A 72,089-nucleotide genomic window follows, 5' to 3' on the forward strand; every position below is an offset into this window, starting at 1 on the left:
GCCAGACAACAGGGGTACGGACAAGCAAGATACGTAAGCACAGGGTGTGAGCAGCTGGAATGGCGATGCTGGGAGAGAAAAAGGCTACTGGGAGAAGGAAGTGTTGTGAAACTACAGGAGTCATAACTGCCAACTGAGAGTTTCTGGCAAAGAGCTGCTGGTGTCCCTGTTCTAAAGAAGGGTAACTAATGATCTCTTGTGAGCTACAAATAAAGAGCCATAACGCAAAGTATATACAGTGACTGAAGTGTTATTCACACTTGCCAAGCCCAAGAACCCAGGAGCTAGAAACTAGCCATTTTAGCTATTTCCTCAGTAATGTGCTGAGTAAGATTTTCCATGACAACTCATGGCAATTCAACAGGCTTCATAGACCATCGAAAGAAGTACTATTTTCATTCTGAACATAGGTAGAGTTAAAGGATTAGGAGCATGCTCTGATTATATTTTATTTTATTTTATTTTGCTTTTTGGGTCACACCCAGCGATGATCAGGGGTTACTCCTGGCTTTGCACTCAGGAATTACTCCTGGTGGTGTTTGGGGAACCATATGGGATGCCTGGGATCGAACCCAGGTTGGCCGAGTGCAAGGCAAACGCCCTACCCGCTGTGCTATCACTCCAGCCCCTCTGATTATATTTTAACATGATTGAAATGGTTGCTATTGTGAAAACAAATGCAGGTGAATGAAGCTGAGATGTTGTCAGGAGGTTGTTATGATAACAGGCGAAAATGATAGTAGATGTGGTGAGTAAATGTTAATATCTTGGAATATTTTGAAATAGTAACTCTGTGAATGACTAGCAAATTCAGTGCAGGATGAGAGTCTGAGTCCACATTGAAATTTTATAAATTTTTGCCCAGTGACTAGCAGAAGAAAAAGATGTTCTTGAATACACACAGGTTTTCTAGATAATTCTGTGACATTTGAGCTAGTAATGAGAATACCCAAGTTCGCAATTCTCTGTTTTCATTAAAAAAGTAAATATTCATTTTTATTTTATTTCATTCTTTTTTCATTTCTCTTTTCCATTCCTCAACAGCCAGTAAGCAGCCAGTCAGCATCATGGCATTTTCTGGTATTCCAAAAATGATGGAAAATATCACGCACACACACACACACACACACACACACACACACACACACACACTACTTGCCATCTACTTGCTTCCTTTAAGTGGGTGATCAAGAATATCTAATGGAGACCCTTCATATACTTTCGGTGATCACACTACATCCCTCTTAACTATTGGAACAGTCATCAGTATCTTGAAATCTCATCAGAGAGTCAATTTCAGAAACTCCAGAACCAATTCAGAAAATTAATCCTTAACATCCTGTTCCACTCTTGTACCACTCTCTACTAAAATTGGTAATAGAGTTTTCCAGAGGTTTGCCAGAAAAAAAAATTTCATGTTAGGGGTGGTTGTGGAATCCAAACCCAGGAGCAACCAATGTATATTTATGGTCCAAGCAGAAAGACTGAGCTCCAGAAGAACCAATGGGCATGATCCAGCCCAAGCTGTGTCCAAAAACTGGAGTAGAGCAAAGTCCCAGATGGGGCATTGGCAGAGAGAGAATTATTTCTCACTAGGCCTTTAATGGATTGAATAAAGTACACCCACCCTGCAAAGAGAAATCTGGTATATCCAGCCTTCCAACTCAAATGTTAATCTCATCCAGAAACACTCACAGGAGCTCCATTGCAAAATCAGTTTATGTGTAGCACTTTAAACAGCTAGTAAGTCCAGAAACACCCACACCCAGAATAATGTTCAAACAAATAACCAGGCAATCTGTATCTCAATAAAGTTGGCAAAATTATCACATTTTCTGATACATAGTAAAATACCAAGAAGTGAATATATTAGCTGAAAGCATCTACACCATATTAGACCTAACCTTGCTTTTAGATTTACACAGTAGACACTCTAGTTTTCAATGTCACTTCCCCGTGCTTCCAAATTTTCTTCTAGAAACAGGAACTCATCGTACAGAATTGTTCTGAATCAGAATAATACAATGATAATAATAACTTCTAACTTTGGTGTTTTTGCTCTATATGCCACACACAGACATATTATTAAAAGGCATTTATTGGGGCTGGAGTGATAGTACAGCGGGTAGGGCATTTGCCTTGCACGCTGCAGACCTGAGTTCAATCCCCAGCATCCCATACGGCTCTCCGAGCACTGCCAGGAATAATTCCTGAGCACGAGTCAGGAGTAACCCCTGAGCATCTCTGAGTGTGATCCAAAAAGCGAAAAAAAAAAGCATTTATTTTTACATGTAAGATAATAGCTCATTTAGTGCAGTTATTATTAAGGCCTTTTTAATATACAGGGGAGCTGCGTCTCAAACATATGAAATAGGAAATTTAAAAGCCTGAATCTCAATAGTTAACCTCTAAATCAGAATGGTTAGCTATTCTATTATTTTGACTCCTAATATGTCCAGGTTCTGTTCACTAAAGTTGCTATTTGTTTTCATCAGGGCGTTGATGGACGAATTGTATAATTTTGATAGAAAGTTACAGTTCTATGGTCAGAGGATTTTTATTATCAGACTGGGAGTCCTGAAAATGAAGTGGAGGTGAAAATTCTAAAAAAAATAGTCACAGCAATATTTGGCCTGAAAAGAGTGAGATAAGATAAAGTTAACACACTAATATGACAGGATGATATTGAGGTCAAGTTGTAGATGAGGACGGGAGGAAGAATCTAAGAAAATGCTGAAGAATCAATGGTGTTCTGTTTAGAGGTTAAATGAGCAGAAACAGTGAATAGCAGAGTTCCTATGTGTGGCTTCTTGCCATAAGATTGAGCATTTGCTTGTGAGTAATTTCTTTTCCAGGTCACATAGCAGGTGTTCACAGTCACGTGTGGTCTTTGATGGTGTTCTCTCCACTTTGTAGAAGAAATGCTGCATCTTTGAGGAGAGGCAGTTTGGGACCACACCCAATATGGTTGGGGGCTACTCCCAGCTTTGTGCTCAGGAGTCAAGACCTAGAAGTGTTCAGGGGACCCTATGAAGTGCTAGAGTTGGAATCTGGATCAGTCACATGCAAGGCAAACACCTTGCTCCCAGTACTAACTCTCCAACCACAGAAACACGGCCTCTTAAAGAAACATTCTGAAACTATATAAATTAATAATGAGTTTATTTGAATCACTGTATCACTGTCATCCTGTTGTTCATGATTTGCTTGAGCGTGCGCCAGTAACATCTTCATTTGTCCCTGTCACGTGCTAGTGTAGCCCGATGGTGTCTACCCACTCCAGGAACACGAAGAGCACTTTGTTGTTACTGTTTCTGGCATATCAACTATGTCACGGGTAGCTTGCCAGGCTCTACAATGTGGGGTAAAAAAAGAAATAAAAATAAAGAGGTTGTGCGGCCACAAATGCAGCTGCACGCTCCAGGAAAAATTGTGTCGCTCTCTTCTGGGAGCTTGTTTTATAGTTTCTGATCTTGTCTGTTGGTGAGATTACATGATGAGTTTGTGGGTGTGACTGCCAAGCTACCGGAAAACTGGGGATCTGGGTGGAGGAGGCCCAGTCCCGATTTGAGCAGACTTGTAGATTTCAGCCACAGGTCCCACATTCCTGGGTTCTTCTGTCGGTTCCTTCATGGGTGAGGCTCATCTGAGCAAGTGGATACAGCCTTGAGCATGCTGTATTATCTGGCAATCTTGGAGACAGCGTCCATCGGTACCAATCCAGATCTCTGATTGGCCAATCAGCTCCACACAGCAGTGGGCCAGATAATAGTGTGTCAGGTGCATGAAGCAGCAGAGTTCCAGAATTGGTGACCCCTCCCATGTTGGGGTCAGAGTAGGAAACAACGGGATGGGACAGTGGGTGCCAAACCAGGAAGAATGCTGTGATGTCCATACAGGGATTAGGTAGGCATATGACCTCCTTTAAGCCGCTGAGGGACCCAGGAAAGTCCCTCTTAATCTTGCCATCCTTGCCAAGTTATGTTGCTTGTGCAGCCTCCTTCAGAGGATTCCTCAGGCCCTGGATCCTGCACCGGAGAGTCAGATGTAGAGTGAAGATTCCCAGGTGGTAGATCACTACAGATCTGACTCCTATCCACTCCTCTGCAGAGTCCAGAGCCAGCTCTGTGCATTCTGGTCCACTGGTTGATTTAACAAGGACCACAACATTCTGGAGGCCAGAAATCTGAGATAAGATTCTAGGGCAGAAGCTATTTCATGACTTTTACAGAGGCTTTAATCCCATCCTGAGGCTCTGTCGTCGTGTCCTCAACCATTGCTCCTCATGTCCCCAAAGTTCTGCTCTTACCACTATCACATGGTGGGAAAGGGGGTGTAGCTAGGCTTTACCCTGTGCATTAGGAGGGAGACTCTTTCAGTACACGGCAAAGGAATTTGGAGAGATCAGAGTTTGAGAACAATAACAAAAACTCAGAGATGTATTTGTTCATGTATATCTGTGTGTGTTGCCTCTATGTTTATGCATGTATACCCTTGTGTATTTGTGTGTTCATGTCTATATGTGTGTGCATGAGTTGTCTCTGGTACCTGTGTATATGCTCATGGTGAGTGTGTCTATTTTGTGTGTGCACATACTTCTGGGTCCTATGAATATGTGTCCATGTCTATATGTGCATTTGTGAACAGTGTGTGTGGTTCATGTGCATCCATGTGCACTTGAAGGGCTCTTTGTTCATTTGTTCATGTGTATGTGCTTAAACATTCATGCCAAGATGCACAGAAAAGACCTCCTCTGATCTCTACCTAGTCTTGATGGGCCCTAGCCTGGCAGTCCAGGAGAGCACCAGGGCTGGGATATTATTCCCACTTTGTGAAAGAGTAGAGGCCAGCTTCAGAATCCCATATTTGAGGTACGGAGTTGCTCAAAATCCCAGTGAGAGAAAAGATGCAAAACTAACACTAAGAATGCTTCCCAGTATCACATTCCAACATCTCCCCAAGCACTTTTCTAGGCTTGGAAATTAGAATGTTGGCGAAGTCCCACTACCTCAACATGGTAGTGGAAGTGGAGAGACGAAGGAGGAAAATGGATAGGGAAAGCACTGTTGCCGTTGTCAGTTTGAGGGGGAGCCACTGATATTTAGAAGGTGGCGGGGCTGTTGGTCCAGTACTGAACAGAATGTGTTTGCACCCTTAAGAAGCCCAACACTGCGGGAGGGGGTGGGGGAGGACCACTGTGTTGAAAAGACACCAAGACACAAAGACACCATGCTATATGTTCTTTTCACAAACATCTTCTATTCTAATCTTTCTATAAAACATTCCACTGTGCAGACGAGGAAAGTGGCTTCGGTAGAGTAAGTGGTGGGTCCTGTCACACAGAGCAAGGGAGAGAGAGTCCTTCTTTCCACTTAGGAAAGTTTACTTTGGAATCCCCGCATGCTTTTCACCTTGGCCAGCTCTCTGCAGTCAGCCTGATCCTCAACCCCTCACTGCAAAATCCGCCTCATCACCATTGTCTTTGTGTTGGTCACAGACCTGTTTGTTTTGGAGATTCACTTCTCCCTCTGCAGCAGGGCCGCACTTGAGCCCATCCAACCATTTTCTGGAAAACCTGGGGAAAAATAACAGTCTCGAGGACAAGCAGCATCCTGGCACTGGAAGATTTTTAAAAGAAAGGGCCCTTTGTGGTGTGTGTTGTGCCAGGGACATAATCTCATTTTCAGCTAATCAACTCATGGACAGTAAAAAGCCTAATGTGATTCCTCATTAGCTGAGGCCATAAAGAAGTTGGTTCTGAGGCTGCACTAAATCCCCATTTGCCTGGCACCTCCACTGGGCGATGATCGAATTGGCTGGCATTCATCATTTTTAATGGTCAGTGTTCCTCTCTCCCTCTCTGTCTCTCTCTGTCATCCTGTCTCTCTCTGTCTCTTTCTGTCTCTCTCTGTCTCTGACTGTGTGTCTCTCTCAAAAAAAAAAATGAGGGAGAGGAAGCTTATCTGATCACTGGTGTAAAAGAAAACAAGCATGCTTAGCAAAGTCTTATCTTTTCAAGAGGAGGAAGAAATGAAAGGGAGGAGGTAGCAGGAAAGAAAGGGCCTGAATCACTTTGTCAGGTATTTAGCTGTGACCAGCCAAACATCCAGAGGAGGCCTTTCAGCAGAGGCATGCAGGCTGGGGGTGTGGGCCATCAATGGCCCCTTTATTTGTGAAAGATGGATTATTTTAAATAAATTACAGGGCACTTTCGCTGAATAAACAGCGCCTCCGTGGCTGCGGGGCGCTGCAGATGCTTAATTGCACCACAGAAAATCCTAAGTGACTCCTGAGCGTGAGGCCGGGTCTCTGCATTTGCGGACGGGACCAAGTCCTCTGGTCAGCCTAGACCGCGGTGGGCTGAAAGGAGAAGAGAACGGAGCGCTTAATCGGGAATATATACTTAGAATATTTCGGAAAACCGCAGAGATGGATGATTCCCAAAACTGCACAAGGCTCCTCAGAAGTGAGCCATCTGGGTGTCATTTTTATTTGCTTTTGATATGTTAAATGCCCCCGAGGTTTATGGCATGGAAACCCACTCCAACATTGCAAAGATTCTTTGGCCACAAAGCAAAAGGACTTTCTCCCCAGCAGAGTCCCTCCCCCGTCCCAGCAGGGCGCTCTGCCCCCCAGACCCCGCCACCCCACCACAGAGCACGTTCTGTCCTTTCTTCGGTCTACCCTGAGAACTGCACCTAAAGAGGGACGTTTCAATGCCTTTCCCGCTAGCCGCGCCCCCTTTGTTAAGAACTGCGGCACAATCTGACCTTGTTTGAGAAACAGGTTTAGGTGATTTATTATGTGAGGACCCAGAGTGACTACAGGCAGGAGTTGAGCTAAAGCTCCAAGCAGGAAGGGGCATTTGGGCGCTTCCCGAGGAAGCTGGCCTGGGGCAGAACCTGGACGCAGGACCTGATGGAGAGCTTAAAGCAGCAGCAAATCAAGTCTAGAGAACAGGTACTACAACGTAATGCAAGAGGTAAGGCACATTGATTCTGACAGGAAGTAAAACGACTCTCATTTGCTAATATCCCCCAATTGAATCGCAAGAAGCAAGCAGCTACCAATCGCTTTGATGAATAGTCATCCAAAGAAAGAAAGAAACGGAGGGGGGGTGGGGGGCGTAAAAAAGATGGATATGGTCAAGCCTGACCGAAAAAACACAGACTTAGGGCTTTCTCTGGAGAATTTCGACACATACCAGTTTAATAAGGGACTTACCACCCTCCCCCAAATGTGGCTGTGAAATTCTTCCCCAGAGGTGACATAATTAATTGCATTTGCAGTTAACACAATTAAACTGTAACTGAAAGACAGGCCTGCACCTAATAAATCCCAAACGTTAAGAGGGATAATCAAGTTGATAAATCATGGATTTGCACCATCTGAGAATCGAGCTAATTAAAGCCCATAATCGTGGGAAAGGATGAGCAATTAGTGATGGTTAATGAGTCAAGCCAGCAATCTTAATTTTGATGTCATAATTCTTTTGAGAACTCTTCCTTTTACGTTTTGCACAGAACCTAAAAAACGATTTAGAGATGTTCACATTGAATGTCTGTTAGCTAGTTTTAGCTAGTTTCTCCATAGGCTGGTAGATCAGCCCCTTAGTTTTAGTATGAAAGTTTAAGTCATAATCTGCATTCCATCAACTAGCAAGATCAAGTTCACATGATAACTATGCCCAAGGAATTTAAAACAATGTGCAAAAGAGGACATAAGGAAAGAATTCTTCCCCTAGCATGTCAATCAGGAACTGAAGAATCTGTGAAATGGGTGCCATCTGAAGCAAGTCACTGAAAATCTCAGAGAATTAAACTCATCCTACAAAAAATCTGGGAACGTACTACTGCTATTCAAGATCCAAAATTTGGGGGGATTACAAAAGCAAAAGAAAGTAATGAAATCTCAAATGGCAGGTGCCAAATAACTACCTGGACTTTTTTTTTTTCTTTTTTAAGGAAAGCAAATGCTATGGGAATACAAGAAAGTGTGGTTGGTATTGCAGTTCTTGGAAACTGAGGTGAGATCATGAAACAGCAGCTTACTTCCAAATTATGGCAGATCCTGAGAACTGCATCTTGGGTTTGGTTCTATGAGGAAAAAAAGGAGCTAAGGATGGATTTTTAATTCGACTCTGGAAAGTATTCTCAGATCCAGCATTATTACAGGAATCCAACTTCACGGAAAAGAAAGAGGGGTATAGCCTCCTAGCTGGGATATGTATGTTTTATTCAAGAAGTCTAGATACAATGTCAAAATCCAAACTACACCATTTTCTAATTGCTTAAAAATTAGAGAATCAAAAGCAACAAAATGAGAGAATCAAAAGCAAAGGCCAGAGAAACATCAAATCTAAACTGGGTATTTAAGCCTTGGGGACTTGGAAAAATTCATTCATTCACTAATACATTCATTATTTAAAATTCATTAAATGAGCAGATATGATCACTAGAAACTGCTTTTATAGAATATAAACAAAGCTCAGATCCTGTGCAATCCAATGATTGTGGAAAGAAATGCAACATTACATATTTTATAATTAGTATACACATAGCTTGTAAAGTGCAAGACCAGAGTCTAGAAAGTCAGGTAAAATACATCAGAGGCCAGATGACATTCATGCTGATCCTAAATATTTCCCTATATGAAACCTCCCAAGTGCTGTAGACAAGGGAACCACTAAGTCAATGATGGTTGGAGGGATCATTTGGGAATGGAGCTGTGTGCTGAAAATAGACAAAGGACCAAACAAGATGGCCTCACAGTATCTGTATTGCAAACCATAATGCCCCAAAGTAGAGAGAGAGTAGGAAGGAAAGTGCCAGCCATAGAGGCAATGGGTGCAGTGGGGTGGGGCTGGGGGGAGGGATTCTGGTGACATTAGTGGTAGGAAATGTACAACTGGTGAGGGATAGATGTTTGAACATTGTATGACTGAAATCAATAATAAAAGCTTTGTAACTTTATCTCATGATGATTCAATTAAAAAAATTAAGATTCAAAATATTCAAAAATAAAAAATAAAAAGTTTCCCTAGATAAAGAAGGAAGGAACAGCAGCCAAAGAGAAAGAGCAGCATGTTAGAAGTCTGGATATTTGATTTGGAAAACTTAGAGAAGTTGAGTATAGTTGGATCTAAATTGTAGGATAAGGAGAGCGAAGCTGAAGAAATAGGCAGAGGCCAAATCATGCATAATAAGAAAGCGTTTACTGGTGAATGGGATGAGCTGGTGAAGGGACAGGTGTTGGAACACTGTATTACTGGAACCCAATCACGAACAACTTTGCAACTGTGTACCACAGGGTGATTCAGTAAAAATTAATTGATTAAAGCATTGAGATTTTATTTGCTATAAAAACAATAGAAACTTACAGTGTTACAAGTGAACAATTTTTCATAGAAAAAGGATCCTCCAGGAGGAGAATTTATATCAAAAGAAAGATGCTGAGTTTGATGTCAACATGCTGAATCAGAAGGAATTTAAGGTCATCCTTGTGGAAAAAAAAAAAGCTCAGTTCCTTTGTGGAAAACTTCAGTGCCGAGTCATAAAAGTAACTTTAGTCTCTGGAGAAATAATTAGGTGGATGGATGATTTTTTTCAATCATTTTTATTAAGGCAATATGATTTACAAGGTTATATATAGTTGCGTATCAGACATACAAAGTTCCAGCACCAATCCTGCCGTCAGTGTCAACTACTCACCACCAGTGTCCCCAGGTTCCCTCCCACCCCAAGCCTGCCTCCTTTTTTGTTTTTTTCCGGCACAGTACACTTTATTGATGGTATAAATAAAGGGTTTCAGGTATATCACGGCGAGGTGGGGCTCCCTAAGCCTCTCCCAGTCTCTCGGGGGTCTGGGGTGGAAATTTGAGGTCAGAAGGCTCTCTGTGTTGGATGAGTGGGGGAAGGACTCCCCAGAAGCTGAGGGCCTCTCTCTTCCTTTTAGTGCTCTCACTGGGGCTGGTGGACCTGGGGGCTAGGGAGATGGCTTACTCCTTGGAGACCATGTGGACTCCTGTCTACCACCCTAGTTATATAGACAAACTCATTGTCGTCCCAGGAAATGAGCTTGATGAAGTGGCCTTTGAGGGCAATGCCAGCCCCAGCAAGGACAGTGGGGGAGTAGGTATCACTGCTAAAGTTGCAGGAGACAACCTCGTCTTTGGTATAGCCCAGGCTGCCCTAGAAGGGCCCCTGTGAGGCCTGTTTCACCACTTTCTTGATATCATCATATTTGGTAACTTTCTCCAGACAGCAGATCAGATCCACAATGGACACGCTGAGGGTGGGGACATCGGAGGTCATGTCGGTCAGCTTCCTGTTCAGCTCCGGAATGACCACGGCCTTGGCGGCGCTCATGGGGGCTGAGCTGATTTTTCTGAGCCATCCCTCGGCCATCACGCCAGAGTTCCCCAGAGGGGCAGTCAACAATCTTCTGTGTGGCAGTGATGGCATGGATTGCAGTCATGAGCCCCTCCATGATGCCAAAGTTGTCACTGATGACCTTGGCCAGGGGGACCAAGCAGTCTGTGGTAAAGCCTGCCTCCTTGACCAGCACATTTCTAAGATACTTTGTTAGAGTTTGGACTTCATTTTTTCAGTGCTGTCCACTCTGTGCTTTGAATATATCTCACCCTTGGCACCAGTGATATACCTGAGACCCTTGATCCCCATGGGAGGGATGAATTGTTATAGGACTGCAGAAATTTGATAGATAAAGACTACAGAATGGTGCAAACATTCTGGGGAAAGTCCAAAAAGAGAAAAGAACTAAATTATTAATCCTATGCTAGAGAAGAAGGAGGACAAGTCAGACAGAGAAGAAAGAAGTAGTATACAGCAATGGAAGGGGAAGGGAGAGTCCGCAAGAGGAAGCCCACAAACTCAGAAGACCCCTCAAAGGACAAAGATAAAGCTAAGAGAAGAACTTAAGCAACCTACCGTTAGAAAGAGAGAAGGATGTGAGGCCGGATATGAGAGAAAGAAGGCAAGAAATGAAGCAGAAAATAGAAAATATATTCCTTCCCTGAAGAAGAAAATCACTGTTTATCCGGAAAAGCAAGTTTCATTTCTTAAGCAACAAATAAATAAGATGATCATGATACAGTGTACACTAGAGGGTGTGATTTTAAAAGCTGTAGAAAATTTGAAAAGAGGAAGGTTTTGTATCAGCTAAAGCTCGGGGATGAATTTGCCTGGTCTTGACCTTGAACGGACAGGAAAGAACTGGCAGGGGAAAGATTACAATAGGCCACTCTAGCAGGAGGAAATTCCTGAGTTGAGGCCAGGAGTCGGGAATGAGTGCGGTGTTTCGACAGGACGGCTGGGAGCCTGACCTGTCAGGTAGAGAATCTGACTTTGTGGAGCATAGGAAACAAGACGGGATAGCTTGGAAGGAGCTAGAATATGGCCCTGGAGTGTCAGGTAGAGGAATTTGGGGTTGTCAGCAAAACTCTCAGCAGAAGCAGACAGGCAACCGCCAGCTTTAGTTCCATCCTGTTCTGCGCTGGCTCCTAGGCAGTCATTTCTTTGTTGTTGTTGTTGTTGTTTTCACTCACCCTTTCGGTGTGTGACAACCTGGATGCCAGAGCTCTGTAGACCAAAATCTCAAAGGATCAGAACAGTCAGCCCATTCTTCCTTCCAGCAGAATCTGTGGGCCAGCCCACATAAGATGCTTCTAGGGTTTAAGTTTACGAAGTGAGAGCAAGCCAGTCTGTGATCACTCCGATAGCCTATAACTGAGCTCCTTCTCTGAACATTCATGCCTTTTGTTTTTACTTAAACCTGGCTTTCCCCTGAGATCCCTGCTTTTCCTGTACTGTCCTCAGAGAAGGCTGTTTCCTCATAAAACCTTTGAGAGCTAAAATATATTTCTCCTCATTGCTTCATTCAGTCACTCTTTTCCTTTTTCCCAAAATCCTACTCCTTTCTCAAAATGGATCCCATAGACTCACACTGCACCTTTCCCCTTTCCAGGAGCAGTCATTGGAAATGCCTACGACCATTTCCTTTTTAACTCCATATTAGTTTCTGGTTTAAAAATCTTGCCTTGAGGCCGGAGCGATAGCACAGCAGGTAGGGCATTTGCCTTGCACGCAGCCTACACGGGTTCGATCCCCGACATCCCATATGGTCCCCCAAGCACCGCCAGGAGTAATTCCTGAGTGCAAAGCCAGGAGTAACCCCTGAGCATTGCTGGGTGTGACCCAAAAAGCAATAAATAAATAAATAAATATCTTGCCTCTCAATTCTTTTGCCTCTTTTTCCCCAGTGCTCTTGTCTTCAGCCTGGGTCCTACAGGCCCATGCGTGTGACCAAGCTGTAGCCTCTTCCAGAGCTCTTTTTTTTTGCATCAATTCCAATACATTTATTAATGCATACAATATTTTATGACTTTTAATAATTTTTTTGAGTTTTAGACACACTTTATTACAGCATTAGTCCCACTACCATGTCAACTTCCCCTTCAGAGCTCATTTTTGAGTTGCTCCAACTTCCCATGTCTCCCATCCCCACTTCCTCTAGTTTCCTTCCTCTGGTAATTCTTCTCCACTTCCTCTTTTCCTCAAACCTTCCATCCTGACCAGGATTCCACAGGCTTTTGAAGAGCTCCTCAACTTTGTCATCCTAGAAAAATATAGAAACAACTGGATAGCAAACAGGGGCTTTATTGACAATGCAACAAATTAAATTGAAAAGAATGTCCAAGGTCCAGACTGGAGAACAGCTTCAAAGTGAAGGCATAATGAGGCTTATTTTTAGGAATGACAGAGTGGTAATGATATAGCTTATACATAGTCTGGTATTCAGTAATGTCAGGTATATATTTAAGTTAACTCAAACTATATTTCAGTAATCTCAAATATATTTATGATGGACAATGATAATCATACACAATTTAGGAATATATGTATCACATGTACAGGAAAATGTCAGAGGAACATCTTTGGGATATGCTTTTCGGTATGGCACAGAGGTCATGAGGGTCTCTCTACTGTGTAACCTCCACCTCTAGCCAATACTACTCAGCCAAGTGCCTGAGGTCCTGATTCTTGCAAAATTATTATTTAAAAAAAATATTGAATCACCGTGGGATAGTTACAAGCTTTCGTGTTTGAGTTACAATCACACAATTATCAAACACCCATCCTTCCACCAGTGCACATTCCTCACCACCAATATCCCTGGTATATCCCCCTTTCCCACCCTCCCCCTGCCTCCATGGCAGAGAATATTCCCTATACTCTCTCTCTACTTTTGGTCATTATGGCTTGCAACACAGACACTGAGAGGTCATCATGTTTGGTCCGTTATCTACTTTTGGCACACATCTCCCATCCTGACTGAATCGTCCAGCCATTTTCTTAGTGATCCCTTCTCTATTCCATTTGCCTTCTCCCCTCCACTCATAAAGCAGGCTTCCAACTATGGGGCAATCCTCCTGGCCCTTGTATCTACTGTCCTTGGGTGTCAACCCCCACGAATAGCTAAAGCAATCTTTAGGGGAAAGAAGATGGGTGGCATCACCTTCCTCAACTTCAAACTGTACTGCAAAGCAGTAGTAATTAAAACAGCATGGTATTGGGCTAGAAACAGACCTGCAGACCAATGGAACAGAGTTGAATATCCTGTCACAGACCCCCAAATGTATGGCCACTTAATCTTTGACAAAGGAACAAGAAATGTGAAGTGGAACAAGGAAAACCTCTTCAACAAGTGGTGCTGGGAAAACTGGAGAGCTACCTGCAAAAGTATTCTTAAAGTTCTACTTGGCCCAATCAAAACCAACAGAATGCAAGAGAAGTAGTCACACCTTCCAAATGACAAGCGTCATACTAGGCTGTTTTAGGTTTTCCTAAACACCAAGAGTTCTTTTGCATTTATGAGCTAAGGAGTGGAGACAGACAAGATCAAGTTGTAAATAGCTTTTATTGCCCCCTAACTCCTCGATGGTTCTCACCCAGAAAACCCCAGACTTCATAATTCTGCTCCTGACTCAGAGCAGTTGAACCTTCCAGGAGATGGACACACCTTGATGATGAGTCTCACACTGGATAGCCAGGATCTAGGAAGTCCTTCACACTGCTCTAGGATGCCACTATGTCTCTGACACCAGTTTTCCCACTGTCTTCTTTAATGATCCCTAGTTAGAAATCTCAGCCTTTATTCTGTACCATGTACCTCAGGGCTCTTTCAACCTCTATCCCCCAATGCGTGGCCACTTGCAGAGCATTCTTTGCTCCTGTAACAGCAGCTCCCCACTTCTTATCAACCTTCACTGTCTTAGTTAGCTCAGATGCTATAGCACAGACATTCATTTCTCACAGTTCCGGAGGCTTCAAAGACCAAGTTCAAGATGCTGGTTGATTTAGGTCTTGGGGGGAGTTTTCTTCCTGGCTTGTCAAAAGTCACTTCTTGATATGCATTCACACAGCCTTTTCTTAATGAATGCACACAGAATCTGTCTCTGTTACAGGATTCTAATCATCTCCAGAACCAGACATTTCAAAATACCATCACATCAGAAGCTGGGGATTTAACAAATTTGGAGGAGACACATTTAGTCCACTACCAATTATGCCTCATTTCACTAAAAAGAAATGAGAGTAATCATTTTAAACTGTCATATGTCATTATCTGACTCACCAATCTGCTGATATAGGTACCCAAAGAGTCTACCTCTTCTACCATTTCTAAGAATGACTTGACTTGTTCGTCTCCATGGCCATAGAAAGAGTACAGAATTACAACATTTGCCTTGCACTTCTCTTACACATGGCTGACCTGGGTTTGATCCCTAGCACTCAAAGTTCCCCCCAAGAACTGCCAGAAGTGATCCCTGAACATAGAGCTAGAAGTAAGACTTGAGCATCCCAGATGTGATCCCCAAATCTAACTATTAATAACTATTTTGAAAAAACAGTAACTGGATTTTGGCACTGGCTAGGGTTTTGTTATCTGTGGGCACTCACAAAAGGCTCCAGTGGTCTCTGAACATTTATTCTGGGGCCTCAGATAGGGAAGACAGTATATATAAACACATGGACATGCCAGGCTTGTTTGGAGAGCTACTGAGGTCAGTTTGATTTGGGAAGACAAGTGTCTTGGGTAGACAACTAGGTCTGTTTTGTTGTTGGAATATTCTGGGCAAGAGGCTATAGATCATACTGGCTTCCTTTTCAGCTCAACTCTGTCATGTATCAACTGGCTGCTTTAGCCGAGTTTACAATGGAGAGCATGGGTTGTATTTGTATTCTCCGCTCTGTCTTTATTTAGAATAATAGAAGCGTAGGGATTTAGTAGAGCCTTATTACATAGAATGTGGTCAAGATAGGACAAGTTAACATAGTGACATTTGAGAGCCTGGGAATACTGCGGTTGTGCTAAAGAACATAGATTGACCGGAAGTCACCTGGGTGGTACTCCTAATGACCCCCTTGACTATGACCTCGGGTAAACTATCATCTTTGCTCAAACTCCTTTTCCCTCATTTGAAATAAGGGGTCACTAGCATCATTTTCCTTTTAGGGTTGAAGATTAGACAGTATAGGTAAAACTTGGAGTGCTATGTGAGAAAGGAATAGAACTTAACTCACTGTGCTAGTCAATAAAAGCTCTGGGTAATGCATCTACTTCAGAGCTACATGAATATATTCTTGATCCTGTGATAAAATTCTTTGCTATCTCAGAGCTTTCAAAAACCTCTAAAGGTTTTTAGGATAAATACAAATACTTTGCAAGTTTATAAGTTAAGCCGGTCACACATGAGTATCTTCTTTATCCTATCATATTTTGTAACTTAGCCAAAGGACAATGACTCAAATCAGCTGAGAATGAATGGCAGGCCCTGGCCTCTGGCCCTTTTGTCAAAAACAAATTTTCTCAGCCTCTCTTTTAGGAGGATGCCTGCTGTTCTAGCCCTGGCTTCCTTCCTTTCCTTTGCTGCCTTGTCTGAGCCATAGGCTTTGGGTGGGGGTCTTCGGCTCCACTCCGGCCTCTAAGATTACTGTTTTCTTTTCCCCAACTGCTTGGTGACCTCTAAGTGGCCTTCAGGGTGAGGGAGCTCTGGAGAGGGTGCGACCAGCAGGGATCCCATTAAAATACAGAGCAGTCATGCAGACCAGGCTGTTCGGCTCCCTCCTGGCTGCTCATGCTAGCCCACCTCCTAATATGATCATAAGAGCACAGAGCTATAAAGTTGCTTTTCATAGCACACTTTGCCCCACTCCCTAACAAGGTCCTGACTGTCAAGAAGAAAAGGACATTGTAAGGAGGGGATTAAAGGGCAGAGTGATGGGGAGCTCTGGAGCAGGGTCCTCTGATCCTTGCAAAATTCTCCACTTGTAAAATGAGGGCCTTGGTCTGCATTGTTTTAAGGTCCTTTCCTTAAAATAAGAATAAGAAGATATTCTTTCACATCAAGTAGAATAAAATAATGTGTATGACTGTTCGTTTTACAATACCACTCAGCAGAAGTGTCTTTTAGTCATTCCAGTGTGGAATAGTGACATAAATCCATGCATTTAAATCTTCAGTTCATTTTAGTTGGCTTTGGTTTCCTTTGACTTGCTCAGAACTATCAACACACAGTAGTTAATAAATAAAATCTCATTTCATCAGTGTTTAAACACATGCAAAAATAAAATGTATAGCTTAGTTCTTATTTATCATGTACTGAGTAATTATTTTATGTAATAAGAGAGTGATTCACTAGAGAAAAATAATGCTAAGAACCTGTCCATATGTAGTTGCCATTCTAATAGCAGAACAGAAAATATATGAGTGAAAAGATAATTATTACCTGGATGAGTATAAAATAACATAACATGAGACTGACACCCAAGGGCAGTAGACACAAGGGCCAGGAAGATTGATCCATAGTTGGAATCCTGTCTCATGAGCTGACGGTAGAAGGCAGCTGGAATAGAGAAGGGATCACTAAGAAAATGAAGGGATCAGTCAAGATGGAAGATGTGTGCTGAAAGTAGATAAAGGACCAAACATGATAACCTTTCAGTATTTGTATTGCAAACATAATGCCCAAAAGTAGAGAAAGAGTATTGGGGAAATTGTCTGCCATGGAGGCAGTGGGAGGGTAGGAAAGGGGGTGTATACTGGGAATATTGGTGGTGGGGAGTGTGCACTGGTGGAGGGATGGGTGTTTGATCATTGTGTGATTGTAACTCAAACATGAAAGCTGGTAACTGGATTCAGTAGAGCCTTTTTACATAGAATGTGGTCAAGATAGGACAACTTAACATGGTGACATTTGAGTAAAAAACCAGAACAGAGTGAAAGAGATGCCAAAGGGATAATTGAGGAAATTATCTTCCAGGTAGAAATGATAATAAGTACAAAGTCACTGAGGTCAGAGTCTCCATGGTGTATGTAGTGAGATTCAAATGAGATCAGTGAGGTTAAAGCCCGGTGAGGAAGCAGAGGTTGATAGATGAGGATGTCAGGGGAGTAATGGTGGATGGGTGGAGATTATGGTGCATATTTGACTTGAACTTGAAAAAATATTGGAAACCAAAGGAAGGTTTAAAAACAAGACAGATGTGATATTTTCTAAAACGCCAACTGGAGTTGAAAAACTGGCCAAAGTGAAGCAAGAAGATCAATTTGGAGGCTAATATGACGATTCAAGAAAGAAGAAACATTGAGTTAGACCACCCGATGGGGTTAGAGGGAGGATATGGATGTAATTTAGGACACACATTGAAACTGAGCCAGTTCAATTAGCATCGGCCCTCTCTCTTCAAGTGTTAACTACTTTCTCCAACCACATCAAGCATTCCTTAAAGACAGAAACTTTGTGCTATATTTTTATAGCTATCAAATCACTGGCATATATTTATTTGACACAAAAAAATCAGCTTATGTTTATTTAAATTGGTTTAATCAACAATTATTAGCATAGAGCTCCAATCTAATCACCTACACCTCAAAGTCCAGCATCTCAAATTTAATATACAGCAAAGTACTTCCAGATCCTCAAGCCAGGAAATTTCTGCTTCCTTGCTTCCTTACCTTTGCAAGAAGGGGCTGGAGTGGTCAGGAAAAAGACATGAGGTTAAAAAAGGCTGTTGTCCTTAGAAGAAATGAAGAAGCATTGGTGAAAAAGTAAGTGAAAAGGAGAGTCCGAGAAGAGAAAGAAAAGATAATGAGAAACCCCTAGAGATAAGAAAGGCATTACATGCCAGTGTCTAGATGACATGAGATAACATGGAGAGAAGTCTTTGACAAAAGCTTTCTTATCCACTGAGTATGTGAGAACAAATATGTTAGAGAAGAGGATAGAGAGTTTAAGTATCTACTGAGGATATGAGTACCCTGAAAATTGAAACGTGCCATAACTGGACAGCATTTACCTCTGTTGAAGTTATTGAGGTCCATGTGAGTTGGCTTATAGTGATCTTTCCCTGTAGGCTAGAGTGGATTTGACCTTGATGGCATTTTAGCAAACTGCCTAGAGAAGGTTTGTGATATGTTTCCGACCAAAAAGATATTTGAGCTATGGCATTAAGATATTTTTTAAAAATGTTGAAATGAAGATTGATGGAATCCAATCTGTGCAATCAGAATGATAGGAAATACAAGATAGAAATGTAGGATACACAACAACATAGGATAGAAGAGAATGTGGATGCGTCGGAGGGTCCATTTGAAAAGCAAGTGAGCAAGGGAAAAAGAAGGAGTTTGTGGTCAGCTAGTGAAAAGCATAATCCTTCTGACTTCCTAGACTGAGTAATTTCAGAAAATGACCACATCCAGACCAATAGTGGGCAAATAAGGCAACATGGAGGAGAGGCTGTTTGTTGTGGAAAGAAAGAAGACGTCAATTACATGTAAGGGTCAGAGAGGGGACCGGTGAATACAGAGCACCAAAGGAGTAGAAACTATGCTTACAATGCATCCAACATACTGCACAGGAGAAAGAGGATTGTGTCATCTGGGCCCTGAGAGGAGTAACAATTCAAAAGAAGAGAAGATCAAGACAAGAAATTCGGAACTGAATGTGTAGGCAGAGGTGGTTCAGGACCAAGAGTCATTCATGAGAAGTAATGCTTCTAAGTCACGTGCCTCATCCAGAACCACCATGCACTGGTCTCCAGGCTATAGGATTGAGGGGGAGAGTTTAGGTTCAACCTCAAACTTTAGAGTGCCACTTTCTAATCTGCATTCAACTTTCAATGATTGGAATAATTGGATATGTGTTATATTTGTGAGACTTTTTGGATCACACATGAAATGACTAGCTGTCAGCTAGCTAGTAAGCATCACTGTCATAACTCTTTAGAAGTATCTTCTTACTTTTTAAGAAGCTATCAAGAGTGGTAATGTGGAGAAGATTTGAAAAATTTGGTGATTTGAGCTTTAAAGAACCTTTAGACTATGTAGACATTAAGGGAAGAAGGATCATTCTACTGTTGTAAGTAGAATGAATAAATAGTATAATCACATGTGGCCCAGAGCTTCCAGTTAAGAGAAGTACTTTTTGAGGGCCGAGAGAAAACATAGAGACAACACATGTGCTTATCTTGTGCTTGGCCGACCCTGATCTGATCCCCAGAACTACATATGGTCTCCCACGCACTCTTAAGAGTGGCCTCCGAGCACAGAGCCAGGAGTTAGCCCTAAGCATAGCCATATGTGGTGCAAACCCCTCACACTCCCCACAAAAAGAAAAGTACTTCTTAGAGAACTTAATAAAGTTCACAGATCTTCTGCTTAGCTTAAAGTCTTATAAAACATCTAGAAATCCCCAGGTGGAACTGAGAACTGTTAAGGACTTATCTGTGCAAGGAGTTTGGACTTGGGTCTTAAGGAATGGGGAGTCAGTGGTGGTTAGCTGTGGGGGAGAATGATAAAGGTGCTCCTGGAAGATTTTCCCATCCAACATGAGTAAGAGGGATTGAGGGAAAGAAGTGTGGCAAGAAGGAGAATATAAATGTCCTGTGGAGGCCAGAGAGACAGAGAAGCCCAACTGGAAAAGCAACAAGGGATCAGAGAGGAGAAAGCAGACACAAGAGATGTGTGTGGAGGCAGACACAACAGGGAGTGAAAATGGAAAAAAATTCAGGCAAAATCTCAACAAAGTATGATGCGTCTGCATATTGGGCAAGTGCTATCCAGACACAGAAATTCCAGCCAACACAGAAAGATCTCTGAGTCCCGCTAAAACCAAGTCAGCTGTGTATGTCTGAAAAGAAGAAAATCAGACCCCAAAAAGGGAAATTAACCTTTCCCTCACAGAAGCCATAAACAGCATCCAAATGTGGCAGAGAATGAAACCACGGGCCATGTGTTTAAAAGAAACATGATATCATTGGCTAACAGAGACAAGCCCGGCCAGGAAACAGACTCCGGTATTAAAATTCTAGCACACGGGGCTTTTGGAAAATGAAAAATAGACACAGTGGGAGAGAAAGACTCTCTAAACAAATGAGGCTGGGAGAGAAATAATCTAGTGACTTGCAGCTGAGAAGGCAGTTGGAAGAGAAGTGATCCAAACTGCCACCAGAGAAAGGGTTAGTGGCCACCAATGACTCAGGACACAAAAGAAACTCCAAGTGGTCACTTCAGCTAGAAGTCAGAGAATCAGGAACAAGATTGTGAGCAAGGACTCTTTCTGGAAGTCAGCTTGGAGAAGCCAGCCCCTCAAACTCCCCAATCCCAGGAAACTGTAGGCAACCCAGGGCAAATGATGAAAATCCCTGTGACTCTTCAACCATCTGATGAGAACCAATGGCAAATAAAGTCATACGGGACCTGTTGAAATTGACTTTGCTTCTTAACTGTTATTTAATTAATAAATGTTTGTGGTGCCAGGAATCGAGACCCGGGTATGACACATGCCCAGTATGCACTCTAGCACTAAGCTAAACCTCCAGCCTCATCACTTTTTCAGAAATTCTGGCTATTTATTTGTTGTTGTTATTGTTGTAACAACCTTGCATTGTATGACAATATAAGCTTACAATGTACATGGGGAGAAAGCAATTTATGTTCACCACTGAAGTCCATTTCTGGACTTCACCAGATATTGGTCCCCTTTGCCTTGATTTGCCCACCACCTGCCCCCTTTCCTCTTGCTCAGAATCTTCCCTCTGATTACCAGTAACTGGTTTTATAGTCTAAAAGTGTGTTATTTGATTTAGTTCTGCTGATTTTTTACCACAAACAAATGCAACCCTAAGGTACTTAGCTTTCTCTGTCTGACTTACTTCACTGGGCTTAATTACGTTAAGCTCATCTATGGTGTTGCTAATGTCAGGAGTTCATCTTTATTTAATAGCTAAAGATTATTTCACTGCAACATATATATCATGCTTTTATCAACTCATCATCAAGGGCACATAGGTTATTTCTTGGCTATTGTAAGTTATGGCTCAATAAACATGGGGATTCAAATATATCTTTGAACTGGGTTTAGGTCAGTGTCCAAAAGGGGAATAATAGAAGTATTCGAAATTCCTATTTAAATTTTCTAAGCAATGTTTTCATCTCCTTTTATCCAACACTTTTTCTTATTTTTTTAACAATATGGTCATTGTTATAGGTAGTAGGTGATAATCTCATTGCTATTGTAATTTACATTTCTCTGATAATAAGACATGATGAGTATTTTTTGCCTACTGACCATCTATATTTCTTCTTTGGAGACGTATCAATTCAGACCAGCCTCTCTCTCTCTAGTTTTCCCTTGTTTGTTTGATTGGGCTATTTAGTTTTATCTAATTTTTATGTAATTTTGTGTACTTTGGATATTTATGCTTTTTTTTAATAAAATACACTGTATTCCTATAGCTAGCTATCTTTTCATTTTGATGCAAGTTTCTTTCCCCTTGCAGAAACTTTAATTTTACCTAGTCCTATTGTTTATTTTTGCTTTTATATTCCACACATTTTTAGGGTCAATGTTAGCAGTGCATCATCCATGTTTTCTTCTAGATTTCTCATGAGATTGATTGCTATTTGAAAGCTGCTGGAGTAGAGACACTCGGATAAGTATTCCTTAAATAAATAAATGAACAGAACTTAACATTAGTCAGGGTTTTGTGTGTGTTAATATGTAAGAGGTATTACTTGCTTCTGTGGCTTGATTAGAATAGTTCCAAAAGGGATTGGAGAGATAGCAAAGGATTAAGCAAATTGCTTTATACTTGGCCAACCCCTGTTTGACCCTGGCACCACATATGGTCACCTGAGCACTACCAGGAATGATCCCTGAGCACAGAGCCAGGAGGAAGAACTGAATACAACCAGATGTGGCCCATACGTGAAGAAAGAGGAGGAGGAGGAGGAGGAGGAGGAGGAGGAGGAACAGGAGGAGGAGGAGGAACAGGAGGAAGACAAGGAGGATGAGAAGGGCAAAGAGGAGAAGGAGGAGGAGAGGAGGAGGTGGAGGAGGAGGATGAGGAGGAATAAGGGGAAGAAGAGGAATAAGAAAAGGAAAAAGAAGGGGAAGAAGATGAGGAGGAAGAGTAAAGTTTCAATACTCCATGCGACATATGTGTATTTAATATGTGCAACCTCTACTACAACAAAATACATCCAGGTACACAGGCAATTATAAATTCACATGTGATCACTATCCCCAGGCATGAAGGTCAGGAGCAACATTTTCATCCTTTAGTTTTCTTTTTTCCATCTTAATTGTAGGAATAGTGAAGTCAAAGAACCAGATGATTAAAGGAAAGATTGCCCAGTTTTCTACACGGCAGACTCCACACTACATGCCATGTGGATATTCTAAAAGTGAAATTTACAACAATCTTGTGAAGTCTGTGCAATTACTACTCTCATTTTATAAATGACAAACATGAAACACAGAGTTTAATAATTTGCCCAGAAACATTCAGCCGAACATGGACCTGTGTTTCATCCCAGGTCTTTACCTGTTAATAGAATAGCACTTTGGAACAGCACTTGGCAACTCCTCCTGTCAGAGAGGAAGAGGAAGACACTATCAGAGCTCTGTTTGGTTCCATCCTTTTTCATCTGATTAGTAGTTGTCCCAGAAATTCTGGAAGCAAGTGAATCTTTTGATACACCACAGACTGTGCAGAGAGGACTGACTTCAAGAACACTAAAGGTAGGATCCAGTTTCAGTCACCAGCCATGCAAATAAGCAAGCACTGGCCCCAGACTGAAAACTGCTCACCAGTCACTTTCTTACTGACTTGCTGAATTTCCTTGCATTTTCCCAGAAAGTCACATTCTCTGCCGGCCTGTGGCTCTAACCTGCAGCCCGGGAGAGCACCAGGATTTCTGACCCATAGCTGTATCGTGGATCTTAGCCATTGGGAGCAGACTGGCACTTGACTCCCCAGTTCTCAAGGCACTGAGGGCCACACAAAGATCAGATCTGGAGTTGACTGCCAGGACCCCTCACATGACATGACATGTGACAAGGGATATTTAAAAGCAAAGGAAATGTTGCTTAGAATAAAAATGAGAAGGGAAGTCCAAGCAGATAGGCAGGATTAAGCAGAAGCAGAAGCAGGAGCAGAAGCAGGAGCAGTGTGTCCAGATTTTCTCCCCCTCTATAATCCTCTATGATTTCATTTGCTCCGGTGGCTTTCCCCCAAGAATCTCTATAGCTCTTCTGAGAGAAATGGAAATCCTCTGACCTAGTCTCTCCCCAGCTATACCCTTTAAGGATAATAAACTAAGGTTTAGAGTTGTGGGCAAACATGACCAGGGTTCCACAATAAGCAAGAACTAGGAACTTAGGGGAACTCAGGACTCCTTTGATTGGACCCAGGTTCCATCAGGCTGGCATACAAAGCACTTTTGACTTCAATGGTAAGATGAAGTTTCCATTTCTGGCTAATCATATTTATCCTGGTTTTTATCACCTTTAGGGTACAGTTGTCTAAAAGCATTTTCACTCTTGATCTTTAATGATTATTCTAAAATGATCTCCAATACAGCCAGAGAGAGAACCATCATTCAGTATGGCTACCCACTGGGAAATGAGTAAGGACAAGGCAGTCTTCTAGGACACACATCTGAAAAGAACCTCTGAAAAGAGCACACATCAACTATTCCTTCCCCTTTCCTTTGAAATAAAAAGGGAAAAATTTTATATATGAGATTTCTCTTTGGAAAGTTTTCTCTCCTGAACCATTATGCATCAGTGGGCCTTCTAGTTCCCTTCAGACTTTCCCCAAGGTGTCCTCCTCCATGTGAGGGACACGTCCCATTGTATTATTCAATTGATCTCCTAATTATTTGGCTGCCTTCATTTTTCCCTGTGATGTTATGACCTCTGGGCATTGGTATAGACCATTAAAGAACAAATAACTTTTTTATTCTCCAGCAAAATCCAATTTGTTTAGTAAATTACTATGTACAGATAATAGCAAATAGGACATTGAAACAGTCTAGATGAGTCATTTGTCCATTGTTCACAGTTAGCAAAATTAACTGCTATCTAGATATACCCTTGTTATATGATTTAGTGCATGTGAAAGAGCAAATGTTAGGCAAATAACTTAGGGAGTTTCGGTAGGAACACAAGTTTCTAAACTCCAGTGCCTACTCTGAGATTTTGTTTTTATTCTGTATACTAGAATCCTAGAGTCATATCAGTCTGAATTTGAGTCTTAGATGTCCCCTCTTACCAAGACCACAAACCTCCCTAAGTCTGTTACCTCCTTCACAGCATGGTTATAGCAAAGTGCTGGTAGAGATAAATCATCTATATGATCTGAAGTATGGTAAGTATTCAGAGAACATCAGTTAGGCTTATTTTCTAGCTGAGGGAAAGTTCTTATTCACCAATAAGTCAAAAGCATCTAGAACAGGGCCCAGTAAATGCTGTAGCAACAATTTCTTAACAGTGACACAACTAGTATATGTACAAACAAATGAACTAATGTTCACATGGTAAAGCTCCAGAATAGTCAAATATATCAAATATCATCTATGTTCCAGATCTGAATGTATCTGTTAGTGTCCTCTGATCATTTGGTGTTCGGTGGTTTTCACTGATCTGTTTCCAATTGGTGATCACAGAATTCAATAAACAAGCTTGGTGCAGAATAGAAGTGATACCTCAGTTCTCTATCTTCTGATAGTCCCTTATTCTGCCTTCCCATTGTAGGCCACATGGGAGATGCTCATTCTGTCATTCTTTTACAAGCATTTATTATTAGGATCACTTACTAAGAAAGGAGAGCCCTGGAGTTAGGACGAATGTATGAAAACTTTGGATTCGTCTGAGAGTCATTAGTGGAGCAAAGGTTTAAAAAGAGACAGACATTAAATGACTAAGTGAATAGTTTGTTATTTAGGAGCACTTATTACAAGTACACGGAAAGAGAAGTATGGAGAACACCAAGGATGGGAAATGAGGACTCCTGCCACTTGGTAAGCTCAGCCAGAAAAGATCTGATTAAAGAAACCACGGGAGGGAGAAAAATAAGAGAAAGGGAGAGCATACATAGTATTTTTAATATACTAGGAAAGTTACCTCTTAATCCTGCCTGAAAAAAATCATTCATGTTAAGACTGCAACAAATTAGCAATTTTTCATAGGTGGATGGAATATAAACAAGCTGAGCTTATGAGTCTGTTATTTATGCCTTTGGCACATGACCCTCCTCCCAGAGCTCAGAGAAGCTCAGAGTCCTCACTGTCAGAGGAGGAGGGCAAAGAAAGCTACTGTTCAGGATTGCTGCAGAGATCAAATGCGAGGATATTACTAAACCACACAGCATCGTGTCTTCACAGAGCAAGCTGCTCAGGTGGCGGCTGATGAAGACACTCATTCAAAAGGAGAGCTGTGTCCCAGGTTCAAAGCAGCATTGTGCACAATAGCCCGGGCACGCAGTCTACGGAAATACTCACCAGCAGATGACTGGATAAGGAAGCTGGGAACGTATTCTCATTGGGATACTGAAAGCTATTCCAAAAGATGGTAAAATTGTGCCTTGGGGGAGACAGTGAACGGAGGTTGAGGTGATTAAATATGAAATGAGGAAGGACAATTTCCAGAGGGTTTTGGTTAGCGTGAAATTAGAATTACAAATCAAATGAGCTGGCACAGTGCAACAAAACTCACTCGTTGACTTGGCGAAAACTACGGTGGTTGCCAAAGGGAAAGGGGAGAGGGTTGGAGGAATGAGGAGAAGGGTCAGTTTAGTGGTGGAGAAGGCACTGGAACTTTGGTGGTGAGATTTACACACAGAGAGTGTGATGCTAAACTCCTGGAATTCTATATTATTGCAAACCCACAATAAGGCAATAAAAAGTGCTGGTGGCTCTTGCTGGCACGCATTTATTATTAGGTTCATTTACTAAGCAAGAAGAGCCCTGGAGTTAGGATGAATGAATGAAAACTTTGGATTCAGTCTGAGAGTCACTAGCGGAGCAAAGTTTTAGCAAGAGACAGAGATTAAATGACTAAGTGAATAGTCCATTCTTTGGGAGCACTTATTTAGGAGCAGACGTAGAAGCTCAGGTTCTCATCCTCAAGCAGTGAAGACTGACAGCAAGGCACTGGAAACCCAGTGACTGAACTCAGAAAAGACTTTTCTTTTTTTTTTCTTTTTAGGTCACACCCAGCGATGCACAGGGGTCACTCCTAGCTCTGTGCTCAGGAATTACTCCTGGCGGTGCTCAGGGGACCATATGGGATGCTGGGAATTGAACCTGAGTCAGCCACGTGCAAGGCAAACGCCCTACCCGCTGTGCTATCGCTTCAGCCCCAGAAAAGACTTTTCTTAAGGCAATACAAAATAAATTATCTAGCATCTGCCTGTGGGGCAAGCTTGAGTGGTGATGGGAAACTTAGAGATTATGATGTGGTGGGAAGGTGTAATAGTGGTGGTATTGGTGTCAAAATATTGAATGTAATCAATTATTGTGAACAATTTTATGACAATAAAATTTAAAAACTAAAAAAATTAAGACTTTAAGGGAAGGGAAAGAACAGAAACAGAATGCAGAAAAGTTCCCAGATTGTGGGTTGGTTCTTCCCAAAGCAGGATGCTGGAGAAAGGCAAAAGCCTCCACCTTCTATGCCTTTTGAACAATGGTGGATGAGTGAGCATTTCTTTGTTACATCCACGAATGTGAGCCGCTAAAATGGGGGAAGGATGCTAAGATGATTCTCTGTTGGCGTCCAGAACTGATGTAGCTTTGCTCTTCCAGATTATCAACACCTCTTGGACCAACAGCCCATGCTCCGGACACCCCGTGTTGGTAATTCTCTTGCTTGGGGTCAGGGTCCTAATCTTTCCCATTTCCCCTTGTCCTTATGTGAAGTGGGTCTCTCGAGAAGGAAGTCTCCTGCGTTCCTCCCTACCCAACCCCATCCCCCAGGGAAGGGCCTGGGGAGATCTGGGGGTGAGTGCCTGCACCGCCCAGACCTTACCTCACACACGTCCCAGGATGTAGCCCCCTGGCTAGGGCCAGTGAGAAGTGAGCTCTGCTACCTGGCTTCTCCGGGAGCTACCAAACTCAGGACGGAGTCGGGAATTGGCCTTTGCAGCAGAGAAAAATTTGTTGTAAATCTTACCCAGACTTTACAGCTTCATTACCTTCCCTCACAGAAAAGACTTTCAAGAGGAGAAGAGTGAAGTAGAAGAGTGTGTTCGGGAAATAGGGGAGAGAGAGACAGAGACAGGTAAGCACTCATGAGAAAACACAGGCTTCTCCAGAACAGAAAAAAGCCCAGGGTACCATTTGGGGGAAGCTTAAGAACAGATACTCTCCATAACCGCCTCTGGCCTCTGTCCCAACTCTTTACACAAGTAGCAGTTAATGGGCCGTTCCTGGAGAAAAGCACTGAACTTCTGGCGGGCCATTCTTGAGCTCTACGGCAGTCCTTGTCTCTCCACTTCTGGATTCTCCTCTCAGGGACCCATCCAGTCTTGGAACTGGAACTCAGCTTCTCACTGGTCTTCTGGGCTCCTGAGGTGGATTTTTTTTTTTTTAGATTTTTTTGGGGGAGTAAATCATCGTGAGATAGTTGCAAAGCTTTCATGTTTTAGTTTCAGGCTTACAAGGATCAAACACCCATTCCTCCAGCAGTGCATATTTTTCACCACCAATGTCCCCAGTATTCCCATACACACACATCCCACCCCTCCCCCTGCCTCTATGGCAGACAATTTCCCTCTTACTCTCTCTCTACTTTGGGGTATTATGGTCTGCAATACAGATACTGAAGGCCATCATGTTGGGTCCTCTATCTCCTTCCAGCACATGACTCCCATCCCGAGCGATCCCTCCAACCATGAGATGGATCTTTTGTGTCAAAGGCCTTTAGCCTCTGGGTTGCTTCAGGTTTCACACACTGTCTTCCCCAACAACTGTTACCAGCCTGCCCCCCACCCCCATCTTCCTGCCCTCAACATTCTGCTAAGTTAGTTTATAGGCAGTTTTCCCAAACTCTCCCTTCAACGTTTGTTGCTTTGATGGTTGGTAGGTTGCCAGAGCCTAGAGCAGGTGCTGTTCTTCTTTTGATATTCTTAGCCTGGCCTTTGTTCTAGCAGTAGTGCCTCTCCTCCCAGTTGGTCCAAGACACTCAGGCCTAAAGTTCTGCTGCTCAGTAGCTTCCAGGGCTGAGCTCCTGAGATGGGTCCTGCTTCTCAAAGGACTCCATGTCTTTGGGCTGGGTGTATTCTGGTGATCTTCCTAATATACGTTACCAGAGCACCCTTTTCTTTCTGCCTGAACAACAAAAAATTTTAATGAATTCATTATTATTTTTATAATTAGTGCTCAACAGGCTGGAGCGATAGCACAGCGGGTAGGGCATTTGCCTTGCACGCAGACAACCCGAGTTCGATTCCTCCTTCCCTCTTGGAGAGCCCAGCAAGCTACCGAGAGTATCCCGCCCGCACAGCAGAGCCTGGCAAGCTACCCATGGTGCATTCGATATGCCAAAAACAGTAACAAGAAGTCTCACAATGGAGATGTTACTGGTGCCTGCTTGAGCAAATTGATAAACAACGGGACGACAGTGCCACAGTGCTACAGTGCCCAACAGCACCAATGTATCCAGGTCAGGCAGTAGATTGCAGAAGTCTGTCATTAATGAGCATAGACCAATGTCACTTAACTCATTGGAGACGGAAAGAGCACTCAGCTTCAGATATCTCTCCACTGATCTTCTCAAAAAAGGATATTTCACTTTTTCCCCTTACATCTCATATTCTGTGGTTCAATGCACGCATGCAAGAACACCTTTCTTGAGTTCTAGGGAGGGCTGTGTGGGTATTTCAGAGAGTGAGCTACAAATGAGGAGGTAAAAAATAAACTTTACTTTTTAAGCCATTAATTCATAGGTCTAGAGTGTACCGTGTTGTGGGGTCAGTCGTGTTCTAGAAGCTGCATGGAATGGGAAACCTTTTATGTAAGGTTTTACCGTTTAGTATTCCCACCCAAAGGTTAATAACATAGATTTCATTATTTTTTTTAGGATGGGAGAATTAAGACTTGAAGGAAATATTTCCAAACATTCTCTGAGGCCACAACTCAGATATTTCTGGTCACTGCTTTATAGGAAAACCTCTACTTTTGACCAAATACTCACCTTAGAAACTCATCCATATTACTAAAACTAACAAAAATTATTTCCACTGGCATATTAGAAACATTGGTAACATTTAACCTTCAGTATTTTGGGACATTGACCATGAGAGGAAAGTAATTCCTCTCAACTTAATAATAACCTAGTAATAGAAACTAATTATAGGTAGGTCAAGAAACAGGCATTCTGAACCAAATAAACACCTCCATGTTAGCCAGATTTCCTGAGACTGTTACACACTAAAATCTATTCATTAGCCTTTCAATAAACAGCTCTTGGGCACCTACTAATAATAGTCAACCTTAATGAGAGCTTACTGTCGTAAGGCCCTTAGGTAAACTCCATAGCATCCCTCTGAGGTAGGAACTATTACTGTCCCCATTTGACAGATGAGTAAACCACGTCACTAAAAACTCAAGTAATCTACTCAAGCCCACAGAGCAACGAAGGCCAGACTTCTCCTGGGTGGTCTTGTTCCCAGGGCCCTGCTCTTAGCCACATCTCATATTCTCTAGAAGATAGATATAGCATAGGTGGTCCATGACTTGGAGGTGTCATGATAGGTCCCGACATACTAAAGAAGAGTAAGGGCTTACAAACAGTAAATATTGAGGACATACACTTGCAAAACCCTGGAGGCAACTTCTTTCCTCACCAGGCCTTTCCTCCAACTCTTCATGGACAGGAGGGTTTGTGAGTCATGAGAGTTGGATTCAGAATTCACAGTCAACCCCCTCCCTTAGGGATCATTGCTGCTTCAGTTCACCGTGATGTCTGCTATTTACAAGATTTACAATCCCAGGGAATCTCTCAAGTGCTCTTACGTACCATGGCTTAAGAGGACAAGAAAGAGACCTCAGAGAAAGTGTATGACAATAGGATGGGGAAGGATCAATAGGACCAGAAGAGATTGAGGGAAAATCCATGTGGCCTATTCACAGAGGCACAAAGATATGGAAATGTTTGGCTGATCGAGAAGAGGAACAAGAACTGGCTCCATTTAGGTGTAACCAGGATCAAAGAGTGGAGGAAGGAAGAAATAGATGAGATTAGGAGTGATGGGGGGAGAGATGGAAGGCTTTGCAGGACCCCTCACTTGGATTTTGTACTGGAGGGCCAATGGAAGTCAATTGCCTGCTGCCCACCATCTCCAAAGACTCCAAAGAGATGCACAAGGGCAATTATATTGTTTTGTCTTTTTTCTAAAGTACTAATTGGATGCAGACAATATTTTAGAGAATATGTGAAGAGTTTTTTGCCCCAGCATAATCCTCCAACATCCTCAAGAACCAAACTGTGTCATATTTTCTTTAAAATTGAACCAAGTGTTTGACAGAGAAGTGCTATATAAGTGGATGGAGGATGAATAGAAGGATGGGTGGATGGATTAGTGAATGATCAGTGGTTAAATAACAAAGTAATAAATGTTTGCAGAAGTGGCATGATATGTAAACTAGTTATTGATAATTAACATACTATGTATCAATAATAAACCTGTGCTTCTCTCTGTGGCCCCAAAGTCTGGAATTCCTGTCATATGGGAAAACACATTTCATTCTATAGCAAAAAAATAAAAATAAAAAATAAGCGCAGATAGCTTTTGGAATTCTTCCAAGAACTTTGACTGTTGAAAATAGAAGCAAGTGGACAAGAATTCGTGTTAAGGATAAATGACTGATCCTGAATAATTTCCTGGCAGGATGTTGGGAGGGAAAGGGAGGCAGATAACATCTGTTAAATTTTCCCATTCCATATGTAAGGAGTTCTGGAGGCTTCCGTCTCCCATTACACATTACCTTATGATCAAACACCCACTTTCACTTGAGGAAAGTCTCGCCAAAGACCTCTGGAACCATATCTACCTCATGTCTCCTACCAGTTCCTAAGAGAAACACACCTTTCTACTACTCAAATCCACCTCTTACTTTTTGAATAACTCATGAAGATTCCATCTGCCCCCCTCTTTGTCTTTCCACCCTATTAGAACACTTTATCCATACCCAACTCCTCATCCTTCAAAACCTTTCAACATCTGTTATAGTCTTCTTAGCAAGCTGCCTCAACCTGAAAGTTTCAATGCAATAAGAAGGAACACTAAATCCCATTTTTCTAATTGTCTGAACTACTTGTGTGTCTTGGCTCTTGGATATAGATTATAAATGGAGTTATTTTTAATAATAATAATAATAATAATAATAATATATGTATTCATTGACTTATGGTAGGGTGTTCACCTTGCACATGGCCAACCTGGGTTCGATTCCTCCGCCCCTCTCAGAGAGCCCGGCAAGCTAACAACAGTATCTTGCCCGCACGGCAGAGCCTGGCAAGCTACCTATGGCATATTCGATATGCCAAAAACAGTAACAAAAAGTCTCACAATGGAGATGTTACTGGTGCCTGCTTGAGCAAATCAGTGAGCAATGGGATGACAGTGATGACAGTGATTTATGCTCAAACTCTGGATTTTGTCCATACTGATTTAAGCCCATTACACAGAAGAAGAATCCAAGTATCACAAGCGTAAAGTATAGGTCAAATAACTGTCCTTTCCTCTTGAATTCTAGCTATTCCAGACCTCACATCCTTCCTTCTCTTCTTAGTATAGCTGCTGAATAATGAAAATATTCTACTCAATCATTAGATACTCTATTTGAAAGTACATCTCAAAAATTATTGCTCAAAGTTCCATTATCATTTTATAATGGTTAAAGAATATTTCACAACATAGTTTGTATTAGATGTCATTTAAACCTTAACGTTGGTATGGAATGTATATTCTTTATATTAATTATAAGTAAAATTATTTAAAAATCATATATTTTTCCTATATTGGATTATATCCTTGTAGTACATTTCAAGAACAAGATTATTGTATACAAAACCAAAAATGTTTTTATTATTTTCAATACAAATGATCAGTGACCAAGAGCATGAATTGATAGTCATTGTTCTCAGCAATATATATGTGATGTGAGTCACAGCACCTCTCAGCAACCGGTATACCCATTGTGCTCTCTTTAACCAGTGAAGGTAAAACAATATCTAGTAACCTATCCACTCTGAATTACCTCATTGATTCTTTTACACATGAACCCCTTGGTATTCTACTGAATTTTTACTCATCCTAAGCGTTCTTTATAGCACAGTACTGAATCCTGCAACAGCCACACTAGCTGTGCCCCTTGCAAAGTCATTCTCTTTTAGGAAATAAATAATTGATGGTCATTCCCAGTGTGTCTCTATGTTGACCTGGGGAACAGACACCAAAATGAAAAAGATAAAGTGTGGAAAACCTCAGATATGCAAGAAAATAAGTTCTAATGCTTAGTCCTGTGGTATACACTCTGAATTTCGCGAATAAGATACTTGACTCACAATTGGGAGATGGAGCTTGAAAGGGAGCAAGATTTGGAAACGCTGGTCAGTCAAATGCTAGAGAGCTCAGGGAGAGACAGAGAGTGAGAAAATTGGGGGGATCTTTATAGAGGGTACAAGGCGTGGACTGTGAGTGAGGGACTGGTTTGGGGGAGACCCAGGGTGATGGGATTTCTAGGGAAGAAACCTTGTGAATCAAATCCCAGAGCTGACACCACAGCTGCACAAGCAAGCCGAGCCGGCAAAGGGGTGATGACCGCTGCATCTGGGAAACGTTTTCTGCATGAGGACCCCTGAGACATTTGTTTGTTCTTGAGCAGTCTGGCTCCTTTCATGGGAGGTCCCTGGGAATAAGATCACTCAGGTGAAAACGGGCATCTCTTTTCCAGAAGTTTCTCCTGGTGCAGGCAGCTAAGCTGACTCTATCTTTAAATAGTCCATGGCAGGGGGCGGTGGTGGGGTGGGGAATGTGGTATGAAATTCTGATCCTTAACGTACTTTTAATGGCAAATATCCTTTCTCCCCAAGCCAGGATGCTTGGGCTCAAGAACTCAAAGCTGTCACACCTCTAACACCATTGGCAAGCAGGGTGTATCACTGAGCTGTCAAATGACTTATTTGCTTTCCACCAGCACTAATCAGTGGTCCTAATCGGAAACCTGCAGTTGTTATATATTGGATCAATTCAAGGACATTCCTTGACTCCGTGGATCTGATGATCGAGAAGGTACTTAGAAGAGCAGGCAGACCACCAGGCCAGCCTGAGTCCTCTTCAGCAAGAGGGGACAACTTTACCCTTTTCCCTGCATGCCTAGAGTTTGTTAGAAGAGACCCTAAGTGCAGGAATGATCCAGAGCTCAGAGCCACAGGCCCTAAGGGGGTCAGCAGGATGATCGTGAATTCTCTGGAGTACAGGAGAGTTAGTACTCTTCAAAACTAACAAAGAGCTCAACACAGATTCATAATCACATTTTATCATAAATTTAATTATGTTTTCACTCAGGGACTACCTAAAGGACCCAGAATTCAGAAGTAGAAGTTTTCCCCAAGAACCTCCTGGCTACTGGGCAGGCCTATGGGATGAGCAAGGGGAGCCCTGGGAACCCCTGTTTGCGTCAGCCTCAAGTCCACTGTGGCCTGGCAGGGATGTCCCAGGGGAGGGTCTGGGAGTCCACCCTCCCCTCTGCACCACCTCTTTTGCTGTTCCACAGACACAGCTACAGCTTCCACTTGCAATTCCCCCATCTAGAACCTTCTTTTTTTGGGGGGTCACACCTGACGATGCTCAGGGATTCCTCTTGGCTCTGCACTCAGGAATCACTCCTGGCAGTGCTCAGGGTCCATACGGGGTTCCGGAGGTGAAACCGCAGGTCTGACCACGTGCAAGGCAAACAGCCTCCTCTCTGTACTATTGCTCTGGCTCTCATCTGGAACATTCTTTCCCTAGACATCCATGTGCCCCCCTCCTTCATTTTATTTGGACCTCTTTTCCAGTGCCTACCCCTCCGAGCAGGCTTCCCTGACCACCTTGTATAGAACAGCAGCCCATGCATGTGGCATTGTCTTCCAAGCACATAGTAGCTTCTGAAATGCTGATAACAACCAGAATCCAGGGCACCAGGGATGCGTTTTGTTTGTCCAGCCACTGCTGCAGATCAAGCACCTAGAACTGAGTCTGGCACCTACTTGACTTCTCACAGGAATTTCTTGAGTCAACGAATCCATCTCACAAGTGCTCCAAGGAGTTCCCCCAGACTAGTCCTTGAGCCTGACTTTGCGAGCTGTGGTCTTGAGTGCTCCAGATACATTTTGCATGTGGCTCTAAGTTTGTTTACCGGATGGTCCCCTCAGTCCCTCTCCTGTATAACCTCCACTCTTCAGAGCCCTGGAGGGGGAATTTAGCTGTGCAACAGGTCTTGGGAACTGATACACCTACACCTCTCAACATACTGAACAATAGAGAGTTTGGTGGCTTTCCCCGTATCACACATAAGTAGCAGAATTGGGGTACAGGACCAAGGTGACCTGAGTTCCACTCACTGCTTGATTCCTTCCAACCTGCCAACTTTCCTCTCTCCACTGCAAATTTGACCAAGGTCTTCCAGAGGAAGGAGCGTGCGCCCGCTGCCAACGGGAAAGGGAACGTTTGTGAAAGGAGGCAGGCAAATTGAGGCAGGAAGGCCACGAGTTGGATGAGGAACAAAGGCAATGTCTTGCCATCACAATCAATTGTGGAGTGGAGGCCCTGGTAAGGACGGGAGAGTCAGGTGCAGATCCTGGATGGCCGCTCCACAATCTTGCCAATGCCAGGGTGCTACAGTCAAACCACGGCCACCGCGGCCGGGACAGCCAGCTGCCTCCAGCCCTGACCCAAAACTCTGGGTCCTAACACGTGCAGTGGGACTGGAAGAAAGAGCTCCAAGGACAGAGGGGAGGGACAAGAACAGCCCATAGCTGGGGAGTGTGCACAGTTAGGAAATTTGCCAAGAGCATGAAGGACACAAGAAAACATAATAGACAAGAAAAGTTGGCAAGGAGGGGAGGGGGGGAAAGCCTAGAAAAGCAAGTTGGTGAAAAATAAACGCGATCCAAAAACACAACAAAACATTTTTTCAACGTTTATTTTACCTAGAATTAATGACAGGAAAACCCCATAAACGTGGCGCAAATGTTTAATGCCCCATTGAATGCCAACATTATGCCATTCATCTGTCCTTGCAGGTGTATTATTTCTAGACCCCAGGATGAAAAGAAAAGTTGCTTTCCACATCTTTTATAGTACTTAAAAATACATATTTCCAAGGCTTTATTGCCAAAGGTCCCACTTTCTTCCAGAACCCACAATAACTAATCATGTTACTGCCACTAGGTCTAGGAATTGGAATTAATCGTTGGTGGGAGGTTCGCTTCCATCCTATGAGTGATCTTGGCTTTAACGACCCTTAGAGCTAGTGATTTCACCTAAATATTTATTTCTCCCTGAGGGAAAAATTTCTCTAAGAACTTTCTCTCTGCCCTAAATATTCACAATTCTGGATCTGTTTTTCTTCTATTTGTCCACTTAAAGTTTTTGCTGGAATCAATTTTATTAATTTCCTTCTGAAAATTAGCAAGTCAGAGTAAATCACGGGGAATTTTTTCCTCTCCATCATGCGGATCAGCCTCCCTCCACTTCCCCAGTTTTCTCTCAGTCACAGTCACCGGGGCCCAGCCTTACTCTGGTTTTCTCCAGAACATCTGGCAATTTTAACGTAATATACTTTGTATTCCAGAATTGAAAATGCATATCTGTAAATGAGAACAGGCATTTTTATATTGCATGAAATAATTTACTTATTTACATAGGTCAAAATCACATAGTAATCACTAATTAGCCCAAATTTACTTTCTGATAATTCTATTTGCCAGATCTTAAAGTTTGGTTGGAATAAGCAACATAAAATAAATGTGTTATGTGCCTGAGGGGGCAGGTTCGGATTGGGAGGGAAATTGGGGGTATTGGTAGAAGGAAGGTCACACTGGTAGTGTTGAAACACTAAATGCTTGAAACACCTGTATCTTGAGCAACTTTGTAAATCATGGTGTTTTTAATAAAAATCAATTTTTAAAAGTAGACCAACAAAAAGGAAGAAAGGGAAGAAAAGAAAATTGAATTAAACTTAAACGTTCTTTTTGCTTTGTTTGTTTAGGGGCCACACCCAGCAGTGCTCAGGGCTGACTCCTGGCTCTGCACTCAGAGATCATTTCTGGTGGGGACCAAAGGGCTCGTGGGGTACTGGGGATTGAACCAGGAGCAGATGTGTGTAAGGCAAGCTCTACAGCCCCTTTCTTATCTCTCTGGCCCCTAAATTTACACTATTGAAGATTACAATCAGGAGCTGCACTGTAACAATTCCTTTTTCCCTCACAAATTTTATTTTATTAAACACTGTGCGTTATAATTATTCATAGTTGGGTTTTGACAATGTTCTATCACCAATTCTGCCACCAGTGTCAACTTCCCTCCACCAATGCTCTCAGGTTCCCTCTATTTTAAAAGGTACCTTTTAAGTTTGGCTATTAAAGTTTGAATCACATGATCTCAGTGCTGTTGGCTCTGTAGTTTGGCTATTTAGCTCTATCATTTCTTAACACCATTGTAACCTGAATCCTTTTGATCCCTGCCTTGGTTGCTTTTCATCTATCTCTTCTCCCCCTTCACCTTTACTCTATTTATTTCCTTCTCTTCCCTATATTCCGGGGCCAACGGTAATCTAGGTATCCCCTCTTTAAACCTTAGCATTTCCTCATCCTGGAAGATTCAGAAGACTACTTGCATAATAAGGAATATTGGCCAGCCGACAGGTGTGCCCGGAGATGTCCAGGAGGCCGTATTAGGGCAAGAAGGAAGTATTCAATCCCTTGCAAAATTGCCACCTTCCTGCCTTTCCTCTGCCCAGCGCCACCCTGGAGCACCTCATCAAGGGCCCACAGACTGTCCTGGCCAGTACTGGGACAGTAACCCCCATCTTGCCCCCCACTCCTGTACCTGAACTATGGATGGGCAAACACATTGGCCCAGAGTAGGTCCATAAAGTATAGCAAAATGTTTACTTTGCAAATTTGTCTTTGTGAATATGAAACTGCCTCAGAGAGGAGAAGGGGTGAGAGAAGATGCTAAAGAGGAAGGAATCAACTCCAAGAAACCAGCAAAGGGTTTAAATTGTCACCTTTGGACAGGGAGGGCAGGGTACCAGGCAGGCAACAAAATGCAAACTTGGGTCATAAAATAGATGCATGTTCGTTTTGACAGTGTGGAACAAAAGGGGGAAATATTGCAAAATTAAACAGAAAATAAAAGCCTTTAACCAACATTGTCCCCAAGACATCTCTGGCCCACCACCGAATTCACCGGCACGCAAGAACTACCTATTGACACACTTCTCCAAAGATTCCTGACCCGACAACGGGATTACCTAAAGCATCTTTCACACCCTGTCTCCACACTGCCACCCCCATCAGTCCTGGACTGCCGAGAGCTTATGTAAGGTCAACCCAACTTCTAACAGCAACACAATGCGATTCCTCTTGCATTTTCCTTTACAAAATGAAAGCACCAAGAGCCCTTTAAACTCTTGCCTATTACTTGCATCCTGTTTCTCAACTCAGTGATTCTCATTTTACTTCACAAGAGCACAATATTCATTCAATATCTGGGGCCTCAACTGAACATTTAAAAAGAGATCAAGAAAATTAACTAATTAAAAAAAAATAAACATAAGTTTTCTCAGTCTGAGGAGAGCCTGTTTCCAAAACCCTAGGCCTGGAGATCCACTTGGAGGGTATAGCTGAGTCCTGGGGGGTCTCTCCGGAGCTGCTCTGATAGCAGCATGTGAGCTGACTTTATCAACTTTTTTTCACAGCAACCTTGAGACTCCTTGAAGCAAATTGCGACGGCAAAGTGTGTTGTTATCCGATTTGCAGTTTGGAAACTGCATCTCAACCTGATGATGAGAATGGAGTCAAGAGAAGGTTACAGTGACTTGTGCCTTTGAACTGAGCCAGCCTGAATCCGGAACCAGGTTCTGGACACTGCACGCTAGTATTCCCAGGCCCTGTTCAAGCCTCCCAGCCGCAGTTCTTTCCTGAATGCTTTTTAATCTGGCCTGATCCACAAATAAAGAAACTGTGGTTTTCACATCACCGTCCAGGTTACTTTTCCGCCGTGAATAATAAAAGCTGAGTGACCCGTTCGAAGTTCAGAAACCTGTTCCCCTTCCAGCCCGCATTGTTTATTCCAGCAGCTTTTATTTCAAGATGTCAATTTTTAACGCGTTTGCATAATTCCACATTTTATTTCAGGATCCTCTGTCATAACCCTTCATTTCCCCCCACCGGCTAAGCTGTTGAAAAAGAAAACTGTGTTTCCAGGCCAGTCCAATCCTACAATTTAAAAGCTGGCAGGATCTGTCTTCCTTTTCCCCCTGGGAGGATTAATTTGCTTCTTTTTTATTCTCTGAGTTTTATGATTCCAAATAAAGGATATAACGGTGCCATTGAGAGTTGGGGAAATGTGGAAGATAAATAGCCTATGTGGGAACTGCTGAAAATGAGAATCAAAATTTGGGGGAGAGAGGAGTGGAGACGTTTTTATCTTGGGAGTGAGGCCTATTAATGATAAAGGAAATTTCCTCCTTCTAATGAGTCTTGCCTTTATGAACTGACGTGAGGGCGAGTGGTTCCATTTGTGCCATAAATGTAAAGAAGCTGAAATCTTACTCTCAAGAATGTAATATGTTTAATTTTGAAGTTTGGGGAGCAGCCGTTAAAGTGTATGTTTTTTCTGGGACACGCAACACGAAGTCTGGGCTTTTCATCTTGGTCTTGTTGCTTGAACACTGACATGTTTAAGAAACACGCTAGAGTCATCTGCAGGAGACTAATTGACTGAGGCAAGTGATTTGAATAAATTCTTTTGGTCGACTTAACCCTAATTAGCTCCCAATGTGGTGAGAAGCATCTGCGTGGTGATCCCATCGTACCATGGCCTCTATGAGAGTATAATTCATCATCCAAGAACTTTTCTTAAGGACCCTTTGGCATTTTACAAATTAAGGTGAGTAAATGTGACTAACCTTCAAGAATTTCATAATTGAGATCTCTGCAAGGACTGGGTCAAGCATAAATTCTGTTCTTCCCACATCTCTGGGCAGCGGATTAGAACCCGTGAGTGGGGTGAGGACAAGGTGTCTCTCTTATTATTCCACTGTCTCTCCCTTCCCTGGAGGGATTCATTCTGCTGCAAAGGCTACATTTGAACTGAGCACTAAGTAGACAAGAAAGACGAGGCATGGACTCAACGCACATCTGATCACAGGATTCTGCTCCATAGGAAACCTAACTAGAGGCCCTTCTATAAGAAGGGGTCACACTGGCATTTGCCAGAAGGAAAGGCTTTATTTCAGTCTGGAGTGCACTGGAGGCAGAAGCCATCCTCAAGTCTGTCTTCTAGTTGTGTTTCAGGAATTATTTCTAGGGGTCAGAATGATAGCACAGCGGGTAGAGCATTTGCCTTGCAAGCGGCCAACCAGGGTTCAATCCCCAGCATCCCATATGGTCCCGCAAGCACTGTCAGGAGTAATTCTTGAGCCAGTAGTAAACATTGAGCATCACTGGGTGTGAACCAAAAAGCAAAAAAAAAAAAAAGAATCATTTCTATAAGTAGCACAAAGGATTTGAAACTTCTGTCTTTGCAGCATCTTGAATAAATTGGAGGGAGATTTCCAGACAAACAAGCTTTAGCAAAAATCGGCAGGTGTAGGGGTAAGCAGGTTGATAACAGGTGTCTTCTTGTTTGTATTTTCTCCTAAACTATAAATATCACAAGTCTTAGATTCTTCCTACTGTTCTGAAGGTAAAAGAAAAGCAGGAAAGGGAAAGAGTTAGGGGTGCAGTGGATACCTTACCTGTGTTTGTTCCTTTCTACCCTATTAGTTATCATATATTTAATTCACAGAGCACTTCTGCAAAGCAGCTCCTATAAAATAGTATGGAAGTTATGATTTTTGGTCTAAACCAAATAATTAAAGTCAGGGAGCCCTGCTCCTTTTGGGACACCATTTTACTACTAGACCCCTGGCTTCCTATGTACCTTGACTTAAATCCAATCTGTTTACTTTTACCTTCAGAGCCTTGTGCGTCCTACATTCTCCTCAATTTATTGTACCTCAAGCCTTGACCTCTTGCCCCTCACCCTTCAGACCTCCCCAAACTGGAGTTTTCCCAAACTGATTCTGCTTTCTGTGCATGCCTCTAAACCAAGTGCCTGCCTGGGTGACCCACGGCTCCCTCTTCGCCCTTTCCGCCTGGCTCAGAGTACCCTCCTCAGTGCGTGAGGTCTTCCCACTCAAGTCTGAGGTCCCAGCTTAAACCTCGCCTCTCTCCACCAACCCTTCTTGAAGGTCACTGGCCTTAGTTCTCTTCAAAGCGTTTATCACTCCTGAAAGTGGTTAGTTTTACTCCCCAAAGCATTATACAGATTCAACGCGATCCCTATAAGGATACCCATGACATTCTTCAAAGAAATGGATCAAACAATCCTAAAATTCATATGGAACAACAAATGTCCAAGGATAGCTAAAACAATTCTTGGGAAAAAGACGATGGGAGGCATCACCCTCCCCAACTTCAAACTTTACTACAAAGCAGTAACAATTAAAACAGCATGGTACTGGAACAAAGGCAGAGCCGTAGACCAATGGAACAGGGTGGAATATCCCTATACACAACCCCAAATGTATGACCATCTAATCTTCGATAAGGGAGCAAGAGATGTGAAGTGGAGCAAGGAAAGTCTCTTTAACAAATGGTGCTGGCACAACTGGACAACCACATGCAAAAAAAATGGGCTTAGACCTTGACCTCACACCATGCACAAAAGTCAGGTCAAAGTGGATTAAAGACCTCAACATTAGACCACAAACCATAAGGTACATTGAAGACAAGGTCAGCAAAACCCTCCACGATGTTGAAGATAAAGGTATCTTCAAAGGTGACACAGAACTAAGCAATCTAGTAAAAACAGAGATCAACAAATGGGACTACATTAAACTAAAAAGCTTCTGCACCGCAAAAGATACAGTGACCAGAATACAAAGACTATCCACAGAATGGGAAAGGATATTTACACAATACCTATCAGATAAGGGGTTGATATCAATGGTATATAAAGCACTGGTTGAACTCTACAAGAAGAAAACATCCAACCCCATCAAAAAATGGGGCGAAGAACTGAACAGAAACTTTACCAAGGAAGAAATACGAATGGCCAAAAGGCACATGAAAAAGTGCTCTACATCACTAATCATCAGAGAGATGCAGATCAAAACAACCACGAGATACCACCTCACACCACAGAGACTGGCACACATCCAAAAGAACAAAAGCAACCACTGTTGGAGAGGATGTGGGGAGAAAGGGACCCTTCTTCACTGCTGGTGGGAATGCCGACTGGTTCAGCCCTTCTGGAAAACAATTTGGACGATTCTCAAAAAATTAGATATTGAGCTCCCATTTGACCTAGCAATACCACTGCTGGGAATATATCCCAGAGAGGCAAAAAAGTATAATCGAAACAACATCTGCACATGTATGTTCATCGCAGCACTGTTTACAATAGCCAGAATCTGGAAAAAAACCGAATGCCCTAGAACGGATGACTGGTTGAGGAAACTTTGGTACATCTATACAATGGAATACTATGCAGCTGTCAGAAAAAAGGAGGTCATGAATTTTGTATTTAAGTGGATCAGCATGAAAAGTTTCATGCTGAGTGAAATGAGTCAGAAAGAGAGAGACAGACATAGAAAGATTGCACTCATCTATGGTATATAGAATAACAGAGTGGGAGACTAACACCCAAGAATAGTAGAAATAAGTACCAGGATGTTGACTCCATGGCTTGGAGGCTGGCCTCACATTCTGGGGAAAGGGCAACTCAGAGAAGGGATCACCAACTATAATGTAGTCGAAGGCCATGTGGGGGAAGGGAGTTGTGGGCTGAATGAGGGCTAGAGACTGAGCACAGTGGCCACTCAACACCTTTATTGCAAACCACAACAGCTAATTAGAGAGAGAGAACAGAAGGGAATGCCCTGCCACAGTGGCAGGGTGGGGTGGGGGGAGATGGGATTGGGGAGGGTGGGAGGGATGCTGGGTTTACGGGTGGTGGAGAATGGGCACTGGTGAAGGGATGGGTTCCCGAACTTTGTATGAGGGAAGCATAAGCACAACAGTGCATAAATCTGTAAAAGTGCCCTCACGGTGATTCACTAATTAAAAATAAATAAATAAATTTAAAAAATAATAAAAAATAAAATGTATCCCCTGCTTCCTCCTGTGCCCCACAGGATGTCCACTTAGCAAGACAAAGGCACTTTCTGTGTTTTTAATGTCATGCCAGGCTCTCGTTGGCAACTGGGGGGACCATGAATCTACGAACAAACAATTCAGTGAAATGCAAAGATCAAAAGATAGGTTGTTTTTAATAAACATGGAGGGTAGGAAGCTACAGATAAAGTGAGGGAACAAAGAATATTTGGGTATTTGGGAGAAGCTCACAAGAGGACGACTTTGTAGGTGAGCACTGCCATCGACAGTGACGATTCACTCTCCAAAATGTAAGGGCCCAGCTCCTAAGAATCAAGGTTCAAGGTGGGAACGATTTTAGCATCGCTGTCCTACCTCTGCAGCCTTCAAACTTCACACTGTGGATAAAGTATAGCCTCTCATCATTTTTTTAATACATCCATGAACATAAATGCTGACATGTTTCTCCTACAGAGGATCTTCCATCCTCTAGTGCCAGGTTTTTGGTGTCTCCTTACACAAAAAGAGGCCTTCTACAGGGGTGCAGAGCCCTAGGAGTTGAGGGCAGTGGAGGTGGGGGGCGGGGGAGCACTTGTGTTCCAGGCACACATGAGAAAGGCTATAACTTTAAAATGTGTGGTTTCTGTCCTCAGCACTGTGGTGGACAAGTCCATCTTTAAGTGTATCCCAAAAATGTCAGCTGTCACATTTGAGGGCAGACATCCAGCCCAGCTGTCCCCCTGGCCTCTCCCCAAGGTGGGTGTGTTATCAGAAGGCCATCACAGAGCACTTAATGGACCTCCACTTCTAAATAAACACGGCAGGGGATGTGGGGTGCAGCCTCCCATCCTGGCTGTTTGTGTGTCCTGTCAAGCTAGTCAATTTCATTGGCCTGCGATGTTCGTTTACTTCCTGGAATATGAAATTGTACAGATCTGCCTTCCTGGGCACTGGTGGCTAAAATGGGAACAGTTTAATGAATCACGAGTCAGATTTTGTATATAAAGTCCGCTTCGTGACGAGATGGCCAGGCCTCCACTCAGCCCAGGAAGATTTATCTTCCCGAGGCTGGACCCTGACCCTGTGTACCCTAACCCTCCTTTCACACCAATAACAATGTTATCTCATTCCCTAAAGAGTCCAGGAGGTCTGGCCCTTGAAAATCTGGAGCCAGATTATTGTCCAAGTGTCTAAATGATGTTTTAATTGCATGGATCACCATGAGAGGCTAGTTTAACTCTTTGGGGGAGGGGAAAGTGGGAGGGAGGATGGATGATTTCACAGAGATAAGCAGAATTGGAAAGAACTCAGAATCATTGCTTTTGACACCCAAGTCCCCGTGCCTGGCTGGCTCCCAGAGTCAGGTGGCCAAGCTTCCTCTGGGGCCAGTTTAGAGGTGTGCAAAAATGAGTGTGCATGTATGGAGGCCCCCCACACCACATCCCAGTCACCCTGTGCTATTTGTCACTCCCCCCCTCATCCCGCACCCCCAACCCATAAATTTTTTCTCTGGCTTCAGCCTTTGAGTCCTCTTTATGATCACCCTCCTGGAGGCTTTCCAAAAGTTGTTGCACATTAATATGACTAAATACCCAAGTTCTGAGTATCAGAAAAGGTGGGAGAGTCTTAGAACATTCTCCCACTTGGGCGAGCTGTAGCCTGTGACAGCCTTTTCTGTGTCCCACACTTCTCTTCCTCTGGGGTGTTGTCAAGTCCCCTTCCAGGCACCCATGAGTCACTAATGACTTCTTCACTGGCCTCACTACCCACACACTAGATCAGACACACCCTATACTTTCACTTTCCTTGTTCAGAATCTTCTGTCTGGAGGAAAGGGAGCCCTCCTCCCTCACATAACCAGCTGTCCTGTGCACTCAGAGGGACTCCATATTGGGGAAGATTCTATTGAGGGTCTTTCTCCTAAAAGAGTAGAGGCATGCTCAGTCCCATGGAAATCCCAGGTGCCAAGTTCCGGACCTTGCCTGGAGGATGGTTTTCACCCCTTGATGGACTGTGTGTGGCCTTCCCTAGGCCCTTCTCTCCATAGAATATAGACAAATCTCAGCATAGGAGGCCACCATAGGGCTTGAGAGAGGGCACAGGGGCCAAACGTCTTGCCTTGAATGTGGATACCCTTGGTTTGATTCTCAGCACCACATGTGGTTTCCTGAGCACCATCAGGAATCACCCTGAACAGAGTCAGGACTAGCCTCTGGGCACTGCTAGGGGTGGTCCAAAAAGAAACACACACACATACACACACACACACATACAAAGAAAGAAAAGAAAAAGAAAGATGTTTGTCCAATTCTCTTGCAAACCAGTCTTTAGTTTCTCCTGCCACCTCTCTCTCTCTCTTCCTCTCTCTCTTCTTCTCTCTCTCTCTCTCTTTATGTGTGCATATCTCTCTCTGTCTCTCCCCACTCCCTCGCCGTGGGGAGAGTCTATGCACATAACAGAGCATCAGTTCCTCAGGTGCCACTGGGAGCTGTGGTCATTTGAGTTTCCGAGAACGCCATTTTCCTTCCAACTGAGCAGAAACCATTGATCCAGCCAATGCTCACCAAAGAGGAAAAAAAGAGCCTCCTAGCTTCATTTTCAGAAGCAAACTTTTGGTCTTGTGGTTTTTACATATGTTTATCTAGAACTTATTAAACCAAATAAAAAGAAGGGTGGGTGAGTGGGCAAGTATTGCTTCAAACAGATGGCATTAGGGTATGGACTTAAAAATAATATCCCTATCAGATGTAACAAGATGCTTAGAGATGGCTCAAGTGTTTTGGGTTTTGGGGTACAATGAGTTTTAAAAGTTATCATCTAAACTCACCAGTGTCTCCTCATGGTCTCCCTCATTTCTAACGGTGCAGTATGCATTTCCAAGAGAGGACCCTGGGAGACAAGAGTCCCTAACCCTCTGTAACCCTCGATCCTTGCTTAGAGTTCCCTCTACGAGGTTAGTGAAGCCACAGAACAGACATAGGAAGAATGAGATAGAGGGGTGCTAAGGAAAAGGGATCCAGAAGTGACCCAAACTGCTCTGCTCACCCCAGCCCAGGGACACAAATCAATCCTTCCTGGTCCATGAAGGCCCAGTGTAGCATCCCAGAAAGACACACCAAGGTGTGGAGACAAAGGCTTTTCTGCTTCCTGGGTTCTGCATCCCTGTCTCTCTGGAGGGCTCACAATATCACCCCAATGGGTGTTTTCTTTCTACCACACAAAGCTTGGAAGTGGAGAGTGGAGCCAGATCTTATGTTCTGGCCAAACTTCAAGAGTCAAAGGAATGCAGAAAGACAAACAGATCTTAGAGGGAAGGCTTTTAGTTTCTCCCCATTGAGAATGATGCTTGCCGTGGGTTTGTGGTAGATGGCTTTGACAGTATTGAGGAAAGTTCTTGCAATGCCCATTTTGCTGAGAATTTTCATCATAAACAGGTGCTGGATCTTATCAAATGCTTTCCCTGCATCTATTGATATGATCAAATGGTTTTTATCTTTTCTTTTATTGATATGATGGATTATGTTAATTGACTTGCGAATGTCAAACCATCCTTGCATTTATGTGCTAGGGGAGAAGGCAGCTGGAATAGAGAAGTATCTCTAAGTCAATGATGGTGGAATGAATCGTTCGGGATGGGAGATATGTGCTGAAAGTAGACAAAGGACCAAATGTGATAGCCTCTCAGTATCTGTATTGCAAACCATAATGCACAAAAGTAGAGAAAGAATATGGGGACAATTGTCTGCCATAGAGGCAGGGGGAAGAGTGTGATGGGGGGTGCGGGAGGAGGTGGAGATGCTGGGGACATTGGTGGTGGAAAATATGCACTGGTGGAGAGATGGGTGTTCAATCAGTGCATGACTAAAACTCACACATGAAAGCTTTGTAACTGTATCTCATGGTTATTCAATTTAAAAAAAAAACCTAAAAAAATAGACAAACGGAAAAACAACTTGATGGTTCCCACCAAGGTTTGAGCCAAGTGACAAAGAAACAAAGGAAAACTTCTAGATTTAAGATGCAAGAAAGACTCTGAGAGCTTTTCAGCAGGAGGACACCAGTGCCCCAGCACAAAAATACCATTGACATATGGTTCTCAACCAGGGACAATTTTGCTCTCCCAAATAATGCATATTTATTGTCAATGTCTGGATATTTCTATGATGGCCACAATGAAGGGGTGAGTAATAGCAAACTTGTTACCAGCAGTAGCTTCTCGAGGCAATTGGAATAGAGAAGGGACCACCATGACAAAGATAGTTGGAAATGATCACTCTGGATAGGAACTGCATGCTGAAAGTAAGTAAAGGAACAAACATGATGACCTCTCAGTATCTGTGTTGCATACCATAGTACCCAGAAAGAGAGAGAGAAGGAAAGCACCTGCCATAGAGCAATAGAAGCAGGCTAGGGAGGGGTTGGTGGGAGGGAAACTGGGGTTATTGGTGGTGGGAGATGGACACTGGTGATTAATTAATTAAAAAATAAAACAAGCATGATTTTCAAAACAACAGAAAAGAAGTAGCTTCTCGGTAGAGGCCAGAGACACTGCTAAACATCACACAATGCTCAGAGCAGCCCCAAGAGCAACAAAGAATGATCTATCACAAACATCAGCTGTGTGAAGGGGAAAGCCAGACACAGCATAGGTGTGAGGAAGGGAGAACCTGGGGCTTGTGCAAGCCTCTGGCAATGTTCAGAAGGGGCCTGGAAGCCCCTCCTCCCTTCTCTACTTCCCCCTACCCTCGCCACCACCACTACCAAAACCAACCTCCCCTTTGGTGTGTATATTGCCAGAGTCTAGGTTAGAGCAAATGCCAAATCAGAGAGCAAGATTGGTTTCCTAGAGGCACAGGTGATGAAAATAACTTGAGAACACGGGTGTGGTATGTATCTATGAGCACTGTAACAGCTTTCTAGGTGACTAGAAGCAGTGGTTATCTTCTTTCACGACTCTGGGTGCTAAACTTCTAGTGAGGCGGTGAGTGTGAGTGTTTGGAGGCTGAGAGGTTCCTTTGCCTTGAGAAGCATAATTAAGTCTGTGGCTCATCTTCTCTGGCGTTGTACTTCTCTGTGTCCGCCTTCTCTCCCATCTCCTGTAAAGGTATGATACAGTATTAGGCGGTAACTCAGTGACTCCAAGAACATCTCATCTAGCAGCCTGCTAGGAAGGCCTTTTTCCCAGGGACAGGTCTGAGAGTTAGGACTTGGGCTCTGAAAGGCTGCCATCCAAAGCCCCGCAACAAAAGGTCTGGAAGTCGGAGCAAAAGAAATGCATGTAAGACAGGAAGTACGACTCTTTTTCTTTGCGTCCAAGTTTCTGCAAGAGCTGGCCACTCAGTGTTCTGATGTCAGTAAGGCAAAGCAAGACTTTGTTTTGAAATATGAGTAGTATGTGTGCAGAAGACATGAGTACAAAATAAGTAAGCTCTCAAGAAAAGAGCTCAGGGGACACGACAAAAACTGCTCTTATTCACCCGCTATCCTGAGATTTCAAGGCACTGAAGTCCTTTCCAGGCAAAGATTCCCTTCGTGCTGTTGGTGGAAAGTCCCATTTTCCTGGGAGTCAGGAGTAAAACTTGAGAAGGACTCTGCGAAGCTCTCGATGCCATAAAGTAGCTCAGTCCCCAAAATAAGGAACACTGGGGCCTCTGTGTTAAAATTGGCCCCGTCAGTTTAAATTATTCCCACTTCTTGTCTTGACACAACCTCCCAAGGCTGCTGTTCAGACGTGGTTGCATCAAAGCAGCATCGGCGTGAGAAGGGTATATTTTAAAGTGACAGAGCTAAGAAGAAGCCCTCAGTACTCAAAATGAATATATTATTTCAAAGATGGAAATGACTCCTGGAATTCCCCATCATCCAGTATTGCTCAATAAATCTGAAGCAATAAATCCTCCGCAGGTCTGAAGACCAGCTGTTGGGCATGTGAGGGCTGGCTGGTGCTGTATTCGAAGGAGCGTGGAACTAAGGACCGCAGAGAGCATGGGACCGGGCTGCCTTTGAAAGTGACTCCAACATCACATCCTGAGACAGGCATGATTTCAGAGGATCAGAGATGAATGGCTGATTGAACTAGTTTCCCCTCATCCCCCTCATTGGGACGAGAGATGGGTCTATTCCATCTTACACAAATATTCGGGTTCCGTGTTTCTCTGGAAGACTGGAGGCCGGGTGGGAAGGCTTCCCGTGAATGGCTTTCAGTGTAATAATACTTAATACTCCCTTTTGAAACAGTTTCCTCTATTTCTGAATATTTTCAAGGGACTGTAACCCATTTGTACATAAAATTGCTTGAAAGTGACATGTTGAAAAGTCCCGCAAACACTACAGCACATTCTATTTTCAAGGAATATAAAATTGGGCTCTGTCTGACACCTTGAGTGCGCTTGTGAAAACAGAATGTCACATCTCAAAGGGTTATTCTTGATAGTTTTAAAATAAAATAAAATAAAATAAAATAAACAGACCTCTCTCGGCAAACAGCCCTTTGTACTCTGGTTTCCATGGAAACGCTGGCAATTGTACTTTTCCTGGCATGATCTCTTTCACTTGGTTTTTGAAAGCCTCGTTTAGGCAGCTGACTTACTGACCTCCAGAATTCAAATAATAATCTTTATCAAGGGAGCATATAGCATTTTGATAGATCCTAAAGACAGGACCTATGTTATAGGCCTCATTGAAGAAAAGATGCAGAATCGAGATAGAGATTGGAGGGAATAAATCTCATTTTGTCCTAAGTAACACTTCGATTGACCTTTTTATCTTTTGTCCCTCCTCTGAAAATTCCTATAGTTAAAGCATCAAGCACCTTACAGAAGAATTCATAATAATATATGTTGATATTCCCCTCTACAGGAGACAGCGCTTAATTTCCCTCCTCTTAACTGTGGTAGTACTTAATGACTCACTTCCAAAGAAAGGAAGAAATGAGGGAGATACTGCATAATGTGATTAATCATTGCCTGGATGACACTGCCTTTATCAAAGTGATGAAGTTTGATATCCCCAATGACAAATTATGTTAACTTCAAGTCTTCTGTGACACAGTATCATTAAAAGGACCTCATCTCTATGAAATTCTCCCAAACAGAAAATTCCAATCTAACAATGGTATGAAAACAAAATTAGACATATCCAAATTGATGGTCTTTTTTACAAAATACTTAAGTAGTAATATTCAAAGCTGAAGAAGATCATCAAAATGGAGAAAAGTGAATGTCATAAATAGAGAAGACACAATGATTAAGATTAGCTTCCTTGAAGGGTGTGGGGACGCCATATTATGACGACCACAGATGGGATTATACGACAAAAACTGCAGCAAAAGGACTTGAGGGTGCTCTTGGGAAGGTGGGAGGCACCGGCCCCTCCTACCGCTGCTGCTGAGATGTGACCCCGGGGGCCGCACGCACGTGTGGCCCCTCCACAGCTGCACGAGCATGAATCCAGACCCAGCTGAACCAAATTCAACATGGGCAGCTACTTGCAGAATGTCTCCAGCCTGAGAACCAAGCCGCGACCCCATGCCCGCCCAGGAGGGGAAAGGTATTTCTCTCTCTCGCCTGCCCCTTCCGGGGGATGAAGGGCGTGGGGACGCCATATTATGACGACCACAGATGGGGTTTACAAGCTTGCAATTATCCAATATCCAGAAGAAATCTCCCTGGACTTAGTTGTTAAAGTACAGAAATACAAAAACGCGCGGCCGCTACCTCAGCCGGCTGCGCAACCTCATTTCCCTTCACAACAGGTCTGACTCTAGTGGGGTGCTCCTAACAATAATGGTGAGGATTGTGTTGAAATATTGAATGTAACCAAAGTAAATAGAAAGTAAAGTGAAATTTATTAGTTACAAAGGGGGGTGCGGGGGTGGGCGGGATGGGAGGCGTACTGTGGTTTTTTTTTTCGATGGTGGGATATGGGCACTGGTGAAGGGATGGTTGTTTCAGCATTGTATGACTAAGACTTAAGCCTGAAAGCATTGTAATTTTCCACATGGTGATTCAATAAAATAAAAGAAAAGAAAAAATTAAAAAATAAAGATTAGCTTCCTAGATTTGCCCTTATAATATGAAAAAAGGACACTGTGGAAGCCTTAACTCCAAAAACAGCCTGTAGCTCACCTAAAAGTATCATCTCATTGTGCACCATTCCATTTTGACAACTGTGCCTTGCCAACCTGTTATGGAAAAGGAAAAATGGATGATACATACGTGACTCTCTATAACATCTTTGCAACTTTCCTGTGAATGTCAAATTGTTCTAAAATTTTTTAATGTATCATAAGAATAAAAAAAAGAGTACACTTTCAAGATTAAAGCTAGAAGAATCGTCACCAAAAAAAGTAAAAGTTTCCATCTAAGAGATAGTACAATGAGTAAGGTGCTTGCCTTGCATATGCCCAATCCAGCTTTGATCTCTGGCTCTGCATAATGGCACTGCAAGCTTCAGCAAGTTAAAGGGTAATCAAACTTTTCAGAATTAGATATCTAACAGTTATAATTAAGCAAGGACCGCTCTCTTCCCTAAAAGGACATTTTTCACCACCTTCTAAGAAAATGTTTTTCACTTTTATGTTTATTATCCTTTCAAATTTAATGGGGGGGTGCTAAATTAGTCTTTTTTATGCCTCACTAATTTGAAAAGTGGGTATAGACTAAAGAACAATATTAACTCTTTATTATTTAAAGATATCAAAACCTTATAATAATGTTTGGAAATATTTCCCATGATATTATTTGCATTTAAGTTTATGTGCTATTTTTGACCTGTACAAATTTTACATATGTTATTAAATTAGTTTTATATTATATTTGCAATCTCTGTCGTTGTCTCTAAGCTTCACAAAAATATTATGCTTGGAAGGCCCCTTTCAAGGGAAGCTCTCTGGGGTGAATGACCTATTTCTTTAAATCTAGTATGCTCCCAAAAATATTTTAAATCAAATTTTTTGTGCTTTTTGGGTACACCCAGTAATGCTCAGGGTTTACTCCTGGCTTTGCACTCAGGAATTACTCCTGGCGGTGCTGGGGGAACCATATGGAATGCCGGGGATCGAACCCGGGTCGGCCGCGTGCAAGGCAAACGCCCTACCCGCTGTGCTATCGCTCCAGCCCCAAATCAAATTTTTAAAGAACATTGAAAGTATCTAGATAATGTATCAACCTGCTCAAGAGAGAGAAGTTTAAAAACTAATGACTTCATAATGGGAAGAAATCACTATAAAATATTTAAGAGCTCAAAGCCTGAAGAAATAGCACAGAAGGGTGGGCTTTTGCCTTACACTCAGTTGACCCAGATTGGATCCCATATGGTCCCCTGAGCACTCCAAGAATAATTCCTGAGTGCAAGCCAGGACTAACTCCAAGCATCATTAGGTGTGGTCTAAAAGCAAATAAAAAATTGAGAGCCCAAATAAAAAAGAAAAATCTGAACAGTGTATTGTGTGTATCACCAGCAGTATGTCCTCATCTTTCTTGAGACTCAGTTTGCAAGTCTGAAAGGTGGTTTATAACAGCAACAATAATGATATCTATTTTAAAAGAATGGACAGAACTCACTGTTGAGCCTCAAATAAAGTTCTTGTAATTCTAAAGTACAATATAAAGTTCTTGTAATTCTAAAGTACAATATTTTTCATGTAATTTGGGTGTGCGCACACTTTGGCACTTCCTATGCTAGACTGTGCATGTTTCTTATCTCTTTCTCTTCTGTGTAAACAATCCTTAACAGCTGGCCTGAGCCTTAATTTCTAGATCCCTAATTTCCTATGGTTCCTAAGTTATAATTAGTTCTCAAATAATTTACATGGAATTAATAAATGATTTTATTTTATCAAGGAAAAATATCAATAAGTGAAAGATAGTATCACTAAACTAAATACGAAAATACTAGTGAATTTCTAGACTGTGGAGACAACTGCTTGTCAAACACCCAGAGGACAATATCTATAGATATGGTAAGGTGAAACTGAAACATTTTGGTGGAAGATAAAATGTATTTATAGGAGATATGCACAAACTTTCCCTTGACTACTCAAAGCACTTGGGATGATTATATTCTTATTTTGTTGTCCTTCCATCCCCTCCTGAGAAGAATTAGCTCCGCCTGTCTTGCTTCATTTAAAGGGTGTAGAATGGGAGTCTGGATAAAGAAGAATGAGATCAGAGTATGAGAAAAAATTAGCGAAAAGTGAGAATCATTTTCAGAGTCAAGGCTGGTTCAGATTGATAAAAGAAAGAATAACTCTCGGAGAACCGGAGCAGCCACACACACGAAATGGCTTCTCTGCTCCTTAAAGACTATGATCCTGGAGGGCTAACTAATCACTTTTGGCACCCAGAGGCATCTTACAGAAATGCATCTAGACTGTGAACTGAGCTACAACCCCAGGCCGCCCGGGGAGGGGAAAGGTTTTTTTTTTTTTCTCTCCTGGCCTCTTCTTTCTATGGGAGTGGCAGTGGCAGCGGCGGTGACAGCGGCACCCGTGTGGCGATCGCCATCTTCTAGACCCCATTAACTAGAGGTACGAGGTTGCAGTGACATGGTGTGCAGGAGATCTCTGGAAGGGGGGTGTTACCAGCACGCTCCCCGCCCAGATGAGAACCGGAGCGGCCACACACATGATACGGCTCCTCTGCTCCTTAAAGACTATATTCCTGGAGCGCTACTAATCACATTTGGCACCCAGCGGCTTCTTACAGAAATGCATCTAGACTGTGACGACCACAAAAGGGAGGTACGAGCTTGCAGTGATGCAATTTCTGGCAGAAATTTCCCTGGACTTAGCTACTTAAATACAGAAATCCAAAACTGCAAGGCCGCTATTGCGGCCTCGCAACCTCATATCTATTCATTGTCAGCAATGGAAAACAAATTATCAAATGCTTCCTTTTCAACAGGTCTGACTTTGGGGGGGGGGGGACTCCAAACAATAATAGTGAGTTTTTTTGTTGAAATATTGAATGCAATCAAAGTAAAGAGAAAAGTAAAGTGAAATTTATCAGTTACACAGGTGGGGGTTGGGGAGCGGGGTGGGGGAAGTATACTGGGGTTCCTGGTGATGGAATATGTGCACTGGTGAAGGGATGGGTGTTTGAGCATTGTATAACTGAGACTTAAGCCTGAAAGCTTTGTAGCTTTCCACATGGTGATTCAATAAAAACTTTTTTTAAAAAAAGAAAGAATAACTCTTTAAAGATATTCATGAACATAAAAGAGAAAAATAGATCTCCTTGTGTCCACCACAAAACTACAATTCTACATTTTATAGATCTTTCTTACACTACCTTTCACACTACCTTGATTTCATTGGAGTATTTAAAAATAAATCCCAGATACCATATAATTGTACCTGCAAATACTTGAATATAAGGCTCTACTAATAAAGATATAATCTCCAACTTACTATAGCACTAGCACTGTAGCACTGTCATCCCGTTGTTCATCGATTTTCTCAAGTGGGCACCAGTAACATCTCCATTGTGAGATTTGTTGTTACTATTTTTGGCATATTGAATACTCCATGAGTAGCTTGCCAGGCAAAATTAGTAAATCTATATATGGACTAAAGTCTAGTTCATTTTCAAAAGTTCCTATTATTTCTGAGATGGAAAGTATTCTTTGAAGGATAAAGGAGTGTTTTTGGAGAATGAGAACTTCAGGAGTGTGTAGAATTAGAGCTAAAAAGCTCTAATGAATATTATGTGTGGAAAAAAATATGCATGAGAATTAGGATGATCCTTCATTTATTTGGAGACTATTGTACACCAAGAACAACTTACCAAATATAGATTCTGCACAACTGCACATCATTACAACCTAGGCGATTAAGAGATTGGTAATTGAAAAAAAAGGTATTCTTTATCATATTTGATAAAGGGTAATTAGTTATTATAGGGAACAAAATACAAAATATTTAAAGTCATACAAAATAGCAAAGTCTATAGTAAGTTCAATGATGTGTTTCCCTAAAAAGTTATTACTTCATTCTAGTACCCAAACCTGTGAATCCTGCCTTACTTGTGTGGGGAAATCTGTGCAGATTAACCAAATTAAGGCTCGTGAGATGAAAAGATTGTCCTGGATTATCTAGGTGTACCTAGGACTGGAGCGATAGCACAGCAGGTAGGGCGTTTGCCTTGTACACAGCTGACCCAGGTTCTATTCCTCTGTCCCTCTCAGGGAGCCTGGCAAGCTACCGAGAGTATCCCGCCTGCACCACAGAGCCTGGCAAGCTCTCCGTGGCATATTCAATATGCCAAAAACAGTAACAACAGTCTCACAATGGAGACGTTACTGGTGCCCACTCGAGCAAATCAATGAACAATGAGACTTATAGTGCTACCCTTACCTAGTAATCTTATGGGATGGAGAAGACACACAGCACAGGACTTGTGGGACACAGGACTTGTGGGACAGAGCAAAGACATGTGGCCACAAGCCCAGGATTACCAATAGTGCCAGAATCAATAAGAAGCAAGGAAAGAATTATTCCCCAGAGATCTGGAAGGGAGCCTGGGTGGGAGTGGAGAATGTGTTACAGCGGTGATTTCAGGTGTGTGGCCTCTAAAACAGGAAAAGAATGAATGAATTTTTGCTACTTTTAAGCCACCATGTTAATGGGAATTTGGGAGAATTACCATTTAAAAAAGCTACTAAATACCCAAAAGGAAACTTGGGCAAAAAAAGGAGGACTAAGTGCAGATCCTCCCATTAGAGAAACTGAGGCTTTGTGGTGTTGGGCAATTGTTTTTGAGGCAAGGATTTGGGAGAAAAAAAAAAAAACCAATGACAAGAAAAGCCTTTGGGGCCACAAGGGGGAGTTTGAACTCAACGCAGAGACAAGTCACAGAGGAGGTCATTCCATGTGACAAAGAAGAGAAATGACCACAGAAAGCCAGGAGAATACATTCTATCTGATCACGCAGAAACTTACGGAATCAAAGACACTATTGCCGATATAATAAGACAAAATAAAACAATCTCATCAATAAATGCTCCTTTACGTCTGACATCAATGTCCTATTTCAATCCTGTGAAATTCACAGCTGTTCTAAACTAGGATGTCAGGATTAGGTTTGAGAAGCAGAGTGTGGAAAATTAAGTAGTGAAAGTAAGGTTATGTTACAGTTTACCATGGTGGAGAAACTATATACTGTTTCTTCCTTCGTTTCCTCCCTCCCTCTCTCCCTCCCTTCCTCCCTCCCTCCCTCCCTCCCTCTCTCCCTCCCTTCCTCCCTTCCTCCATTCCTCCCTCCCTCCCTCCCTCCCTCCCTCCCTCCCTCCCTCCTTCCTTCCTTCCTTCCTTCCTTCCTTCCTTCCTTCCTTCCTTCCTTCCTTCCTTCCTTCCTTCCTTCCTCCCTTCCCTCCTTCCTTCTTTCCTTCCCTCCTTCCTTCTTTCCTTCCCTCCTTCCTCCCTGTCTGCCTTCCTTCTCTCCTCCTCCATATTTCCTTCATTCCCTCTCTTTCTCTATATTTTCTTTCTCTTTCATTTTTTTGCTTGTTTGCTTTTTCAGTAATTGAGCTCACTGTTGACTCCTTTTTTTTTTCAATTTAATCTATGGGGGAGGGGGTTTGTTGGGTCGTACCCAGCAGTGTTCCTGGCTCACTCCTGGCTCTGCACTCAAGGATCGCTCCAGATAGCTTGGGGAACCATATCTGGTGCCTGGATCAAACCTGGGTTAACTGTGCAAGACAAGAGCCTTAACCCTATACTAACTCTCTAGCCCATATATATATGAATAATATGCATGAATAGATGTGTATATATGTATATATGTGTGCTATAAAGATGTATACCATATACACATATATGTATATATGTATATACATATATACAAATACATATATGTATACACTATGTATGTGTATATATATGACCTATCAAGATTAAAGCTCATATAATCAATGAATGCAATTTTCACTGATCAGACACTCCAGTATCTCATTTTATTTAGGGCTCACTCCTGGTTCTATGCTCATGGATCACTCCCAGTCATGCTCAAAGGACCATATGTGGTGCCAACGTTTGAACCTTGGTTTGCCACATGCAAGGCCCCTTACCCACTGTAATATCTCCCTGACCTCATTTTTTAAAACAAAAAATAGAGGCACAAATGAAGGAAAAAGTCATTGTCACTCTACAAATGAGCATTTTTAATGCTTTAATTTTCCCCAATGTTTTGTATTAAAACACCATTACAAAGTTATTCATAGTTAGGTTTTTGACATAAAATGTTTCATCACCAATCTTCCCACAAGTGTCAGCTTCCCTCCACGGTTGTTTTCAGTTTTCCTCACCTACCACTCCACTCGCCCCAGCTCCAGTCTGCCATCTTGACAGGCATCTTTTAAGTTTGGTTCTTAAGTTTGGATCGCGTGACTTCAGTGTTGTTGACTCTGTGGTTTAGATATTTATCTCTCATTCCTTAACACCACAGGTGTACCTGAATCCCTTGATCCCTGCCCCCATTGCTTCTAGTCTATCTCTTCTCTCTTCCCCTACACTATAGTTTTTTCCTTTTCCTCAAAAAATCAATTTAAAGTTGATCAAAGACCTTCACATCATACAAGAATCTCTAAAATACACTGAGTAAAATATAGACACAGTGTTCCAAGACCTGGGCCTCTAGGTGTCTTCAATGATACAATGCCAGTGGCAGAGGCAACAGAATCAAAAATAAGCAAATGGGACTACATAAAAGAGTTTCTGCATGACAAAGAAACATGGGCTAAAGCTAAAAGGCAACTAACTGAATGGGAGAAAATATTTGCAGTCAACACATCAGATAAAGGGTTGATACCCAGGATATATAAAGTACTCACAGAGATCAGCAACAAAAAAAACCAAAAAGCTCTATAAAAAAATGAAAAGAGGAACAAGGACTTCTCTGATGCAAACAACAAATAGCCAATAGGCACATGAGAAAAAAAATGCCTTCCATCACTTATTCGTAGGGAAATTCAAATCAAGGCAACAATGAGATATCTCATGCCAATGGAAATGGCAAATCTCAAAAATAACGGAAGCAGTCTGTGTTGGTGGGGAGGGGGTGAAAAAGAAATTCTCATCCACCCACCGCTGTGGGAATGTTTTCTGGTTCAACCCCTACGGAAAACAGTATGGAGAGTTCTCAGTAAACTTAAAATTGAGCTCCCACACTTCCCAACAATTCCACTTTTGGGCATCTACCCCAGGACAAGTGAGCATTTTTTAAAACAAAAATAAAATCAGACTTCTGTTCTTAAAAGCACACTGTTGCATGCTTCTATATTACTCCACTTCATTGGGTTGCTATTGCTATTAAACAGTCCTATATTTTCCTATAAACTGGGAAAAATAAAGTGCAAGTTCACAGAAAAACTTCACTTTTATCAACCTTCAGCCTTGTCTCGATAACAATACTGAAAATTTTATCCCGTGCAATAAACTCAACCTGGAACACAAGTGAAGAGGAAAAGTAGAAAAAGTGTTCCATGCCCAAATCATCTAGCTGGCCTGTTCCTGTGATTTGAGACAGGTAATTTTCCATGTAGATTTGGCCTTAAAATACAAAAGAAAAGTTCAAATAGGGACAGAGTGTCTCCTTAGCCTCCCCATGCTGTGATATTTGCCTTGACCATACACTTTTTTATTGTCCAGTTAGTTTTGAGTAATTTAGCTGATGGGATTTTCAGCCCAACCCATGGACGATGATTCATTCCACCTTCAAATTAACAGTTCTCTTGGAAAATGTCTTTTTAAGACTTGGCCAAGATTTTCCATGGCTTAATTTCATCCCCTTCTTCCCAGAGAAACTCTTTGAAGAAGTTCAATGATTGCACACTTCCTAGGAACCTTTATTTCTAGTTATAGCCAACATATCCATTTCAAATTTCTTCACCAATTCCCTCTTCCCTGCATATCTACAGTTTCTCAAATATCCAGTTCTGATGGAGTTGGAGGTTTTTATCTTGTAAAGTTCTACAAGTTCCTTATATATCTTGGATATTAATCTCTTACCTGATGGGTATTGGGTAAATAATTTTTCCCATTCTTTGGGCCATATCTGTATCTTAGTCACCATTTCTTTTGAGGTGCAGAAGCTTCTTAGATTAATGTAGCTCCATTTGTTTATCTTTGCTTCCATTTGCTTGGTCAGTGGTGTTTCATCTTTAAAGATGCCCTTAGCTTCAATGGAGGGTTCTGCCTATGTTTTCCTCCATACACCTTATGGATTCAGGTCTGATATTGAGGTCTTTAATCCATTTTAATCTGATCTTTGTGCCTGGCGTTAGACAGAGGTCTAGGTTCGTTTTTTTACATGTAGTTGTCCAGTTTTCCCAGCACCACTTCTTTTTTTTTTTTAATAATTTATTTATTTTTAATTAGAGAATCACCGTGAGGGTACAGTTACAGATTTATACACTTTTGTGCTTATACTTCCCTCATACAAAGTTCGGGAACCCATTCCTTCACCAGTGCCCATTCTCCACCACCCGTAAACCCAGCGTCCCTCCCACCCTCCCCAATCCCATCTCCCCCCCAACCCACCCTGCCACTGTGGCAGGGCATTCCCTTCTGTTCTCTCTCTCTAATTAGCTGTTGTGGTTTGCAATAAAGGTGTTGAGTGGCCGCTGTGCTCAGTCTCTAGCCCTCATTCAGCCCGCAACTCCCTTCCCCCACATGGCCTTCGACTACAATGTAGTTGGTGATCGCTTCTCTGAGTTGCCCTTTCCCCGGAACGTGAGGCCAGCCTCGAAGCCATGGAGTCAACCTCCTGGTACTTATTTCTACAGTTCTTGGGTATTAGTCTCCCACTCTGATATTCTATATACCATAGATGAGTGCAGTCTTTCTATGTCTGTCTCTCTCTTTCTGACTCATTTCACTCAGCATGAAACTTTTCATGCCCATCCACTTAACTACAAAATTCTTGACTTCCTTTTTTCTAACAGCTGCATAGTATTCCATTGTATAGATGTACCAAAGTTTCCTCAACCAGTCATCCGTTTTGGGGCATTCGGGTTTTTTCCAGATTCTGGCTATTGTAAACAGTGCTGCGATGAAAATACATGTGCAGATGTTGTTTCGATTGTACTTTTTTGCCTCTCTGGGATATATTCCCAGCAGTGGTATTGCTGGGTCAAATGGGAGCTCAATATCTAATTTTTTGAGAATCGTCCAAATTGTTTTCCAGAAGGGCTGAACCAGTCGGCATTCCCACCAGCAGTGAAGAAGGGTCCCTTTCTCCCCACATCCTCTCCAACAGCGGTTGCTTTTGTTCTTTTGGATGTGTGCTAATCTCTGTGGTGTGAGGTGGTATCTCATGGTTGTTTTGATCTGCATCTCTCTGATGATTAGTGATGCAGAGCACTTTTTCATGTGCCTTTTGGCCATTCGTAATTCTTCCTTGGTAAAGTTTCTGTTCATTTCTTCGCCCCATTTTTTGATGGGGTTGGATGTTTTCTTCTTGTAGAGTTCAACCAGTGCTTTATATACCATTGATATCAACCCCTTATCTGATGGGTATTGTGTAAATATCCTTTCCCATTCTGTGGATAGTCTTTGTATTCTGGTCACTGTATCTCTTGCGGTGCAGAAGCTTTTTAGTTTAATGTAGTCCCATTTGTTGATCTCTGTTTTTACTAGATTGCTTAGTTCCGTGTCACCTTTGAAGATACGTTTATCTTCAATATCGTGGAGGGTTTTGCCGACCTTGTCTTCAATGTACCTTATGGTTTGTGGTCTAATGTTGAGGTCTTTAATCCATTTTGATCTGACTTTTGTGCATGGTGTCAGGTCAAGGTCTAAACCCATTTTTTTGCATGTGGTTGTCCAGTGCCAGCACCACTTCTTGAAGAGTCTTTCCTTGTTCCACTCCACATTTCTTGCTCCTTTATCAGAGATTAAGTGATCACATATTTGAGGAGCTGTGTCAGGATATTCCACTCTATTCCATTGGTTTGTGGTCTATTCCAATACTATGCTGTTTTAGTAACTACTACTTTGCAATACAGTTTGAAGTTGGGAAAGGTGAGGCCTCTCATCAAAAAATGGGGAGAAGAAATGAACAGAAACTTCCTCAAAAAGGAAATACAAGGGGCTAGAACGATAGCACAGCAGATAGGGCGTTTGCCTTGCACGCAGCCAGCTGGGTTCGATTCCCAGCATCCCATACAGTCCCCTGAACACCATCAGGGATAATTCCTGAGTGCAAAGCCAGGAGTAACCTCTGTGCATCGCCGAGTATGACCCAAAAGGCAAAAAAAAATAGAAAAATAAAAGAAATACAACTGGCCAAAAAGCACATAAAAAAAAATGTTCTACATCACTAATCACCAGGAAGATGCAAATCAAAACAACAACTAGATGTCTTATTACACCACAGATACTGGCACACATAAAAAAAAGAACAAGAACAACCAATGTTGGTTCTTATGCAGGGAGAAAAGAACTCTCATTCACTGTTGGTGGGAATGCTGACTAGTTCAGCCTTTTTGGAAAACAATATGGGCATTCCTCAAAAAACTAGAAATTGAACTTCTTTATGACCCAGCAATACCACTTCTGGAAGTGTACTCCGGGAGTGCAAAAACACACAGAAGAAATGACATCTGCACTTGTATGTTCATTACAGCACTGTTCACAATATCCAGAATCTGGAAACAACCCAAGCACCCAAGAACAGACGACTGGTTAAAGAAACCATGGTACATCTACACAGTGGAGTACTATAGAGCTGTTAGAAAAAATTAAGTCATGTATTTGCTTATAAATGGATGGACATGGAGAGTATCAGGCTGAGTGATATCAATCAGGAGAGAGACAGGCATAGAATGACTGCACTTATTTGTGAGATATAAAAAGAATAGTCTGAGACTAACACCCAAGGACAGTAGAAACAAGGGCAAAGAAAATTGGTCCATAGTTGAATGCCTGCCTCAGTGGCTGGGGCAGAGGGCTGTTGGAATAGATAAGGGATCATTGTGACAATGATGGTCAGAAGGGGACACTCTGGATAGAAGATGTGTACTGAAAGTTATTAAAGGACCAAACATGATGACCTCTCAGTATCAGTACTGCAAACCATAATGCCCAAAAGAAAAGAGAGACAAAGAAGAAAAGTGCCTGCCATAGAGGCAGTCTGGGGGGGCGGGGGCTGGAAGGGATATTTCAGATACTGGTGGTGGAAAATGTACACTGGTGGTGGGATGGGCACTGGGAAATTGTATGACTAAAACCCAATCACGAAAGCTTTGTAACTGTATCTCATTGTGATTCAATTAAAAAATAAATAAAAAATCCAATTCATGAACTAAAAGGTTATTCAGATAAAGGAAAAGATGCAGAGATAGGCAGGTCAAATTCTAGATTCTCTAGGACATTTAAGTGACTTTGCTTCAACTATGAACTAAAAAGAGTAACTGGGTGAGGAAATGCTATGGTTTAAAAGGGGATGTGGGATGGGGTGGGGGTGGTGGGAGGGATACTGGGATCACTAGTGGTCGAGAACGGGCACTGGTAGAGGGATGGGTACTCGATCATTGTATGACTGAAACGTAAGCATGAAAGTTTGTAAGTCTGTAATTGTACCTCACGATGATTCATTTAAAATTTTTAAAAATTTTTAAAAGGGGGATGTCTGGATCCGCCTTGGCCGCAGAATACAGGGAGGAGAAGGAAAGAAATAAACAGTGTGGAGTGGAAGGAGCCAAGAGATAGATGGGAAGCACTGGGGGCCAGGTACAAGAGGATCCATATTCAGGTATATCAGCAGTGTTAAGGAATGATGAAGCTAAACATGCAAACTACGGAGTTAACAACACGAGACCTAAGCTTTAATAATCAAACTTGAAAGCTGCCTGTCAGGACTGCAGGCTGGGTGAGCAGGGGTGGGTAGGAAAGAGAATCTGGGAACACTGGTGAAGGGATGTTGATACTAATGGCGGGACTGGTGATGAAACACTGTATGTCCCAAACTATGAATAACCGTAACTCATGTTGCTTTAATAAAATTAATTTGGATTAAAAAAGATAGGACTAAATGATTTGGGGATACCTCTACCTATAAAGATGAACCTGACAAATCATTCATATCATTATAAAAGTAAATCAAAATTTGTAAAGACATAAGGTTATAAGCATAGCACGACATAGCGTTGACTGTGAACACTGATGCAGAGCTAAAAGGTACTGAATACTGAATCAGATGCATACACACTGAGCTATCCTCAATAATGCTTAGTGGGTCAGTCCAAGCATAACTAAAATCAGTCGGGATGTATTATAATGTTCATGTGGCTCAGATTCTGGTACATGTTATCTCATCCATGGGTGAGGTGGATGTAGTTGCAAGCCATAGGTAAGATTCAGGCATATTCTACATATCTTCCTCACAGAACATATTCTTCCCTGGTGAACACGGACGACAGGAACCAAGCTGAAAATCGATACCTCTACTAGGATTCATCCTCTGACATCACATTATCTCAATATGCCACATGGTCAAAATCACTCTCAAGAATAATACCCTGCCACGATGGAAGTGAAATTGCTGAGCCACTGCTGACATTCTTACTCCAGCTTCATACATCTCTCCTCTGTTGTCTTTTATCACACAGCTCAAATGCATCAGACATGATTTTAGTTGACACGCATGTCATATCAAACCAATTTCTGAAATTCACACTTTTGCAGGGAAAAGGCTTTAAGAGAAGATTAGCCTTTCTTATAATTTTCAAAATAATTTGTAGGAAGTAATTCGAAACTGTGGATAGTTTTCTAACAAAAAAATTAGATACATAGTACAGAATTTTTACCCCACATGCATATGCGCAGTGCCATGGTTTGATACCCAGCTTCACATGCCCCCAGCATGTCAAGTGTGGTGGTGTTGAATACTGAGACTAGTGTGGTAGCCCTGTTCTCCCTGGCACTTCAGAGCCCAAGCAGTACATACCTCAGGCCCTCATGCAAAGCCACCTGCCTGCTGGCCTTAGAATCTCTATGAAGGAACTCAAGTTTCTTTAGCTGTTCCTGGTGCAAGAACCTGCCTTGCCTAAAATTAGAATCTGAGATGAGCACTCCATTCCAGGTTCTTCTCATCCATTATTTCATTGAGTTAAACTATCACCTAAAACACCCCAGCTTACTGTTGTATCACATATAACATTCTATCACATTCTAACATAACTATCACATATCCATTCCAGGTTTTTTTCATCCATTATTTTATTGAGTTTAACTATCACCTAAAACACCCCAGCTTGCTATTCTATCATATACAAGATGCTCTGTATTTACATTCAGAATTAACCCTGAAAATAATTTTAATTCAAAACATTCTGAATAAAGTTATTTCTTCACTATCTAGCTCATTTAATCAGCCTTTGCAAAGCATCTCTAAGTCTCAATTCATAACAAAGTCTGAAATGAAATTTTATTATCATATTAACATGTCAACATAGGATGCAGATCAGGGAAGTGAAAACTTTAAAATATTAAGTGAGAATTAGTAAGTAGTAAATCAGAAATAAATGAGATATACCTGATGCCAAAGTCCTTGGCCTTCTCATCACCGTCTATATTTTAGGTGACATTGAACAGTTCATGTAGTTATTTAATTAAGGTTAATTTTTTTCTTAAAGATGGAAGGTTGAAAAACAGGAAGGGGGGCTGGAGCGATAACACAGCGGGTAGGGCGTTTGCCTTGCACGTGGCCGACCCGGGTTCGATTCCCAGCATCCCATATGGTCCCCTGAGCACCGCCAGGAGAGGGAGGGAGAGAAGGAGGGAGGGAGAAGGAGGGAGGGAGGAAGGAAGGAAGGAAGGAAGGAAGGAAGGAAGGAAGGAAGGAAGGAAGGAAGGAAGGAAGGAAGGAAGGAAGGAAGGAAGGAAGGAAGGAGGGAGGGAGGGAGAGAGGGAGGGAGGAGGGAGTATGGGAGGAAGGAAAGAAGGAAGGGAGGAAGGAAGGGAGGATGGGAGGAAGGAAAGAAGGATGGGAGAAAGGGAGGAAGGAAGGAAGGAAGGAAGGAAGGAAGGAAGGAAGGAAGGAAGGAAGGAAGGAAGGAAGGAAGGAAGGAAGGAAGGAAGGAAGGAAGGGAGGGAGGGAAGAAGGGAAGGAGGGAGGGAGGGAGGGAGGGAGGAAGGAAGGAAGGAAGGAAGGAAGGAAGGAAGGAAGGAAGGAAGGAAGGAAGGAAGGAAGGAAGGAAGGAAGGAAGGAAGGAAGGAAGGAAGGAAGGAAGGAAGGAAGGAAGGAAGGAAGGAAGGAAGGAAGGAAGGAAGGAAGGACTTTTCAAGGAGGCTGTGGATTGGGGCTGGAGCAATAGCACAGCGGGTTTGCCTTGCATGCAGCCGACCTGGGTTCAGTTCCCGGCATCCCGCATGGTCCCCTGAGCACCGCCAGGAGTAATTCCTGAGTGCAAGAGCCAGGATTAACCCCTGTACATCACCGGGTGTGACCCAAAAAGAAAAAAAAAAGGAGGCTGGGGATTGAACATATTTGAAACAAGTCTATAGCAACACAAAATAATCACTACCTGTAAATTAGAGAAAATAGAGTTTACTTTTTTAAAGTGGGCGTATGGTCAGTGGGTATATTTATTTATTATTTAGCAGTAATATATTTTCATACAAATGTCCAGTGGTAGGAAGGTCTCCCCACTGTCCTTCCTTCTATACCATTCCTTAACTCCAACATGGCTCAGAATGTCATCAACTTGTAGTTTTATGCAAATAGCATCAAACCCCATTCACAAGCATGGTCCTCAACTCCCTACCCATTTGATCCTTTACTGTGCTCTGTCTGCATCCCCTATTAACCCGTTATTTCATCAGCACTCAGCTTCTCACTAGTTGAATAGCATGTCTTTTGTGTGATAATCCCCGTCTTTGTCTAGCCTTCTCCTTTATTCAAAGCAACAGCTACTCAGAGAGTTTCCTGAGGTTCCTAGTAAAATCAAATGTACAAATGCATGCACACATGCACATAGCAGACATACTACATACATACATATTCACATATTCCAATGCATCTACACATATGCATGTTAACATATGCACATGACATACACACATATACAACACACAATGCATATCTATATGTATGTATGTATATCCATATAAATTGGAGCAATAGCACAGCACGTAGGGCATTTGCCTTGCACTCAGAGGACCCGGGTTCAATTCTTCAGTCCCTCTTGGAGAGCCTGGCAAGCAACTGAGAATATCCCACCTGCACAGCAGAGCCTGGCAAGCTCCCCGTGTTGTTTTCGATATGCCAAAAACAGTAACAACAAGTCTCACAATGGAGACGTTACTAGTTCCCGCTTGAGCAAATCAGTGAACAACGGGACAGTGCTACACACTGATCCACACTCTCAAACACTTGCATACACTCTCTCTCTCTCTCTCTCTCTCTCACACACACACACACACACACACACACACACACACACACACACACACACACACACACACACACCCCAACTTAAACTTTCCTAGTCAGCTGTACAATTCCAGATTCCCTCTTATTAAATCTTTAACATTGTATGAGTCCTTCAAAAATGTACTCCTTGTTGCAATCTCTCCATTAGGTATCCTCAGATATCTTTGTTTTATTTGTGAGCTAATATCACCTTCAAACAAGAAGCATTTCTCCCCTTTTCCAAGTAGTCTGGAAAGATGGGTCTAGAGCTCAATAATAAGATTTGATTTAGTGCTCTGGTCTCTCACTGACATCAGAGCACATGACACTCACTTTGACAGCCTGGATCTCACCATGATGGAAGCTAAGACTTGGTTTCCAGGCACCTGAGAGTTACACAAAACTGCAATTCTTATAAACATTACAGGTCTTCTGGAGCCTATGAATTGCCTCCATTTAAACTCAAAAGCCCCCTGACATGTTTCTCGGGGCCCATAAACCCTGTAATACAGTCATAATAACTCCCCTGGTAAGAAATAAGCTTCACTGGCTGCAGCCAGTAAAGGACCCCGACTGACCCTTAATATCAGTAAGAGTCCTGAGTCCCTGAGAAAGTCCAATCTGGGGTGGATGCTGGGGACTCGCCTGGAGCCCGCCCTGGCCTCAGACCCTCTGGATGTGCCTCCTCCTTCTCTTTGGGCAGGGGCTTCTACTCTCTACCCAATGTGGGAGATGTGGGTCTCAGGCAGGCTGAACCCCCCATTCTCAGCTGAGTTGTCATACATTCGTCCTTGATGGGGAAGAAGCCACGCCCTCATATAGAAGTTGTATGGTGGGTGTCCCCTATATGGCTAGTAAAGGGTCTTTCCTGTGGGAGGTAAATGCCAATTTTTCCCTAGAGATTCAAGGACTCCTAGAATTTAGCCAATAAGGATGGGAAAAGGGGTTAACATCACACCCAAATGACTTGGGCAAAGTCAATTTAGACTTATTGTTCTGGAATATATATTAATAACATCTCCTTAAAAAAACTTTTGTTATTTTATTTGTTTGGGGTTGGAGGCCATGCCCAGCAGTACTTAGGGGGTACTCCTGACTTTGTGCTCAGGAGGTCAAGATGAAGGTGCCCAGGGGACCATATGTAGTGCCAGGAATTGAAATAGGATCAACCATACTGCAAGTCAGGCACTTTCTCTCCCGATAGCAAATTAGCCACAAAGACATGCTCTTTCTCTATTGAGCTTTCAGATGAGAAGCAAGCCATAAATAATTACTTGATTTTAGCTCCTTGAGAGACCCTGAAGATTTGGAGGATCTGGATTTCTGAGCCTCAGAAATGATGAGATAATAAATATATATTGTTATGAGCCACTGACTGAAAGTTTGTTACACAGCTAGATATAAATAATGCATTCTCAGGAAACCCCTAAGTCATAATGTCCTTTCACTTATTTAAAAACGTTATTTATTCATGCAGTCAAATGATTTCGTGATTTTGTGAATTATTCATAGGAAGAATAAAAATATTTGAGTGCTTATTATGTTTCGATCCTTTGAGATGTTATCTTATTTCGTCTATACAATAATTTGACAAGCTTAAAATGATTGAACCTCTTTTACAGGTTAAAAATGGGGGAACTAACTTGTTTATTCTATATCACAAAGCTAGGAAATAACTAACTCATAACTGAGTCAAACTTATCTGAATCCCAGACTCTTCTTGCTATGCCATACCCCCCACAAAACCCAGAGCTCCCTGGTACAGAGTTAGGAAGATGCCAAAAGCAGACAGATGAGAGCAGATGGATCCTAAGGCCTCTGAGAGAGGGAGTTGGATGAAATGTGTGGGAGGAGAAACTTGGAATGTTTCTGCACAATGTCTGACTTGGTGATATCTCCTTGAGAAAACACCAAAGGAACCTCAGCAAAAATAAGCGTCTTTATTATAAGTCCCAGGTTCTGAACTTTTTTGGGACTGCATGAGAGATATTTGAAACTTAAAGGTAAGAAGCCATCTTTGGATTATTGTCTTAGGGTTATACTGTTGGGCAGCTGCCGAAGAGACTCTTCTAATATAGAAAACATAAGCACTTATTTCACCTTGTCTCAGCCTAAAGTGTCCCCTTTAGCAAAAATACATACCACTCTGTTTGACACTGGGAGGGAAGCCTATAAACCTCACAAATCTCCTACATACCAGAAGCTGCATCAGCCTTTAAATTTTTTTTAATTGAGTCACCATGAATTACAAAGTTATTCATGATTAAGTTTCAGGTACACAATGTTCCAACATTAATCCCTTCACTAATGCCCACTTCTCTCTACCATTATCCCCAACTTCCATCCCATCCCCCAGTCTACCTCTAAGACAGGCACTTTTTGTCTAATACATTTTTTTAAAGGCAGAGAGGAAAACGGACACAGAACACTTGCAAGGATGTTGAGGTGTTACAGGCATGTTCTTAGAGAGAGGACCTTTGGCAACTTCAGCACGAGTCTCTAAAAGAGAGAAGAGCCAAGAAGTTAACATCTTCCTTTCCTCAGATTTATGAATCTCCCTGCAAGAATCAAAAGCATCAAGCTCAGAGAGGTGAGAAGAAAAGTAAGAAGACCAGATATTCCGCTGGGATGGAAGTATATCTGTTTTATGTAACATACATGGTCTGTGCTCTCAAAAGTCACTGTATAGGAAACCCATTTAATAGTCCTCATAAAATAAATACTTCCTTTGCATTAAAACACAAAAAGATGGATATGCTCCTTGTATTAAATGCGTAAAGCAAAGGTTAAGAGTTCTGCTGGGCTTTCTGGTCATGAAAAATAATGTTCAATTCATCAGCCCACAGTCCAGATTTTTCTTGGAAGAATAAAATTTGGGGACTGAGAGTATTTATAATACTTCAGCTGCCACAGGCTGTTGTGTCAAGGTAATTATTGTGTAAGGGCGTTCCTCATCATGTTGAAGTCAAAGCCAGATCCAAAGACTGACTTAAAAGATAATAACTACACCAGAGAGACTTAATAGTTTGCAGAACTCTGTTATGTGTATTCTTAGAAGACTTTCTGCATAAATATCATATGATTCACATACTCAATGCTATTTAAGCAAACTCTTTAAAGTTTGATATTTGGTGTGATAGTCATTAGTGGAATGCTATTAGGCAATTCTGTGATTATGGAAAAAGAACAAAGGCTAGAGAAACCAACTTCTCAGTTTTAGGAGGAAAAATACCAGAAAGGAAATGAAAATATCAAAGGAACGCATGTCCCACGATGCACATTTCAGCCAAATGCAGACATGCTCAGCTTTGTCTGAGTAACACCTCATTCCTCAACATTTGCAAAATTTGCAAAGGCTGAACAATGACCAAAAAAGAGGTATCCAGATCCAGAAGACACTAAATTACAATAGAAGTCAAAAGGCATTCGTCCTGACCTGCCTCTACCTTTCTCTTACATATCTCTACAATGGGAAAAAAACACTATCTATTTAGTTAGTCATCCATTTTTTGCCCATCATTATTTTGTGTCTGGGTAGAAAGATTCTCCCTCCAAGAAATTCCCGACAAAGAAAGTAGAGGAGATTGTCACATAAAAAAAATAGCATTATCATTGAGCACGATGAATGACATGTTAAATAACCAACCAAATTACCAAATCGTGTATGATTTGCTACCCAAAATTTAATACCAAATATGTAATCTTCTCCCACATACTTGTCCAAGTATGTCTTTTAGGTTTCCACCCCATTCATGGTTCCATCTTTCTCTCAGTCATATTTCCTTCTTGTCGAATTACCCCTTCATTTCAATTGCATTCCCTCTAGCACTATTATATAATATTTATAAGTATTTTCTTGAACAAAGAAAATTGAAAACAAAAGAATACTTCTTCAGTGTGTCTGAGAAAACTTTATGAACTTTACTGTAAGTGACTGGAATATGCAAATTCTGTTATGCTACATAGAGGAAGTTTTATTCTTGGGCAAGTGCTGATGTTAACAATGATTATGGCAGTGGTGATGATGATGGTGGTGTGATGGTGTTAATAGTGAGGGCACTAACTTCAATCAAAATATTTTCAGTGATATCAATATAGAGAGTAGATTTACATAAATATTTGCTCACAAAATATCTAACAGAGCTTAAAAGCTACGGTGAAAAATAAATCTACGTATGGTTAGGCCTTGATAAAGTAGGAACTTGCTGGGTCTCCAGCTGGGGCTCAGCCACACCTTGCGGCTGCCCGAGATGCCCACTAAGTGACTACGAGTCTAGACACTCATCTCAAACCCGGTCCCAGGCTCTGATCTGCCTCTGCTTCTGAGACAAAGACCTATTAGAATTTCTCTGGGCAAGAATCTGGGACTAAGAGAACATGTAAACATTGGGGACACACACACACACACACACACACACACACACACACACACCACCCAACTACTCAAGATTATCCTCCTTTCTCTACTCCTCTAAATAGTTTCAACCTCAGAGTCTAGTCCAAAAGCCACAGCCTGTAAAACGCCTCTTTCCCTAAGCCCTGCCATTAAAGTAAAATAGTTCTCCGTGTTCCCATCCTCTATCACAGAACTGCTGTGTTTTCCCTGTGGCCAGTGCTTTCCCAGACCACCTTCTGGATCCAAGACTTCAAATTGCATTACTTCATCCTTAGGAACACTTCCCCAAAACATGATGGTGGCCAGTACTTGTTCAGTGAATTTAATTAAAATATCTATTTTTCTCTATCAAGTTTTCTATCTCTTAATGACTTAAATAGCAAATAACACTAAAGCTCTTCTAAAGGAGAGATCATCAACTATTGTGTCTGTCAGTAAGTAGGAACATGTATTTTCTTGAGCTTAGAGATAACAAAGGTAGCAAGGACCACTATTCATTTTTGACCTAGCTGGAGGGCACACGCATAGGGTGGCATCAAACAGGCCTTCAAATACTGACCTCATAATTAGGAATTTATGAACACTTTTAACTCGCTTCCTCTCTTTTATCCTACTTTAACATCACTGCCATTATCATCAGAAGGATGATCTCTCATCTCCAACTCTCAGGATTGTAGAGAAGATCGCAAAGTACATTTAGAGTATCTGATCCCTGGAAAGTGGTAGCCAAGATAATAGAAAAATCAATAGAATTTTTCCCTTCCAGAGAGGGGAACTAAAATGAATCCCATTTTCTTATTCTCATGAAGGGAAACTGTTGAGATTTCACCAAGAACCAATATAGTTGTGTAAAGACCTATCCTCCATGCTTCTGTAAATAAATTTATGTTTTATTGGCAGTTAAAGGGAAAACTTCTGCAGAAAACATTTAGTAATCAACACTTAATTCTAAAACTAAATAAGATTCAGCTAATGGAAGAAGGTTATATTTTATTGCTTTTGAAGTATTATCATTACAATAGGGCTAACATGTACACTCTTGTTGTACAATGTTACTGCACTTTCCCCACTACCATCTCAATGATAGACACTTCACCACACTTCACTTGTCATCCACCTCTTTCTTTCCCATCTTAAATTCCCGTTTTTCCCTACTTAATAACCTCAGCTATGTAGTCAAACTCCAGTCATTAGATGCCATCTATTCCCTTGTCTTATTTGATTATATAACACATATGACAGAGATCATTTGGTACTTTTCCTTTTCCCTCTGACTTATTTTGCATAACCTGACCCCCTTGGACTCCATCCATGATGTAGCAAAAGGCAGGCTTTCATCTCATCTTTCCTTGTACTTATCTGGTATTTCACTACATAACCACAACCTTTTTGTCCATCTTCATCCATTATTGGACATTTGGGTTGTATACATACCTTGACTACTCTCCTAGCATAGTAATAAACATAATATGTGCAAGTATTATGCATATATACATAT

At 42.1% G+C, this 72,089-nt stretch overlaps 1 pseudogene; it reads right to left on the reverse strand.

Annotated features, from left to right (window-relative positions):
- Positions 1-9,997: 9,997 nt before the first annotated feature.
- Positions 9,998-14,700, reverse strand: LOC105943364 (glyceraldehyde-3-phosphate dehydrogenase-like; annotated as a pseudogene).
- Between the last annotated feature and the right edge of the window lie 57,389 nt (positions 14,701-72,089).

The sequence above is a fragment of the Sorex araneus genome, chromosome 5, assembly GCF_027595985.1.
Source record: "Sorex araneus isolate mSorAra2 chromosome 5, mSorAra2.pri, whole genome shotgun sequence".
In the NCBI taxonomy this organism is placed as follows: domain Eukaryota; kingdom Metazoa; phylum Chordata; class Mammalia; order Eulipotyphla; family Soricidae; genus Sorex; species Sorex araneus.